We start from the raw sequence: 64,963 nt of genomic DNA, 5'->3' as shown, positions 1-64,963 counted from the left end.
AAGCCCCCACCTGGGCAGCCTCAAGGGGTACAAGCCTGAAAAAGCTCAGCCACGTGGTTCTACTCAGGCAGATGTCCCCAACCTTGGCCCCTCCAGAACTACAACTTCCATCAGTCCCAGCCACCATAGCCAATGGCCGGGGATGATGGCAGCTGTCATCTGAAACCTCTGCAGGGAGCCAAGTTAGGGAAGGCTGTTCCTGCACCGATAAACCAACTCTCACTCACACAGCAGTCAATAAAACGCTACACACAGAGAAATGTCCCCAGCACCATATGCAGAGGCACACCTGGCCAGGCTGCCTTCCCCAGTTACAGCTCCCATCATCCCCGAAGACAGGCACTATAGCCCAGCCAATTGGCTGGGAAAGACTGACCTAGCAATTAGCAGCAACATGTCAAAGGCTCCTGGCTGAGTTCTCTGAGCGGGGAGGGGGGAGCGGGCATCAAACGACCACAGCATCTCCCTGGAATCTTGGTCTAGCCCAATCAACACACAAGGGCTAATTCCTAGCCCAAGAGGCGCTGGGGCTCAGGCTTCCACCACAGCAGCTGAGTTTGGACGACACATCAATCAATGGGTTGTTTTTTTTAATAGGGACAGAATGGGAAACAACCGTTGATTAGCGTGTCATCCGAACTCAGCCACTGACTGTCAGCCTCACTCTCAGGTAATGGCAATATTGCAGACGCTCAAGAATGGAGAAAGGCATAAACCCAGACACACTCCTTTTATTCACGTTTTCCAGACGTTTAGTATGACATTTGGGCACAAATGAATGGCCAGGCTAGCTTCCTGCTGTTTCTCACACCTGCTCCTCCAATCCATGGGGTTAAGATGGAGCCTCCCCTGCACACACCCCATCCAATACAGGGTCCAACCTTGAAGCTTCTGAGAGCAGCCAAAGGGCTGGGATTGGGGGGGGGGGCTCCACTCCCTCCCTCCCCCACGACTCCTTTGAACTTTGGCCCTTGCCATCAAGGTTGCCTCACCTGCCTCTGCACCTTTGGAACTTGCTCAGAGGCCACAGAGAGTGACAAGAAGCTGGAATGCCTCCCCCCTCCCCTGTCTGCCCACTCTGGCCCTGGAGGGAATTCCTGCTCTGCTAGCGGTTTCAAAACCCAGCCCAGGGAGCAGTCTGCATCCATTAATGTTGTGGAGTAAAATGGTGCAGCCTTGTAGGGCATCTGCCTCGCTGTCTTGACCCCCCCCAAAAAAAACCCTATGCCAAGCACCCACCAGCCATTCCCAGGCAGCATTCCAAGTTTATGCAAGCGGCTCCTTGCTGCCTCTGTTCCCCCCCCCCCCGCAAAACACCTGTGCCCAGCATTGCTACCGACTTACCTGCCCGGAGCCCCCAGCTGGCCACCAGCCCCACCTGCAGGAAGGTGAGGCCCAAGCCGACCCCCATCCCCATGTTCCCAGCCAAAGGGGCAAGCTCACACAGGGTTGCTTATGGGCCTGCTGTGGCTGGAGGGAGAGGGAGGGGTCACTGACCACCACACCTAGCACTTATTAACAAGGGAAAGCCCAGCCCCCAGCCAAAGAGCCCAGCCCCCTCCGCTGTGGCCAAGGCACAGCAGGATACAGAACCACGGAGGAGGAAGGGGGTGGCGGTGTGGGGCCAGTGTGCCTTACAAGAGCCAGGAAGGAGGGAGGGAGCCGGGCACTGCTTCCTCAAAAGCCCCCTCCCAGGCACTCGCAGCAGGGAAGGCGCACCCTCCGGCTTGGATGCCCAATGCCTCCTTTTGCCACCTCGATGCAGGGTTACAGGAGACACCAGGAGCCCCATCTGCACCAGTGGGAGAGCTCGAGGGCAGAGAGAAATCCGTTCACACTCCACAAAGCCTGATACGGTTAATGGAGATGCCTCATCTTGTGTCTCGCCTCTGTGCCCTCACACTTTCCCTGGGCCTGTCATCCCTGACCCGTTCCCTTCCAGATACACAGAGACTCAGGACATCAGAAGAGCCCTGAGGCTGGATCAGACCAAGGGCTCATCAAGTCCAGCACTCTGTTCACACAGCGGCCGGCCAGCTGTCACCAGGAACCCACAAGCAGGACACAGGTGCAACTGCACCCTCCCGCCCATGTTCCCCAGAGGCTTACTGCCTCTGATATTGGAAGTGGCACATAGCCATCAGAACTAGTAGCCATTCATAGCCTTCTCCTCCAGGAATTTGTCTCACCCCTTTTTCAAGCCACCCAAATTGGTGGCCACCCTTATGCCTTGTGGTAGCGAATTCTATAGTTTAACAGTGTGAGACCTCCTGCCTTTTATCTGAATCTCCCACCCATCAGCTTCGTGGGATGACCCCACTGGGTTCCATTATTATGACTTGACAGGGGCACAGGGACCCCCAGCTCTCTCCGCTTTCATTTGGGTTGGAGAGGATGAACTGTATCCTTCTGTGGGACTTGGAGGCAGGCAGGCATTGGGGCAAAGGCCTGTACCACTATGGCAGTGATACCAAAGCCAGCTGGTGAGAGGAGGCAATGAGTTCATCCTGCATTTGGCCTGGAAACACGTTGGCGTTGCTTAAATTGTGTTCATTGCATCTTGAGAACTTGCAAGCAGAGCAGAATGAGTCCAGGTCTGCTAAGCCTTAACATGCTGGTTTGGGTCAACAGGTACGAAATTGTATTCTGCAGCTTACGATAAGCTTTGCAAGAGATCTTATTAAAGCCTGAGAAGCTACATTCAGGGTCGCCCAGTCCTGCAGAGGACTGAGAAAGGAGGGGAAGGGCCAGGGGTTCAGGCAATGTGCATTGAGTTTAAGCAAGCACAAGCTGCAAGCCTGCTGGACGAGCTTCTTGCTTGTGCATGGGGATGCTCAGCCTGGGTGAGCCCAGGGGCCTTCTCCGCTGCGCCTGGATTTTCGGAAGGGAACTTGCAAGCCCCTAAAACTGGGGGAGGGGGCTTCCACCCTCCCACAGAACAGAAGTGTGACGTGTGTAACAGGGCATCCCCCTATGGAAAGCCCTGTGAGAGTTACAAGGAAGGTAGGACACAGCGCGCAGTTGGATCGGTTTGACTTGCTGGTAAAATGTGGGATAAACGATGCTCCCTTTAGCTGGATTTGAAGTTGGTTGACGGCTGTCCGCAAAGAGCGCTCAAGCGCAGCTCTTCATCAACATGGGAGAAGTGACCAGTGGGTGTCCTGGATCCAGGGCTGATTGGCATCTTTATGAATTACCTGGACAAAGGGGTAGATGGCGAAGCTCATCGAAAGCGGAGGAGATGACACCGGACTGGGAGGGGGGTTCTAGGCAGCAGCCCTTTGGCAGGGTGGTGTGTTTGGGCCAAAATGAACAGAATGGATGTCAAAAGAGATCAAATGAAATGCACAAATCCCGGATGGGTGACGGCAACCGTAGATGGGATACAGATTTCAGTTGCGATCCCATATACACTTACCTGGGAGCAAGCCCCATTGCACTGGGTGGGGCTTACTTCTGAGTAGGCTCGCCTAGGATTGCTCTGTTAGGGCTTTTAGTACCGTAGGCCACAAACTGATCCTGAGCTAGCGGCGCAATGCAGCCACTATTATTATTTATTATTATTATTTATTTATATAGCACCATCAATGTACATGGTGCTGTACAGAGTAAAACAGTAAATAGCGAGACCCTGCCGCATAGGCTTACATTCTAATAAAACCATAATAAAACAATAAGGAGGGGAAGAGAAAGCAAACAGGCACAGGGTAGGGTAAACAGGCACTGGGTAGGGTAAAACTAACAGTATAAAGTCTGAGCAAAATCAAGTTAAAAAGGCGAATGCGGTTCTAAGCTGCGGCAATAGACTCAGCGGAGGACCTGGCTCCTGAGAAGGAGCGGTGCTGCTTGGGCCTCATCCGCAGTGCTGCGTCCAGTCCTGGGCATCGCAGTTCAGGGAGGATCTTGCTCCCCCCCCCGCACCCACCCACGAAGCCCCGCAACCTGTCCCGCGAGGGCGGTGGCCGGGCTGGAGGCCGCCTTCCCTGCGCCGCCCTGCAGCTCCCATCTTCCCGAGCCGGGGGGCCAAGGGCGGGGGGGGGCATGTTGGGGGTCCCCGTCCGAGGCAATGATCCGCAGGGCGCCCGCTGGCTCCAGAAGGGCGCAACCGGGCGGGACCCCTGGTCGCCTGCGGAACGGGCTGCCTCAGGCGGCCGGAGACGGAGGGGCTCCGCTCTCCAACGTAGGGCTGGGCTGGATGGCCTCGCGTGACCGCGGCCCGCAGAGTACTCCGCCGCCCCCTCCCCTCCGGCCGGGGCTGCGAAGGGGAGCCGGAGGTGCGGAGGGCGACAGGCGCCCGTTCCTCCGCTCCTCTTGGCGGGAGGCGGAGCGAGTTGCCCTTTGCCCCCTTCGGCTCAGCCAATCGGGCGGCGGCTCAGCAGCCGCCACTTCCGCCTTGTCCCGAGGGGAGGGGTCGCCTGCGCAGGAGGACTCCGCCGCCCCCCCCACGCCGCCCCACGATGGAGCAGGACCCCCCGGTGAGAGGGGGAGAGCCCCGCCCCCTGCGGCAGGCAGGAGTTCAAACGGGGCAGCTTCCTCCTCCTCCTCCTCCTCCTCCTCCAGCGGCTGCCTTGGGGCTCCCCAGGAAGGGGCTGCTCTCGCGCCCCCCCGCGCCGCCCCCGTTCAGCAACAGAGAGGGGAGGGCTGAGAAATGGGGGGGTATCTCGGGGGGGAGGGGCTGGTAGCCCCCCTCCTCCTCTCCCACAACCCCTTCGCCCGCCCCCCCTCCACTGCCCCGTGGCAGGCTGCTGGGCGCGGGGGGGGCGGCTGGGAGGCAAGGGGCCGCGAGGGAAGCCCCTCCTCCCCGGGCAGCCCCCCGCTCCGCCCCTTTTTGGGGCCCCCAGGTGTCTCGTTCTCAGGGGCTCCCCCGGCTGCGCCTCCCTTTGCCTTTACGCAGCCCCCCTTTTAGAGGATCGGGGCTGAGCCTACTGGGGGCCCCCTTCCGCCAACGCCTCCTTCCCCCCCACGGTGCCACCCCTGAGAAGCCCCCGCGTGCCCCGCCATGCAGCCCTTGGCGGGGGTCGGGCCTGGGGGTCCAGCCCCAGGAGGGCCGCTCTGACGTGCCTCTGCCCCCCACCCCACCCCTCTGCAGACCTTGGGGGACCTGCTCCTCACCCTCTACGAGATGGGCTTTACCGAGCGGCAGGTGCGCGACGCCCTCCACGCCGGCTGCCTCAGCGCCCCGGAGGCCGCCAACTGGTGAGTGACCTGGCCGGGAGCGGGCCCAGCCCCCAGCCCTCCCTGCTGCACCTGCCGTGCAAGCCCCCTTCCCTGGGGCAGCGCTGGAGGGTAGGCGGGCAGCGTCCTTGAACAGGCTGCCTGGCCCGGCTCCTCGCATCCCGGGCAGGGGTGGGCGGGCTCTGCTTTGGAGGCACCCAAGGCTCTTCTGGGGAGGCTGAGCTGCAGCACCCGGTTCTGCTAACGTGCCGTGGAGGAACGTCAGACGCAGACCCAGGCGCCCGCAAAGCAAGGGACTTTCCCTGTCCTCGGTGGTTCTGTGAGGTGGGGCCGCTTGCTGATCACCACAGCCCACCGTGGTTTGTGGCAGGGTTATTTGAGGGCTGTTTAACCTTCAAACGACCCCTGCCGCCGACACAACCAACCATGCCCCCCCCCACACACACACCTCATCGGGAGGGGGATATTCCAGAAGGCCACCAGCACCCAGCACAACCCCCCTGCAGTGATCATCCGGCCCGGCCCATTGTGTCTGCTCAGCTCCTGAGAGCAATCTTCCCCAACACCCGTCTCCTCCAGGTTGGATGAATTCCTGGAGGAGACGGCTATCAAATGGCTAGTAGCCCTGATCTCCAGAATCCGAGGCAGTGAGCCTGTGCTGGGGAACATGGGTGGGAGAGTGCAGTTGCACCATGTCCTGCCTTCTTGGTCCCTGGTCGACAGCTGACCAGCCACCATGTGAACAGAGTGCTGGACTAGATGGACCCTGGGTCTGATGCAGCTTCAGGGCCCTTCTGATGTTCTTCACCTGGTGCCCTGCAGATCTGTCGGACTGCATCGTCCCTCGTTCCTAGTCCAGTATATCACAGTCCAGTCCATCTGGAGGGCAGCAGGTTGGGGAAGGCTGCCTTAGAAAAGGCGGAAGTGGGGCTGAGAGGGTTCCACGCACGTCCCTCCGAAGCAGCTGCGTATCCAGAGGGGGCCTGTGTTGCAGGGTGTTTCGTCTCCAGCTAGCATTGCCGAAGGGACTGATTGATAGCTGTCTCCCCCCCCTTGTCAGGCAGGCCCTCGCAAGCCCGGGTCTTTCTCAGCCCTGAAATCCTTGAACTTGGCTGGGTGCTCTGCACGTGCCGCAGGGGCGCCCAGGCCCCTGCCCGCTTTCTCTCACCGCTTGGCTGCATTGTCTCTCTCCTCCTAGGCTACTGCAGGAGAGGGCGGAGCAGCCGCAGCAGCAGCCACATCCGCAACGGAGCCACCCACCCGGAGCCCTGGACCCGAGAGCCATGGACGCCTTCAACCCACCCAGGCAGCCCCCGGAGGTATCGGCAGGGCCAGGCGCGCCCAGCCTGGGCAGCATGTCGCCAGGTGAGTGGGCTGCTCCTTCCCTCCCCCCCCCAGTCCCACCTCCCAGACCAGGCGCTGGGACTGCAGCTGGGCCAGGGTGGGAGCCCTTCCCGCTCCCACGCCACGGCCAGCCCCCCACTTCCTAGTTTGGGGCAGGGCTGCCCAGCCTCTTGGCAGGAGCATCCACTCCAGGCCCTCTTTCTAGGTTCCAGGCTGGACTTGGAGGGAGTGGCTGCCCAGGACGCCCTCGGGCGAGCGGAGAGCCACGCTTTTGCGGAGCAGCAGCGGGAGCACCTGGCCGAGCAGCTGAAAGCCGAGAGGAGGAACAAGCGCAGGGTGAGCGGGGCTCTTGCCCAGCAAAGGCGCCGGTCCATGGCAGGGCCGCCGGGCCTCTTTGAGGGGGGGGGAGAGTGGTTCCTGCCTCGGAGGCCCCGCGTGGACTGGAGGGTCCCTATCGCAGTCGGCACCTGCGTGGGCCCGTGCCCCCCGCCCGCTCCCAGACTGCCCCACTCCTGCTGTCTCCCAGGAACACGAGTTGGCGTTGCAGAGAATTGCTGATGACCGACGGCGCATCCAGGTGAAGGCCGAGCTGGCTCAGGCCTCGCCCGTCCAGCTGCCCCTGTCGGAGAGCACAGCTCAGCCCTCCAGCGATGGACGTTGCATGCTTACGGTGAGCCAGCCACCGCCGGAGCTCCTCAGCCAAGCAGGGTTGCTGCACAGGCAGTAACACACAACACACATGCTTGGAGCCAGGAGGCTCAGAGCTGCGGTGGTGGTGGGGAAAACCTTGCTCCAGGGCAGATGTGAAGCAGTGCTGGTTGGCTGCAGAGAGAAGGGGGCTGGGAGAGAGTTCTAGGGGGCGGGGTATGGGGGGAGAGAGCAGAGCGGGATAGGCTGTCTCCATTTCCTCTGTTGCGATTGGCTGCACAGCTCCGAAATTGTGGAATGGCTGCCAGTTGGGAGAAGAGTCAGTAGCGGAATGTTGATGTTAGCATCCTGCATGAAGTGAGAGGACCTTCTGGCCTAAGGGTGAGAAGGGCCCTGCGCTGCTGTGGGGCTAGGGAGAAGGTGGCCCTCGGCGGCAAGGGGACTCAGAGCCAGAAGGTTCGAGAGGTCAGAGAGAGGTGCCGCACGATAGTTCAGACAGAACAGAGTCCCAGGGTGGGCTTTTCGCTCCTGGCGAGACAAGAGGCGAAGGGCCGGGCTTCAGAACCGCCTGTCGAACCCTGGCTTCTACATTAAGAATGATTTATAATTTCGCTGGTTGCTTACCCAGGCTTTATGTTCCTTATTTAATTCATCCTCAAAACATCTCTGTGAAGTGTAACCCATTTTACAGAAGAGGAAACTGAGGCGGCCGAGAAGTTTCATGGCCTCCGAGGGATCTGAATTGGGGTGCACGCATCCCTCCAGTCCCAGGTCTCCGACTGTGCTCCCTCTCCGATGAATTTGTGTGGCTTGGAGCAAGTCCTCGGCTCCCTCGGCTTCAGCTTCCTGCTTGTGAAATGGGCATTTCCACTCCAGAGGGACTTGTTGGGCAGGGGGTCCCAAGCCAGGCCTCGCTGGGCTCTGCTTTCCCTCCGCCCCGCAACAGCCCTGCTGATGCAGACAAACAGCGCAATGTGGGGACACCGTCCTGCCCCACCCCGACCCGACGGCAGCCTCTCCCCTCTCCCCCAGATCCGCCTCCCTGCAGGGGACTCGGTGCGCCAGCCTTTCCCGGCCGACTGCTCCCTGGAGGGCGTCCGACAGAGCCTTCTCTCCCTGTGCCCGGAGCTGTCGCCGTCCTTCGCCTTCCTGCAGGGCTTCCCCAGGCGCCACTTCAGCCCGGCCGACCTGCCGCGCACCCTGCAGGCTCTGGGCTTGGCCCCCAGCGCCACCCTCTGCATCGTGGACCCCGTGCCTCCGTCCCCGGCCTCCGAGCGGCCCCTGCCAGGCCCCCCGCCCCTGCCGCCCCCTGAGGAGATGGGCGGGCCCGGCCCACGGCCTGCGGCCGAGGGAGGGCCCTTCTTGCCGAGCGAGGCGCTTCCCGCCCTCCTGCACTCCCCAGCCCAGAGGGTGGCCCCAGGGGGCCTGGCAGGGATGCACAGCCGGGGCGGGGCGGCCTTTCCCACGCACCATCACTGGGGTAAGTGAAGCGCTGCTGGCGGTGTTGTGATGCTCGGGGGGTTCCAGGGGGCGGGGAGTTTCCCTGCTGCCCAGCCCAGCCCACGCTGGCACCTGAACCCATTCTGCTGTTGTACCATTTCAAAGTTGGCGTCCCTGCAGAGTGGTGGGGCGCAAATCCAGCGCCATGCTAAAATCCGGGGCTCTGTGCAGCCTGGAAGGTGGTCATTTTAGTTGGGTGGGAGGGGGGAACGCCTGGGTTGTGTGCTCTGGTTGCGTTTTAGCCGTGGAACTCCTGTTCCCAGAATGCAGCGGGGGGGGAGTGCACATGCACAGGAGGGCCTGGTTCATGGCACACAGCCCCTGCCGTGCTCTTCCACCCCTCCCACCACTGCCCCCCTCCCCCCGCCCTCCTGGCCCCGCATCTTCCTGCCACGGTTCCAGAGGAGAACAGCCCGCCTGTCCCTTGCCCTGGAAGAGGAGGAGGAGCAGCGGGTGGCCCAGGCAGCCGCTCTTCAGAGCGAGAACCCCGCCCTCCTCCAGCCCTGTGAGCAACCCTGCTGCCTCTGGCTGCCCCACAGGCCGGGGGCAGAGGTTGGACGCGGAGGAGCCCATGGAGCAGGAGCCTTTGGGAGTCGCCACGAGGGAAGAGGCGGACGGCGAGGAGCATCCTGTGCCAGCTCCCCACAGGCGTCCAGGAGGGAGGCCAGGTGGGTCGCGGGCAGCAGGAGGGGCGGCTCCAGGGAGGGTCTGGGCGTGGTGGGAACAGCCAGCAGGGCAGGGGCCGGGAGCTCGGGGTGGCTGCGTTGGCCTTCGCTCTGCCTCACAGGCCCCGGCTGCACGGGGGGGGGGGGGGGGGGGGCTGCAGAAAGGAGCAGCCAGCAGTGGGTGGGAGTCACCAGGTAGCAGCAGCAGCAGCAGGGAGCCCCAGAACAGGTGAGCCATCAGTGTACCTGGGAAAGGCTCCACGGAAAGGCCAGTCCCCTCCTGCGGAGGGAGGGGGAGAAGGAGCAAGTGGGGGTGAGGATTCCAGGCCTAGAGCTTTGACGGGGGGGGGGCAGGGCAGGGGGCGGGGGGGAGGGGACGGGGCTGCCCCTGCCGTCCTGACGCCCTCTGCTCCTTGTTTGAAGGGTTCCTGCCCCTCCCGGACCAGGCGCAGGGGATGCCGGGGCCTCAGCACCAGTGGCCAGCGGAGGGCAACCGGCTGAGGTAGGAGCCTCTCCGGCTGCTGGAGTGGTGGTGGTGGTGGTGGTGGTGGTGGTGGTGGGGATGTCACTGGGGCCGGGGATGGGCGTCTCTTCTCGGCGTGGGGGATGACGTAAGGCGGAGTGCGGAGGCCGGCCTCCTCTGGGCATGTGCGGGCGCTTGGGGTGTGAGGATCGGAGAAGGTGGCTGCCTTGACGGCTGCTTCAAGGCCCGCCCCCTCTTTGCCCGCCCCCCTCTTTGCCCACCCCCCAGGACAGTCGACGGGACCAGGGTGGAGGCCGCGGCCCCGCTGCCACTCGCCGTAGCCCAGGCAGCCGAACGGCGCCTTGAGAAGGCCACTGCGCAGGGCCTCGAGGCCGAGGAGAGGGACAGGCCCAGCGTGGCGTCCCCCCCCAGCCGCCTGCCCCCCCCGGTGCCGCTGCTCTCCCAGCTGTCTCTGCAGGCGACCGTCGCCCTCCTTACAGGTAGCCAGCGCCCCCCGGCCCCCCGGCCCCACTCTGCGCCTGCTTGCCGCCCCCCTCATGGGCGGCTCCTTCCGTTCCAGCCCCCAGCAAGCAGTACTGCAGCAGCCTGGCCTCCCTGACGCCCGTGCTGGCCGAGCGCGTCCTGGGGCACATGATCCGGCAGGGCCTGCTGACCCCGCGCAGCCTCCGGCTCTTCTTCGGCTGCCCGCTGCAGAAGCTGCTCCTGGACTGCTACCCCTACGCCACCAACGAACTGCTGCGTCAGCTGCGTGCCTTCCCCGGCTTGCGCCACCTCAGCCTGCTCTCCTGCCCCGTCATCACAGGTGAGCGGCCGGCCGGCCGGGGCTGCCCTGGGCCCATGCGCCCCCCGTCCGCGGAGGGGCTGCTCTCGCCTGGCCAAGCAGCAGTAGGGGGGCTTCCTGCTGCCCCCCCTCCACCCCCCATGCCACGCAGGCGCCAGGCGCTGTACAGAGGGACTTTGGGACAAAGGGGGGGGCAAAGGAGGGTTGTGGGCCGGATATCCTGAGAGCTTTGCTAGGGGAGGAGGCCTGACTGACCACCCTCTCCCCCCCCCCCCACCAGACCAGGGCCTTTCCGTGCTGCAGCATTTGACCCACCTGCAACACCTCAACCTCTCCGCCTGTGAGAAGCTCACGGACAACTGCCTGCGCTTCCTGAAAGGTCACACCCACCCACCCACCCGCGCATCCCCCTGGAGGCAGGCTCTGTGTCCATCTCTGGGGCGGGGGGCTTTGACTGTCTCTCGCACTCGCTCTCTGGAGTGGCCGGGGGTGGGTGGGTAGCGGCTTTCCTGCTCCTCCACGACGCACGTCCAGGCGGGTGCTAGCAAGGCAGCCGTTCCCAGCTGGGCCCTGATTTGGGGGTTTGTGGTGCAAAGGGAAAGAGGTCACGGCATGAACTTCCCCTCCCCCGCCCCCGCCCCGTGGCTGTTTTCGGGGGAGGTGCAGATTTTAACAGCGGGCTGCGTGGGGGTGATTCAGGCCGTGCGTGGGGGGGGGGGGGCGAAAGGGTTGCTGGGTGGATTTGGGGCCCTTTCCAGGGCTTGCTCATGAGGAGGGCGCTCGCATTCCACAGTTCACGGGGAGCCCAAAGGGGGGTTGGCTTCACTCCAGCCCCTCAACCCCCACCCCTGCCATGCTCTCTCCTCAGGACTGCTGCAGCTGTCGCACCTGGCGCTGGATCGCACCCGGATCTCGGACCGGGGCCTGGCAGAGTTCCTGCTCCCGGCACCGCCCAGCCTCACCCACCTGAGCCTCAACCAGACGGGCGTCACCGATGACACCCTCCGCCTCCTGCCCCAGCGTGCCCCCCACCTCTTGGTGCTCAGTCTGAAGCAGACAAGCGTGCGTGGGGCTCCTTCTGCCTTGGCGGGGGGCTGGGGCCGGGGCCGGCTGGCTGGGGCCGTGGGGTGGCTGGCCCCAGCGAGGGGGGTGGGCTTTCCCAACCATGCTGGCTCGATCTGCCCCCCCCCCCAGGTCACGGATGTTTCGCCGCTGCGGCACCTGGAGGCCCTGCAGACGCTGCACCTGGACGGCACCCGCGTGAGCGAGGCTTCCCTGCGGGCGCTCTCGGCCCACCCCTCCCTGTCCAGCCTGACGCTCTCGGGAGTCCAGTCGGTGGACGGCAACCGGGCTCTGGAACTGGTCTCAGGTAGGGGCACGGCTGGGGCTTCCCCTTCATCTCCAGTGGGGCCGAGACGGTTCGGTTCCAGCGGGTGAAGCGGTGAGGGGTTGCGTGAAACCCGCAAGGCGGCCCCTGCGTTGCCCTCTGGTGCCCCACCGGCTTGGCTGCCAGGAGACTGCCCTGCAGGAGGAGAAGCAGTGTGCTTTTGCACAGCCACATGTGAGGGGGCTCCAGGCGGAGTCCGGGGGGGGCAGTTGCTGCAGGCGCAGCCAGCCCCCCCTTGCTTCCCCCCCTGGAAAGCCCCCTCGGTGGGCAGTGACGACACAACGGACACACTGGCTTTGATGCTTTAGAATAGGAAGCGAGAAAGCTGACCTCACTGGCTACTAGAAACAATGGTTGGCTACCAAATCTGGCCTAAGTGGGCTCTGACAGAAACCTGGCCTTCGGCAGAGGCTTGTGCTCAGTCCCTCGGGTGCTCGCCTGGGGCAAACAGCGATTTCCTCCAGGCGAGCGCCCGCCACCCGCGTGCAAACAGAGCCAGTTTGGCCGCCCCCTTTCAGGCTCCGCCTCCTCTCCTCTCTCATGGCCCCTGGCCTGCCTAGAGGCTGGGGTCAGGGAGCCACGTCCCCCTGGTGACCTGGCGTCACCTGCTGACGGCGGCCCCCACTACCTGCAGGCTGTAGGTCTGGGGCAGCCCCACGCCGGAGGAAGGCGGGGGGGAGGGGATGATGGGCAGCTGCGCTGGACCTGTCTGGAGGGAGCGGTGGGTGCAGCCCCTCTTCAAGCCCGAGGGCCGTTTTCCAATTTGGAGACATTGGGGGGGCTGCATTCGAGGGGTGGGAAAGTGGGGCGTGTCAACCTGTTCCAGCGTAAGGTTCTTGCTGCCAGCGGCTGGTTCCAGGGGGGTGGGGGTGGGGGGGATCTCAGCCGTTTAGAATGGGGTAAATGGAGAAACCGGCCAAACGAAGGAGGAAGGGTTGGGGCCGGGGGCCGGGGGCATCACGATCGAGATCCGGGGCTGAAGTTCCGTAGCCCGGCTGTGAGGGATCTCGCTGCTCCCCCCCCCCATTCCACGGCAGCCCCTCCAGCGTGTGCCGAGAGAGGCAGGCCTTCCCACTGGCACGGGGAGACTGGGGGAGGGGGTGTCGCGGAGGGAAGCCAGGCACTCCAGCCCCCCCCATGGCTTTTTGCAGGCCTGCCCCTGGCCCAGCTGTCCTTGCCCAGCCGGCACACGGTCACGGACGTCGGCCTGGCTGCTCTGTGTCGCTTGACCGGCCTCGTGGAGCTCGACCTGACGGACTACAGCCACATCACAGATGAGGGCCTGCAGCACCTGCCTCAGCTGTGCAGGTAAGGGTCCCCTCCCTCCCCGCCCCCCACCAGCCTTGGGGGTCGCCTGAGCCCAGCTCCGCCCCGTCCCAGGACACGCGCAGCCCTCTGTCCCCTGTTCCGGCACTGCCGCTTGCAAGCAGGGCTGTACGCTGGCTTTGAGGGGCCCCTGGTCAAAAGGCTCCCTAGGAGCCCCCTCCCCCCCCCCGCAATGGGGTCTGGAGGGCTCACCTGGCATGGCAGCGCACAGCAGCCCCCCTCTGAATGGCAACCGACCCCCAAGCGACGCTGCCGTGGAAGGGCCGGGTCGCTGGCTTGTTAAGAGGTGATGGTCCTTCAGAGGATCCGGAGGCGACGAACACTCAAGTGGGTAGAAGTTAAAGGCTTTGTTAAGTAGTAGGCAAAAGTGATACATAGGTGTGAGGTCTGCTAAGCAAAACAGGCTTCCTTCCCCATAGAGTTGTCGGAACGTCCAAGCAAAATGTCAGCGGAACCATAGACAGACACACACGACACACATTGCCAAGGGCCGTTCCTTCTCTCTCCATCCGACTGGCTGTTCTGCCAAACTTGGACGGGTGCAGCTGAGATTCCCCAGGTGCAGAGAGGGCAGAGCAGCTTTATAGGACAGGCCCCACGCAGTGACGGATTTGCCGGTCTTGACTGAGCATTTCAGGCTTCAAGAATCCGTTTATGGGTAGTTGTCCCTGAAGCTTCCCTGAAGCCAGTTAACAAAGAGCGCTGCCATAAAATGTGTGTTTATTGCTCAAACAGTATTCGAGAATAACAAGTCTATGCAATGAAAAAAGAAGCAAAACGCTTTATAAGACGCATTGCAATTAAGATGATTAGAAGCATAATAGACAATGTGGCTGGCGTGTTTCTTAGCGAAATTAAAGTTCTGTTCCTCTAAACCAACGAAGCCGTCATCGTTCAGATCATGTAGGGCCTGTTCTCACAAACACACACACACACACACCAGCAGAGCCCCCTGTGACCTTGTGCGTGGAGAGGAGACCCCCTGAGAGAGTGAGGGATGGCCGGGAGAGAGGGCCCCTAACTCAGCAATGGCCCATTTCCAGCCGTTCTCTGAACACGATTTCTGTGTCGCGAATTCCCGGGAACCCTTTGACTTGCCGACCCTCCCCTGCCTGGCTGTGTCTCCTCCTCCTCCCTCCCCCAACCCCCTTGCAGGCTGCGCCGGCTGTCGCTCTGCAACACGCTGGTCACAGACAACGGCCTGCCGCACATCCAGGGCTTGCAGCTTCTGGAGGAGCTGTGCTTGGACCGCCTCAACGTCTCCAGCGCAGGGGTGGCGCGCTGCATCGTCCGCCTGCCCCACCTGCAGGTATCGGTGGCCCCAAGGAAGCTCCCTGGGAGGGGTGGGGGTCCTGGATAGGGGGGCGGTGATGGCTCTGCTTCTGCGACCCCAGGGCTCTCGGGCCATGGCGACTGAGCAGAAGGAGCCTTTTGGCGATGGTGCAGCAGGAGCACGTGCCCTCTCCTCTGCGGCCTCCGTCTCCCAGGGCCGTTGCGCGCTCATTCCCCGGCAGGCTTAAGAGAGCTGAGTAGCCTTTGGCCTCTCTGGCATGCCAGAGGCTGCAGCCAGGGCCTGGTGGGCCTGCTGGCCCTTCCTGCTTGGCTCGCTTGGCCTCCCGCCATTACCCACAGCACAGTCATATCCATGCCTACTCAGGAGTAAGCCCCATGGAGCGGAACGTAACTTACTCTCTGGTGTGCGTACGGTTGTAGCCTCTGTGGGCCGGCAGCTGAATTGGGGAGCCGTAAGCAGGGCCTTTTCTGTTGTGGCACCGTGACAGCGGAACGCCCATCTGAGGGAGGCGTCACCTGTCCTTTGGTGGGTGGTGAGGGCAGTTTAGACCAGCCCGCTGAGTTGCAATGTTGTCATCTGCGTCTGGATGTGAGGCTTCCGGGGGCGGGGGGGGGGGTCGTGTGACGGTTGCTGCCTCCGTCTTGCCTTCCGCTGACTCTCTTTGGAGGGAAAGGGGCTGCCTAAGCGCACGTGCGAGGGCCACAAGGGCACCCTGGGGCACCCGGCCACTGTGTGCTGCAGGAACAGGCGCTGCTCCGGGGCCATCCCAGAGCGGAGCGCATGGGGCCTTGCAGCGTCCGCGTGCTCCAGTCCGTCCTCGGGGAAGGCCAGTCCTTCCCGCGCCTGGGCTGGAGACGGTGGCAAGGAGGCTTCCACGGTGCTGTGCCTGTTGCTCCCAGGTGCTGAGTCTTGCCAGCACGCCAGTCGGGGACACGGTGGCCAGGGTGGGCCTCGCCTGCTGCCAGCAGCTGCTCAAGGTGAACCTGAGCCGCACCCGCCTCACCGACAGAGGTAGGAGCACGGCCCAGCGGGGATTTCCGGGGAGGGTGAGGCGGCACACGGCGTGTCCGTACTGCTCCAGCCGGCCCGGGGGGCTTGGCAGGGTGCAGAACAGCGCTGGAGCCACGGCTGCGGGAGAGTTGCTGGCCAGTGCTGAAGGCCTGCCTGGGAAGGCGAAGCACACGGTGGCCCTGACAAGGGGCGTCTTGGGGGGCCATCCTGAGGCGACCAGATCACCCGGCTGAGGCAGCGGGGCGCCACTGTGGGCACACCTGCTGATGTTCTGAGCCAGCCCTCCCTCCCTCTGCTTGGCGCTCCCGCCTTCCTCACCTGCCCCCCCTCTCCCCCCTCAGGGCTACGCTTCCTCAGCCAGGTGCCCCTGGTCCAGCTCAACCTGGACGGCTCAGGAGTGACGGCTCTCGGAGTGGCCAACCTCCTGGCCACATGCCCCACTGTCGGCAGCATCCGGGCCAGCCACCTGCGCGTCCTGGCCACAGAGGAGGTCTCGGACGAAGAGTGACCCAGCTGGGCTTGGCCAGGGCCCTTCCACAGGGCTCCCCTCTCCCGGTTGCTGGAGCTGATTTCCTCGGCTGCTTGGAGGGCTTTTCCGAGACGGCTTTGCTGGGGTCTGGCTTTTCTGCAGTGGCTTGTCTTGCCAGGACGGACGTCTCGTGGGATTTTGGGAGGCTCGCAGCCTGCGTTGTCTGGGGCTCGTGCCCTGTTCATGGAAATCTAGGCATTATTTTTTCTGACTTTCTCTTTCTCCCTCCTTGTGGGGAGGACCTTTTTGAAGATTCACCTGCAATGGAAAGGTGGGCGTTTGAAGAGCTTCTGTCCTTAAAAGTGTGCCCTTGCAGGCTCCGCTTCCGGGACAGGGAGAGGCGCAGTCCTGGGGACCGGAGCATTGGTGCGAGACAGAGGGTGCGGGAGGGGAGCGGGGCCCGGAGAAATGCCTCTCCCTGCGGGCCTGGGGTGATGCAGAGACCGTGGGATCCGCCTGTCGCTTGTGCCTTAACACTTCCCAATAAAACAGACTGATCCTTCCAGGGCCTCTGCAGGTTGTGTCCACAGACGGTTTGTTCGGATCGCCTGGAGGTGACGATGACGCAGCTCTCTTTCCCCACCGTCACCAGCAAGGCGTCTCTGGGCTGAGGGGAGGGCGGCCCAAACCTCCCTTCTCCCCACATCAGTGGTTGCTCTGGGATCTTCCTGGTTATGTTCCCTTCCCCGACGCATCCCTCCCCTGCCCCCCACCCTGATGGAGATACATGGGTGGGAGAACACCCACCCACCCATTCCGGCTGCGGACAGCTGTTTCGGGCCCTATGACAGGAGGCTTGAGTATTGCTCTAGGATACGCAGGACATGGGTGGAGTGTTGGGAGACGTGACCCCCTGAATGGGCGTGTGGTTGGCGGAAGAACATCAGAAGGGCCCTGAGGCTGGATCAGACCGAGGGTCCATCTGGTCCAGCACTCTGTTCACACAGTGGCCAGGCAGCCGTCGGCCAGGAATGAACAAGGCAGGACATGGTGCAACAGCACCCTCCCGCCCATGTTCCCCAGCAACACAGGCTTCCTGCTTCGGATAGTGGTGGTTACACATAACCACCAGGGCTAGTAGCCATTGATAGCCTTCTCCTCCAGGGATTTATCCAGCCCCCTCTTTAAAGCCATGCAAATTGGTGGCCATCACTACATAGAAACATAGAATAGCAGAGTTGGAAGGGGCCTACAAGGCCATCGAGTCCAACCCCCTGCTCAATGCAGGAATGCACCCTATCACATCTTGTGGTAGTGAGTTCCATAGTTTATGCACTGTGTGAAGAAGTACTTCCTTTGATCAGTCCTGAATCTCGCACCCATCAGCTTCATGGGATATGACCCCTTTGGGTTCTAGTATCTTGAGAGAGGGAGAAAAATGCCTCCCCGTCCATGTTCTCCACAACTTGCCTCATTTTGTACACCTCTACCAGTTCTCCCTTCAGCCTCCTTTTTCCCAAGCTAAACAGTCCCAACTTGTTCCGCTTCTGTTAAACAGCAACGCAGCGCCAGCAGTGTCTGGAGCTGGGACCTCCAGCTCCCCTGGGCCTTGCTTGGTCTGCCTGACCTGGCCTGTTCTGCCTCTCAAACTCTGGACCGCTGTGGCATCACAGCCCACCCCCAACTCCACTTTAAAGAAGGAGCGGAGGGACCCAAACCCCTGTAACCTTCGGTACCGACAGTTGCTAAATCGCCCCAGTAAAAACGAGATTTGTTTTCTTAAAAGTTTGACTTAAAAGGGTCCTGTCTGGGAGAGAGAAGAAGGGACCTATTGCCAGGGAGGCGTGCCGTAGAGCTGCCTGAGCCTGTATGGATGGTGTCAGGAAGGCGAAAGTCCAGGCTGGGCTGAGGCGGGCAGGGGACACTCGGGCAAGCACCACGGGCGTCTTGGGCTGCGTTAGGTGCAAGGAGGTCAAGGAAGGGGTCGGTCTCCCGCCGAGGGAAGGTGGTGACCGGGGGTGGGGGGGGGCAGAGCTGCCCCACTCCGATTTTGCCTCTGCCTTCTCCCACCAGGGGAGTTACAGCGCAAACGATATCTGGAGGGATCTGCAGCCCGGAATAAGGAAGGACATGGAGAGAGAGCACTTGGGCACTTTAAACGAGTGCGTCTCCAGGGCCAGATGAATTACAGCCCCCGGTGCTGAAGGAGCCTGTGGACATTATTTCAGACGTTCGTTTTTGTGCCAGACAGACTGAAAGAAAGAGCTTTGGACATTAATCTTTGTGCCGGAAGACTGGAGACAGGAGGCAAATATGCCCGTCTTCCAGAAACTAGAGACCAATCAACCTGATAGCAGTACTAGGCAAAATTCTTGAACAGGTGGTTAAGTGGTCGGTCTGAGCATCTAGAAAATAATGTGTTGATTACAAGGAGTTAACTTGGGCTTGCCAGGAATAAGTGATGCCATGGTTATGAATCTGATAAATCATGGGGATGCCGTGGACATCGGATATCTTGATTTCAGCAAAGCATTTGACAAGGTTTCCCATGAAAGCTGGTAAAATGTGGGTTGGGTGCCACTCCTGTTCGCTGGACCCACAGCTGGAGGAGCAAACACCATGGGCCAGGGCCCGTGACTACCTCCGCATCCCTACCGAAGGGAGGCCTTCCTGGCGTGGCGCAGGGCTCTACCCTGGGCTGGTCCACATGTTTATAAATGGCTTGGATGAGGGCAGAGAGGGGGCTGCTTGGCAAATGTGCAGATGACCCAAAGCTAGGAGGGGCAGCCAACAGAGCAGAAGGCTTTTGGATCAAGGTTCAAAAGGATCTAGATTGGTTGGAACACTGTGTGAGTCCAACAAGATTCAACAGAGACAGATGTTCAGAGGAGGGCAACCAGGATGATCAGGGGCCTGGAAACAAAGCCCTATGAAGAGAGACTGAAAGAACTGGGCATGTTTAGCCTGGAGAAGAGAAGATGGAGGGGGGACATGAGAGCACTCTTGTCCCACAGAGGAGGGCCAGGATCTCTTCTCGATCCTCCCAGAGTGCAGGACACAGAATAACGGGCTCAAGTTAAAGGAAGCCAGATTCCAGCTGGACATCAGGAAAAACTCCCTGACTGTTAGAGCAGTACGACAATGGAACCAGTGACCTAGGGAGGTGGTGGGCTCTCCCACCCTAGAGGCCTTCAAGAGGCAGCTGGACAACCCTCTGTCAGGGATGCTTTAGGGTGGATTCCTAAAGCATCTGAACTGAACTGCTTGTTTTTCCTCCTAAACCTTCTCCTCATCTCTCATTCTCTCTTACTGTCAACGATGTCACGCTTACTCCGGTCAAGGAAACTCGTAGCCTTGGCTTTATATTTGATTCCTCGCTCTCCTTTATTCCTCATATCGAGGCAGTAGCTAAATCTTGTCGTTTCTTCCTGTATAATATTGCCAGGATTCGACCATTTTTGTCTGTCTCTTCTGCCAAGACTCTCGTTCACGCACTGGTTATCTCTCGGTTGGACTACTGCAACCTCCTTCTCTCTGGCCTCCCCTCATCTCACATCAGTCCGCTGGTCTCTGTCCACCACTCTGCCGCTAAGATCATCTTCCTGGCCCGCCGCTCTGACCATGTCACTCCGCTTCTGAAATCTCTTCATTGGCTCCCAATTCACTCCAGAATCCAATATAAACTTCTCCTGTTGACCTTCAAAGCTTTTCATGGTCTAGCTCCTGCCTATCTCTCCTCTCTCATCTCACGCTATTGCCCCGCTCGTGCTCTTCGCTCCTCTGATGCCATGCTTCTTGCCTGCCCAAGGGTCTCTACTTCCCTTGCTCGGCTTCGTCCATTTTCCTCTGCTGCCCCTCATGCCTGGAATGCTCTTCCAGAACACTTGAGAACTACCAACTCAATCACAGCTTTTAAAACACAGCTAAAAACTTTTCTTTTCCCTATAGCTTTTAAACTTTGAGTTTGTTCTGACTCTATACTGTTAGCTTCACCCTTCCCGGTGCCTGTTTACACTTCCCTGTGCCTGTTTGCATTCTCTTTCCCCCCTTATTGTTTACTACAACTTTATTAGATTGTAAGCCTATGCGGCAGGGTCTTGCTATTTACTGTGTTATCTGTACAGCACCATGTACATCGATGGTGCTATATAAATAAATAATAATAATAATAATAATAATTCCTGCATTGAGCAGGGGGTTGGACTCGATGGCCTTGTAGGCCCCTTCCAACTCTGCTATTCTATGATTCTATGTAAAGCCTTGGATTTAGGAACAAAAAATAAATCGAAACCACACGGATAGGATGGGGGAGACCCAGCCTGGCAACAGTGAAAAGGACCTAGATGTCTGAGTGGATCACTGGCTGAATGCCAGCCAGCACTGCGATGCGGCTACTAAGAAAGTGAACCCAGACTTGGGATGCGTTAACAGACGCACAGTGTCCAGGTCAGCAGAAGCAATCGTGCCATCTCCTGCCTTCGGAGTACTGTGTCCATTTCTGGGTGTCCCGTTTTAACAAGGGCATTGACAAGTTGGAACGTATCCAGAGAAGAGCGACCGGGATGGTGAGGGGTCTGGGGACCAAGTCCTATGTGGAATGGCTGGAAGACCCGGGTGTGTTTAGTCTGGTGAGGACAAGGCTAAAGGGAGCCATGGCAGCGGCCTTCAAGCACCAAGAAGGCTGGGCCCCAGCCTGCAGATTTAAGGACCAATAGCAAGAGGTGGTGCTGAAGTTCCCCATACCAATGGCCAGCCGAGGACACTACTGGGCTGCTCTCTAGTGCTGCCACCATATTGGATGGAGGGTTGTGGGTACCACCTCAGCAGAGTTTCCAGGTGACGCCAGGGGCTTCTGGTTGGCTCTATGGAAGAGCTGCCTCCAGCCAGGTGGCATCACAGAACTAGAATCCCAGAATAGCAGATTTGGAAGGGGCCTACAAGGCCATCGAGTCCAACCCCCTGCTCAATGCAGGAATCCACCCTAAAGCATCCCTGACAGGTGGTTGTCCAGCTGCCTCTTGAAGGCCTCTAGTGTGGGAGAGCCCACAACCTCCCTAGGTCATGGGTTCCGTTGTCGTGCTGCTCTAACAGTCAGGAAGTTTTTCCTGATGTCCAGCTGGAAACTGGCTCCCATGATTCTGCATCCTGTACTCTGGGAGGATCGAGAAGAGATCCTGGCCCTCCTCTGTGTGACAACCTTTCAAGGATTTGCAGAGTGCTGTCATGTCTCCCATCAGCTTTCTCTTAACTGTAGCTGTGCAAGGGACACTCACAGCAGGGGGGCCTTGCTGGGAAAGGCACGCAGGCCGGGTGGCTCTCAGGTCGCTTGGCTCCCCTTAGTGGCTATCAGGTTGGCTTCCAGAGCCGCGCTTCTGCTCCTGGGAAGGAGAGGTGGGCGGCTCCATCAGCTGCAATCTGTGGTAACCCAGAGTGCCCTGGGCAACACCAGCAAGGCTGCCATGGTTGAAGGAGCGGCTTTGGCCAGAGGGCGCCTGCTGTGATTTCCCATCTGTGGAGCTGCAGCTCCTGTGGCAAACGTTGAAGCTGCACGGGGCCTGGGGGGGGGGCAAGTGCCCCCTCCCCAGCAGTGGGTTTCAGTTCAGCAACTCTGGCACCCTGGGTGGGGGAGCAGTGATGGCCCAAATGTTGTGGGCAAGGGCGGGCTGGGAGCCCTGTGGTCTGGGAAAGGATTTGTTAATGGCGCGGTTAACCGGCCCCTCTTTGCTCTCAGACAGCCGAGGAGGCAACAGCGCGCTTGGGCAGGAGGCGGAGAGGAGCCTTTTGGAGGGGAATGGCGGGGTGGGGGTTGCCCCGAGGGGAGGGCTGGGTGCTTCCCTGGTGGGGGGAGGGGGGCAGCCAGTCCCTGAGTTCTGTGGGTGTCCCCTGTCAGGGGCTGATAATGCAGTATGACCCCAAAGAGAAGGTTGGGGACTGAAATGCCTTAGGGAAGGGATGCCTGGCTGGGCCCCACATCTGCTTCAAGCCTCCGTGTTCTGTAGGGGGAGGCTCAGGCGTCAATCTCGGGGCCCCCACCCCCGTGGGTAACACTGTGGTGCTGATGCACTTATGGCTGCCCATGCAATGTCCAGTGGTCCTGAACGGTCGATGGCTGGCGGGGCAGATGCTCCCCTCCCTCTGTGCCTCCTCTCCTCCTCCCCCAAATGCCTGCACAGAGAGGGAACCCGTCCCAAGAGGCCGGCCGGGCATCCTGGGTCTGGCGCTGCCGCTTTGCTCTGACTCGGGACGGAGGCCGTCTTCTCAGTTTGCTCTCGGAGGCAGGACGCCGACGTGCACCAGTCGCCGGGGGAGGAGCTGTGGCACGCGTGTCCTGCTGGTGGGCTTCCCACAGGTGGCCAGCATACGGTGGGAGCAGAATGCGGAACTGGACCGACCCTGGCTCTGACCCAGCACCGGGGCTCTTCTCATGCTCCGAAGCGCTCTGTCCTGTTCGGGGTGTGGGTGGGTGCTTAGCATAGGCTGGCACAGTTTGGTGCGCAAGGGGGCTGGAGGGCTGGCTGAGCCCCCCCCCCCCCGCCTGGAATGGGCGCTCGTGGGAGGGGGAGGGGGAGGGAGCGCAGCGTGTGGCTGGAGCCTGTGGGAGCGGGGGGGGGGGGGCGGCGGAATGAGCAGCTTCCCTGAGCATGTTCAGCAACGGGAGAGCCGCAGACTGCTAAACAGGCAGCAGCAAGGGATCGGATGAGCGAGCGGAGCTGGAGCCAGACAGCTGAGACCGCAGCGGCGGCGGCGTCCCCCTGCGCGCTGCTCCAGGATCTGCCGGGCCTCTGCCGGGGGGGCTGCTGGGCTCTTCCACAGCCCCGGTGCTGCCCGCAGCCACATCCCGTCAGCGGGACGACCCCCGCCAGGGCTGCCTGCCGCGCACCGCTGGGACCGGGGCCCACGTTGCTCTGCTGCGGTGACTGAAAGCGTGCGGGGGGCGGGGGCGGGTTCCTCTCTCCCGGCAGCTGAGGCATGGGCTGCTGGCAGAAGCGGCCCCCACGAGAGCGCCGGGCGGGGGGCCAAGCCCGGGCGGACTAAGGGCGGCGGCGGCGGCGGCGGCGGCGGGGGCAAGTGTGGGGCTCTGGCGAGGGGGCCGCCCTGCCTGCCCAGCTGGGGGGACGGGGCTGACTCCCTCCCCCGCGGCGGCGGCGGCGGCCACGATGAAGGCGCCGTCGGAGGGCAGCGCGGACGGGCCGCGGCTGTCCCGGCTGCAGCGCTTCGCCGGCGTCTCCTCGCTGCACGGCCTGAGCCACATCTTCGCGTCCGGGGCGCTGTCCTGCCGGCGCCTGCTCTGGGCCCTCTTCTTCCTGGGCTCGCTGGGGCTGCTGGCCCTGGTCTGCGCCGAGCGCGTGGCCTACTTCTTCAGCTACCCGCACGTCACCAAGCTGGACGAGGTGACGGTGGCCAACCTGACCTTCCCCGCCGTCACCCTCTGCAACCTGAACGCCTTCCGCTTCTCCAAGCTCACCCGCAACGACCTCTACCACGTGGGCGACCTGCTGGCCCTGCTCAACGCCCGCCACGAGGTCAGCGGCGCCCCGCTGGCCGACCCGGAGCTGCTGGCCGCCCTGCGGGAGAAGGCCGCCTTCCGGGGCTTCAAGGCCCAGCCCTTCGACATGGCCGACTTCCACGACCGCGCCGGCCACGACATGGCCGAGATGCTGTGGCAGTGCACCTTCCGGGGGTCCAACTGCAGCGCCCGCAACTTCTCCGTGGTGAGTGGGCCCCGGCGCACGCGCGCCCACGGAGAGGAGCACCGCCCACGCGCGGGATGGGCCCGGGCGGGGCAGGGATGAAATGTGCCGAGCAGGGCAGCGACAGGCCCCCCAAGCCAGGGGTGGCGGGGACACATGCACACGCACGCAATCAGGATGGCCAAATAGCACCCACAGTTCCTTGCGGGGGGGGAGTCTGAGTCCCTCTTGGAGGGGCCTGGCCCAGACATGGCTGCAGCCTTCGTGTTCGCCAGAGCAAGCTGCCTGCCTGCCTGCCTGCCTCCTCCTCCTGTGCGCTGCTTACCTGTGGAACTCACAGCCAGGAGGGGCCGTCGCTCAGCGTGGCAGGAGCCCCTGCTCTGCATGCAGAAGGTCCCAGGCTCAAAATCTGGCATCCCAAGCAGGGCTAGGAAAGGGTCCCTCCCGCCTGGAACCTCGGAGGGCTGCTGCTGCTGCTGCCAGCCAGTGTCGTCGGCCACTGAGGCCAAAGGGCAGGCTTTGCGGCCCCAACATCTCCTCAGGGCTCAAGGCACCAGTGGGGGTATGTGGGCTGAGACACAGCAGGGCCTGGAGCAAGCTGGGCTGGTCCTTTGCCAGCACTGAGCCCCTCCTTCGCAGCGGCTCCAGGGGCTGTGGCTTGTCAAGCCCACTTGTGGCTTCTGCAAGTGGCGGCCACTGCAGTCCAGGGGCCCAGGGCTGACCGTGTGGACATTCACAGCGGACTGCGGCCTTCCCTGTGTGAGCAGCAGGCCACGGGGGTGGGGGGAGGGTGGCGGTGGCAGGAGAAGGCCTGCCTCTGCTGGGAGGGGGCCACTTCAGGCCACAGTAAGAAGCTTCCGAGTGGAGAGGCGCAACCAAAGCAGGTGAAGCACTGGGCACCCTGAAGGCTGCTCTGAGGAGTCCCTTTCTCACTTGCAACACGGTGCATGGCCGCCAGCCTGGCTGCCAGCCTGAGCTCCCTCCCTTCCTCCCTTCCTTCCTTCCTTGGGCCTGGCTCTTCCGATCCAAGCAGCTGCCCCAGCCCTGGACACCAGCACCCAGGTATGTCCTTCTGGGCAGCATTTGCTAACTGATCCGCTTGGGCCCTCCTGTGGGAGAGGTGTCCTGCAGGTGTCTCCAGCGTGGGAAGGGCTCTGATTCACACCTGCCCTCTGCTGGACACGGAGCGACATGCCAGCCAGCCGCATGGACACGGCGTTGGCCTGGGACGGAGGGAGGGTGCTGGCGTGGTCCTCGCCTCGCTGGGTCCCCAGCTGATCAGGGAGCGCCACAGCACCCTTGCGTGGCCAGCTGTCGTGCTCCTGCCTTTACGGGGCAGCCGTGAGCAGGTGGTGTGCTCTGTGCGAGAGCCGGGTGGCCTGTGTCACTCCGAGTGCCGTGGGAGCAGCTGCTGCTGCGAGCATGGTGGGGGTTGGAGGGCTGGGGCAGGGGGCTTGCCAGTGACGGGGTCTCTCCCTCTGGGCGGGATGCATCAGGGCAGCCCTCCTGAGCCCATCCAGGGCACGTAAGCATTGCGTTTCTTCCCCACTTCTGAAGTTCGAGAGGGGGAGCATGTGCCCCTCCCTGCCACTGTCCCTCCACAGCCCCGGCGGTACAGAGGAAGAAGCCAGGGGCAGAGGCTCCGTCATTTGGCAGGGGCGGGGGAGGAGGTCAGGGCTGGGGGGAGGGGGGAGGTAGGGAGGGGCAACGGCTGCAGGAGACGGCCAGCGGCAGCCAGAATGACTGATGCATACAGCTTGCCCTGCTGCAAGGTTGCTGGGGGGGGGGGGGCAGGTTGAAGTGGTGATCGGAGGACAGTTGAAAGGGAAAAGGTGTGGCAGTTCCCTTTGGCACACCAGCCTTGGAGGGGGGGGCATTCATGTCTGCAACTTCTCTTAGGAGGCCTTCTTTGCCCCCCCCCATGACCGGGGGGGGGGAATTCCCAGGGCAAGGGGGAGGGGACAAGCCTTCTGCCTTCCCTTCCTTCTTACACATATTTGAAGCAGCACCCTCAAAGGGTCTGTCAGCCACCCTCAGGCTGGGGGTCAATTTCAGGCAGTGGCAAAATCACGGACATCAGTTCTATTCACGGCCATCAGCCGGAGTGGGGGAGCTCAGGCCCAGGGTCTCCACTCTCTCCTAGGGTCCCAACCCCCAACCCGGTATTCCCCAGATGGCCACACACACACCCTGACCACGAATCCATGGTGGATTGTTGTTGTTGTTGTTGTTGTTGTTTACATTTATATACTGCCCCATAGCTGAAGCTCTCTCTCTCTCCTTGGCTTTTGTGCTGCTTCCTCCTGGGCTCTGAGCTGCAGTCAGGCTGTGCTGTTGGCCCCGCCCCTTCGCCTTTGCCCCGCCCACCCTGGCACACGGAGACCTCCTCCAAAAAGGAAGTCAGCCCTGGGGCTTATAGAGGTTCCCAGGCACCACCACCACTTTTGCCAGGGTGGCTAAACGTGGAGCCCCACGGCAAAGGGCCGGGCCGGTGATCTCTGCGAGGCATCCGTTAAACTGTCCTCTGGGCTTGGTCACCCTTTCGCTTGCCCAGGAAGGGCCTGAGCTCAAAGCGACTGTGGCTCCCTGGGAGGCTGCCGCCTCGGTGCGTGGGTCAGCAGGCAGGGGGGCTGGCATCCCTCGCCGTCCTGTCAGCAGCCCCTCCACGGAGAACCTCCTGCCCCACGGCCATGCCCCCGCCCTCCCACCCCCACCCACTTTGCCAACCATTCCTCCCTCCTGCTCAGCTGATGGGGTGTCCTCTGGCCAGCTGGATGCCACGGCCAGCCTCTTCAGCACCTGTTGCCTTGGCAACATCTAGCCCTTCCTTCTTGGGACAATCTGTTGCCATGGTGCTTTGCCCCATCTTGAAGGAGCTGAGCTTGTTGCCATGGCAACAGTGCCTCCCTCCCCACTGGGTTCCCAGGCTCACGAGTGGGGAAAGGTCTTCTTGGACCCTCTGAGAGACCATCCCACAAGGGTGGGGGCGCCCATTCGGAGCGATGGTGTAGCGCTCCAACTCCCCTCCCCCCACTGCCCCACCCCCCACCCCCATGTTCTTCACAAGAGCACTTGCCTTCACGGCACGCTGGCCAGCCAGCCCCCCCACCTCCGTGGCCATCTCTTTCTTGGGCTGAGAATGCTGGGCTGCCTCTCCCCACCCCACCCCACCCCACCCCGTGCATCTTCTCTGCCGCTCCTCCACTTTTCCAGAGGCGGGGCGGGACGGCACACGGGGGCCATCAGTCAACAGCTCGATTTCTGCAGGGATCTCTGCCCGGGTCTCCCCCCCCCCCCCGTTATTCCCTAAGCTTTGCTTTTGAAGAATGCCTAACCTGCCCTCGGTTGTGTGCGCCCGTGCGCGCGCACGCCTGCCATCGATCCTTTTCGCCTTGTAGGTGGCAATAAATTTGCAGCCCGGCTCTGAGCTCCTGGCACAGTTATTCCATCCAAAGCGCCTTTCTTCGCACTTTCCAAGTCTGACTCCCACCTGCCTTCCCAAACGCCTCACGGTGAGTCTGCTGCAGATTTCATTACCATGAAGAATTTTGCCGTTCCTGCAAACTCTGCCACTTTGAAGATGAAAACGTTGGTGGGAAGCCCAGGCGGAGCAGGCGCTGAGTCCAGAGGGCTGCTTTTCCTGGGCTGTGTTTTGACCCTGCAGTTCAAGTCCTAGTGAGATCGGAGATGAGCTGAGCAGGCAGGCAGAGCAGCCCCCCGCCTCCGCCTCCGCCCCCCACCCCACCCCACCCCCCTCACCCCGCTGATGAGTGGGTGGGAGAGCTTGCCGGCCTGATGACCTTCTACTTCTGCCACTGCAACGTTTGGAGCTGGCTCTGGCCAAGAGATCTCCCATTCTGGGAACGATGGGAGGGAAAAGCTCTTGCGGCGCTACGGACACCGACCATCCAGAGGCGCCTGGTGGGTCTTTCTGCCTCCCGTCAGGCTGCCTCTGCTCCACTGGGCTGGACCTCGCGGCAATCGGGCAAGATCAGTCGCTCTGATTTTCAGTGTACAAACAGCGAACGGAGGCTCAGGGCACGTGGCCGGCCCAAAGCCACGGTAAGCCTGAGGCAGTCAGGGCAGGAACCTGGAGCCACGTCTTCCACACTGGCTCTCAGTGGCACATTGTGATGGCTGAGCTAGGAACGTGGGAAATGCTGCATCTAGGCTGGCGTGCAAAGCCGTGGAGCCTTCTCACGTTGGCCGCATGCCCTTGTGGTCTTGTGTCAGACTCCCAACCACCAACGCCATCCTGTTTGGAGCAGAAAGGGAACCCCCCCCCAGCACACCTCCCAGGGAGATGAAATGCACCGCAAGCCTTAAAAAGCTGCCCTGGGTGGAAGGAACCACAGCCACTCGACTGAGCTCAGGGCAGGATTGGCCCTGTGGGGGACACGGAGGTGGAACTGCTGGGTGGGTTCAGTCAGTGCCACGGGAGGTGCCTGTCGGAGGTCTCCCACAGCCAGGTCCTCCCTCTCCCCAACCCACACTCCAGGACTCCAGTCACGCGACCTGGACCCAGCAGGACGGCAAGGTGTGCGCCTGGCCACGTTTCCCCCACCGTGGCTCCCAATGGCTCCCTTCAAGGGCAGGCTCAATGGGAGTCAGGGTCCTTGCCAGAGCTTGCCGCTGTAGGGCCTGGCTCCTGGCCGGGCCAAGCCCCATCCACCGGCAGGCTGCTCCTGCCCTCCTGCACTGCTCCCACCCTGGCAGCCGCCCAGCCCGCCCGGCCTCCTCAGTCACCTGCCAGGCCCGTCCCTCCCACCCTGGGATCATTGGCAGCGGTGGCTGTCCTGAGCTCCTGTCACTCCGCCCCAGGTTCTCGCAGGCTCCTGAAACACAATCCGCCCGGTTCGCGGCACGGCAGAAAGCAGCTTTGCTTTCCAGGCTAAGACAAAACAGACGAGGACCATGAAGGAGCCCGGGGTGGACGAGGCCGCCCCCAGGGCCTCTGCAGACATGGTGGCCTTTGCCGGCAGCTGCACCCTGCACGGCCTCAGCCACGTCTTCCTGCCGGGGCCGTTCACGCTGCGCCGCATGGCCTGGGCTGGGGCTGTCCTGTCGGCGGTGGGCATCTTCCTGTACCAGGTGGCGGAGCGAGTCCAGTACTACCGGGAATACCACCACGTCACCATGCTGGACGAGGAGGAGGGCCGGCTGCTCACTTTCCCCGCCATCAGCCTCTGCAACTTCAACCGCATCCGGCGGTCCCGGCTGACCCGCAACGACCTGCACTGGGTGGGCCGGGAGCTCCTCGGCGTGGAGCCCACCGACTACCCGCGGTACTTGGAGGCCCTGGGCCAGCCCCACTGGGATGCCCCCGGATTCTTCCCCAGCACCAGATTGGACATGCGGGAGTTTGTGGAGCGCACTGGCCATCGCCTGGAAGACATGCTGCTGGACTGCCGCTTTGGGACCCGGGAATGCGGCCCGGAGAACTTCACCGCTGTGAGTCCTCCGAGGTGCCGGTGCCCATTGCTCCCGGCTCCCTGTCAGCATCCCAAGGGCTCATTCTCCACTCCAGGGCCACACACACACACACACACACACACCCCTGCCCCACAGCCGCGAACATTCAGCTGCCCCTTCCCAAACATGCCTCAACAAGGCCATTGCTGGCCCTGCACTTGCATTCCTGGGAGCGTGGCCACTGCCAATCGTCCTCTGGCTTAGTGAGGGGGAGCCCAAGCCCCTGATCTGTGCCTCTTGCCCAGGGTCATTCCCGGCACCCCATGGCCACCCTCCCAGCCCTCCTGGCCCAGCCCTCTTCACGCCGCCACCCTGCAGCAGATTGAGTGGGCAGACCCTTCCCTGCTGCCGTGCAGGGCCCAAAGAGCTCCTCCAGGGGGGATTCTGGGTCTGCTGTATGTGTCCCCGATGCCCTGGCCACAACCCCAGCTCCACAGCCACACAGTTGGGGTTCCCTCCCAAGGCGACACCGTGGCAAATGTGGAGGGAGGTGGTGGCTGGCAGGCTGGCTAGCACTCTGTGCAAGAGAGAGAGAGGGAGAGCTTTCACCCTGTCGCCAGCCTGCTGAGGCCCAGGCCTAAAGTCCTCCGGCGTGGGCTTGAGAGACCCCTCCACCCGTGGCAAGCACAGTGTGCGTGACCTGAGTTCAGGCTCAACCCTGCAACTTGTGAAGAAGCTTGGGGGTGCCTCTGAACATGTGCCGAGTGGGTCGGTTTCACCTGCCTCATTGTGTATCTGTCAGGGATGCTTTGAGGTGGATTCCTGCATTGAGCGGGGGGGGGGTTGGACTTGATGGCCTTGAAGGCCCCTTCCAACTCTGCTCTTCTATGATGCTTTGTGCATGCTTGCGGATGAAGTGTAGGTGTGGATTTATGTCAGTGACGGTGAGGATGCTGCCAGTGGGTGGTAGCTATTCAGGGTTTGGTAGCACAGAGGGTGCGGGAGTGGCGTGGCTGTGTGGCTAGTGGGTGGGGAAGACGAGAGCAGCGCTTTACCCGCGTTCCTGCCAGGCTGGGGAACTGAGGCTCTGGGGCACGTTTGCGGCCAACCACAGGGGCAGTTATGCTGAGCCGAGAGGACTGCTGGACTGGAGGGACCCTCTCCCCTTTTCACCCCCCCCCCATCACTTTCCCTCTCAGCCCCCTGTGGCCGGGCTCCCTTTAGGGCTGGGGTGCTGGGGGTCCTACGGGGGTGCTGGACTCCGCTGCCCCCTCCTCCGCTGGCGCGTTCCTTCTGCTCCGGCACAGAGTGCCACCCTCCCCCCTCCCACTGCTTTCCCTGCTCCCTTCGGGTCCCAAAGGCTGCTCCGGTTTCGGCTGAGCTGCAGCATCTGCAACACGGGCCAAAGTCTCCAGCGAGAGGCCGATGCCAAGTCAGCATAATCTGACCCCGCCACCAGCGTAGCAGCGGGACACCGCAGGGTATCCTGGTCCAGCACGGCTCCCACACTGCGCAGAGCCTTGCGTCAGCTTGGGGACCAGCCCCGTTGCCAAGACCTTGGTCGGAGCCGGAAGGAACGCCATGGCCTACAAAGAGGGGGCAGGAAGGTGGCCTGCAGATCAAAGGGGGCCACACAACTGCCCACAAGGCGGCCGACCGGTTGCTGCCCTGGACACTGCCAGGAGCTGCCAGACCACGACGTGGAGCTGTACCTTTGGCAGGACAACGGAGGCGCAACTGGGCCCTGAGGCCTGTTTCTAATGCTAAGGCTCACTTGTCGTGTGTGAAATAATGGGATGCCTCTGAGCATGTGCCAAGTGCAAGGGAGCAGCTTGGTAGAGTGGTGAAGTAAATCAACTGGGACGTCCCTGCTCCAAGCCTCCTTTTTGCCACAAACCTGTGGAGCGGCTGCATTTACACCTGTCTGTCTTTGAAACATTTATATCTTACTTCTTGCAGCTGGACAGCCATCGGTCAGGGATGCTTTCAGGTGGGTTCCTGCCTTGAGCAGGGGGTTGGACTCGATGGCCTTAGAGGCACCTTCCAGCTCTGCTATTCTATGATTCTTTAATTCTATGATAATGTCCAGCAGACCCAACGGTGCTGCTAACAATAAGGCCCCGTTTAACAGGCTGTGCTCAGAGCAGAGACTCTGAGAAACAGGCACACTTTTGCGCAGAAGACCGGAAGGCCCCCCCGCCCTGCCCCCGCTAGCTCTCCGAAGACACAAGACCCATCGGAGTAGTCACAGTTACGCCAAAGGCAGTTAGAGCTGATTGTTGCATTGTATTTCTGTGTTTTACAGTTCAGATTTTTTTTTATTTCTAAACCACACAGAGAGATTTATTTATTTCATTTCATTTCTATACAGCCCAATAGCCGAAGCTCACTGGGCGGTTCACAAAAATTAAAACCATGAAGAACATTATAAAACAAACAACAATTTAAAAACACAAATACAAAATACAATATAAAAAGCACGACCAGGATAAAACCACACAGCAAAAATTGATATAGGTTAAAATACGAAATTAAAACAGCAGAGTTTAAATTTAAGTTAAATTAGGTGTTAAAATACTGAGAAAATAAAAAGGTCTTCAGCTGGCTACAAAAGGAAAACAATGTAAGCACCAAGTGAACCTCTCTTGGGCAGGATATAAATATTGAAAATAAAATCAGTAAATAATGTACTTCATTTATTGACCCTCTTTCTGCCTTGCCCCTCCATCTGTTGAAGGTGGCTAGCAATGCTCTCTTTGTTTAAGCACCCCCCTCCCCTCCCCTCCCCACCTGGCCTGGCCTGGCCTGGCCTAGCATATAGAGAGGACATCATGGTGGCCTACTTTACAGGTTTGTTGTCAGAGTGGCTACTAAGAGTACGTAAGTGTGATGGTTTGAGCACTGGAAAAATATGGTAGCCGTGAGGTGAGAGGGAGGGGCTGCCGGGCCAGACCTTCCCTGGCCTCTGGCTCAGCCAAGCCCCTGCCCCCCACCTTCCCTGGATCAAGAGTCCTGATCCCCAGTTGGGCAAGGGAGCTGTGCAGTGGAAGTTGGGGCCCAGAGCCATGGAGGGCAAGGCGTGAGAGAGCTGAGCTGGCTGGCTGTCGCTACACGTCGGACCGGTCATCCTTCCCCCCCCTTTGTCAAATGGAAGAAGCCACCTTCTGCCAGACCTGACCACTGGCCTGCTGTTGCCAGTTCTGCCTGCTGTGACACTGCAGCTGCCCAGAGCTCCCGGGCTCCCAGAGAGTCTGGTGGTGGGGCTCCATCGTGAGGCCTCTGTGCTGTGGGACTCTTTGGCTTGTGGGGAAAGCCAAAGAAGACGTGGGGAGACATGATAGCACCATACAAAATTGCGGCAAAAGTAGATAAAGAGACATTTTTCTCCCTCTCCCATCTTATATAAGAATATGATGGCACAAGGCTTATTAATAGAGATCTTCCAGATCTCTCTCTCTCTCTCTAAATTGAAGCTTGAGGAGTGCAGATGTGCAAAAAATTGTGAAAGTCTGAAAAAGTTCAAAGCTTGAGCTTTTGGGCTCTACTGTGCAAACTAGGGAGAAACGGGCAACCTATTATCGCCTTGAAATCCCCTTGGAAATGTCCCACCATGTGGGTGCCTGGAAAGTTTGGGATAGTAGGATTGGAGTTGAGCTGGATGACCGCTGGGGTTCCTTCCAACCCTGTGAGTCTATGATGGAAAATGCCAGACTGCTTAGAGGCAACGCCCGGTTTTGCTGGACCCACCTCCTGTCCCCTGTGTGAGGGAGATCCGTGGATAGTTTTGGGCAGGCCGCAGTTTTCTTAAGTAGATTAGCTGTTGCCATCAAGAGATGGTCAATAAAGACTAGGAAATGTGCAGAGGGGCTTCTCAAAGAGAGTGCCCGCCATGTTGGAGAGGACAGCATGCCTCCCCCACCCTCCACCCCTCCAGCTTGAAATGAATATATATTTACATAGCATCTCCAGCCAAAGGTAGTGGGGGGGGGGGAGGAGAGAATGACCAAAATGTATATTAAGATAACAGATGAAGGGTGGTGCTGAGGAGGTCCAAAGTGGACTGGATGCTGTGTTCTCTCCCAGTTTTCCTGTAAGGGGAGCTAGGAATCATAGAATCATAGAATAGCAGAGTTGGAAGGGGCCTACAAGGCCATCGAGTTCACCCCCTGCTCAATGCAGGAATCCACCCTAAAGCATCCCTGACAGATGCTTGTCCAGCTGCCTCTTGAAGGCCTCTAGTGTGGGAGAGCCCACAACCTCCCTAGGTAACTGATTCCATTGTCGTACTGCTCTAACAGTCAGGAAGTTTTTCCTGATGTCCAGCTGGAATCTGGCTTCCTTTAACTTGAGCCCATTATTCCTTGTCCTGCACTCTGGGAGGATCGAGAAGAGATCTTGGCCCTCCTCTGTGGGACAACCTTTTAAGTCTTTGAAGAGTGCTATCATGTCTCCCCTCAATCTTCTCTTCTCCAGGCTAAACATGCCCAGTTCCTTCAGTCTTTCTTCATAGGGCTTTGTTTCCAGACCCCTGATCATCCTGGTTGCCCTCCTCTGAACATGCTCCAGCTTGTCTGCATCCTTCTTGAATTGTGGAGCCCAGAACTGGACGCAATACTCTAGATGAGGCCTAACCAGGGCCGAATAGAGAGGAACCAGTACCTCATGTGATTTGGAAGCTATACTTCTATTAATGCAGCCCAAAATAGCATTTGCCTTTCTTGCAGCCATATCGCACTGTTGGCTCATATTCAGCTTGCAATCTACAACACTTCCAAGATCCTTCTCGTTTGTAGTATTGCTGAGCCAAGTATCCCCCATCTTGTAACTGTGCATTTGGTTTCTATTCCCTAAATGTAGAACTTGGCATTTATCCCTATTAAATTTCATTCTGTTGTTTTCAGCCCAGCACTCCAGCCTATCAAGATCACTTTGAAGTTTGTTTCTGTCTTCCAGGGTATTAGCTATCCCACCCAATTTGGTGTCATTTGCAAATTTGATCAGCGTTCCCTGCACCTCCTCGTCCAAATCATTAATAAAAATGTTGAAGAGCACTGGGCCCAGGACTGAGCCCTGCGGCACCCCACTCATTGCCTCTCCCCAGATGATGATGATGATTATTATTATTATTTTTATTTATTTATTTATTTATTTATTTATATAGCACCATCAATGTACATGGTGCTGTACAGAGTAAAACAGTAAATAGCAAGACTCTGCTGCATAGGCTTACATTCTAATAAAATCATAATGAAACAATAAGGAGGGGAAGAGAATGCAAACAGGCACAGGGTAGGGTAAAACTAACAGTATAAAGTCTGCACAACAGTTTGAGAAGGTTCCATTGATAAGTACTCTTTGAGTCCCATTCTGTAGCCAACTGTGGATCCACCGAATAGTTGTTCCATCTAGCCCACTTTTAGCTAGTTTGTTAATCAGAATGTCATGTGGTACTTTGTCAAAAGCTTTGCTGAAGTCAAGATATATGACGCCCACAGCGTTCCCACGGTCCACAAGGGAGGTTACCTTATCAAAAAATGAGATCAAATTTGTCTGACAGGACTTGTTCTTGACAAATCCATGTTGGCTTCTAGTGATCACCGCATTGATTTCAAGGTGTTTACAGATTGATTTCTTTATAATCTGCTCCAGAATTTTCCCAGGGATGGATGTCAGACTGACTGGTCTGTAGTTCCCAGGTTCCTCCTTTTTGCCCTTTTTGAAGATAGGGACAACGTTAGCCCTCCTCCAGTCGTCCGGCACCTCACCCGTCTTCCATGATTTTGCAAAGATAATAAACAAAGGTTCTGAGAGTTCTTCCGCGAGCTCCTTCATTACTCTAGGATGCAGTTCATCGGGCCCTGGAGATTTGAACTCATTCAAGGAAATTAGGTGTTCTTTGACCATTTGTTTATCAATCTCAAACTGCAATCCTGCCCCCTCAACTTCTGCTCCACTTTTTCCAGGGGGGTCATAGACCCGCTTTTGGGAGAAGACCGAGTCAAAGTAGGAATTGAGCACTTCAGCCTTTTCTTCGTCGTCTGTTATCAATTTGCCATCCTCATTAAGCAGCTGAACCACCATTTCTTTCCTCTGTCTTTTACTACTCACGTATCTGAAGAAAGCCTGACACAAGGAGGAAAGAACCGAATTCTAGATGTGCAAGGCCCGGCAGAGAAGGAGTTCCTCATGCAAATGGGCCCTGCAAGAGCCACCCTTCTGCCTCCCAGTCCTCATAGCTCATCAAATCCTAGAATAGCCGAGTTGGAAGGGGCCTCTAAGGCCATCAAGTCCAACCCCTGCTCAGTGCAGGAATCCACCTTAAAGCATCCCTGACAGATGGTTGTCCAGCTGCCTCTTGAAGGCCTCTAGTGTGGGAGAGCCCACAACCTCCCTAGGTCATGGGTTCCATTGTTGTGCTGCTCTAACTGTCAAGAACTTTTTCCTCTTGTCCAGTTGGAATCTGGTTTCCTGTCACTTGAGCCCATTATTCCATGTCCTGCACGAACTAATGATCGAGAAGAGATCCTGGCCCTCCTCTGTGTGACAACCTTTTTTAAGTATTTGAAGGGTGCTATCATGTCTCCCCTCAATCTTCTCTTCTCCAGGCTCAACATGCCCAGTTCTTTCAGTCTCTCTTCATAGGGCTTTGTTTCCAGACCCCTGATCATCCTGGTTGCCCTCCTCTGAACATGCTCCAGCTTGTCTGCATCCTTCTTGAATTGTGGAGCCCAGAACTGGACGCAATACTCTAGATGAGGCCTAACCAGGGCTGAATAGAGAGGAACCAGTACCTCACGTGATTTGGAAGCTATACTTCTATTAATGCAGCCCAAAATAGCATTTGCCTTTCTTGCAGCCATATTGTACTGTTGGCTCATATTCAGCTTGTGATCTACAACAATGCCAAGATCCTTCTCGCTTGCAGTATTGCTGAGCCAAGTGTCCCTCATCTTGTAACTGTGCATTTGGTTTCTTTTTCCTGGATGCCAGCCGCCTCTGACCTGCTGAGCCATACGCTGAGGTAGGAGCCACCCAGAGAGCCACTGTTGCCTTGAACTCAGGCCCTCAGCCGCCCAGACAGGAGAGCTGCCTTCCTGGGCAAACAAAAGGGTGACCAAGTCCAGAGGACAGTTTAACAGATGCCTCTCGGAGCTCGCCAGCCCTGTGCTTTGCCCCTTCCTCCTCTGTTGATAGGACAATGAGGGCATCCCTTGTCCTGTCAGCAGCCGCTCAGCGGAGCCCCTCCTGCCCCACGGCTGTGCCTCCACACACTTTGCCAACCATTCCTCCCTCGCGCTCAGCTGATGGGGTGTCCTCTGGCCAGTTGGATGCCACGGCCAGCCTCTTCAGCACCTGTTGTCTTGGCAACATGTAGCCCTTCCTTCTTGGGACAATCTGTTGCCATGGTGCTTTGCCCCATCTTGAGGGAGCTGAGCTTGTTTCCATGGCAACAGCATCTCCCTCCCTGGGCTGCTGTAAGACTCACTGAGATAGTGAAGGTGAACTCTGAGAAAATTGCCATATTGATTGATTGATTGATTTGGTCATGTGCCCTCCCCCCTCCCCGCCCCACCAACTTGTGCATGGACCGGTGCCTTCCTCATCAGGGCCACCATACATCCACGTGTGTTTGTGTGTCCCTCCCTCCCTCAGATCTTCACGCGCTTGGGCAAGTGCTACACATTCAACTCTGGAGCCCCTGGCTACGAACTCCTCACCACGGTCAAGGGCGGAACCGGCAATGGCTTGGAACTGATGCTGAACATCCAGCAGGATGAATACCTGCCCGTCTGGGGAGACACAGGTGAGTGGGCTGGAGGCGGGACTATCGCCAGGTGAACTGCCCGCCTGTCTTCTGGAGCCAGGCTGCAGAAAGGGTCCCTTGCATTCCCCCCCTCCCTTCCCCTCCCCTCCCAGGTTGCTGAAAGATGCTCCCAAATGCCTGCATCTTGTTGACACCGGTGGAACCAATTTCCACACAGGATATTTTGGGATGGTAAAGGGAGCAAACAATTTTTGTGAACCGCCCAGAGAGCTCCGGCTATTGGGCGGTATAGAAATGTAATAAATAAATAAATAAGCAAACAGACCTCCAGTAAGGAAGCTGTCTGGTGGAGGCTGGTGGTGGTGGGGGCAGCAGAATTATTGATGCTGGCACAGCCCAGAACAGGAAGGGATAGAAGGGAGTTTATTTACTATTATTTATTTAAAATATTTATATCCCACGCTATATCACTAAGATCTCAGGACGGCGTACAGATAAAAACATACAGTATAAAACAATAAATATACACAGTTAAAAACAAATTAAACCATAATCCAAGTTAAAACAATATATAATTTAAAAGCAATAGATGCAGTTAAAACAGTTAAAACAATGTGCCAGTGAGTTTAACCATTAAAGGCTTTGTTAAAAAGCCATGTTTTTACTTGGCGTCGAAATGCAATCAATGTTGGCGCCAGTCGGGCCTCCCAGGGGAGGGCATTCCGCAGTCGGGGTGCCACCACAGAGAAAGCCCTCTCCCTTGTCCCATCATAACGTGTATGTTGCATTGGTGGGATGCGGGGAAGGGCTCCTTCAACAGATCTAAGGTCTCGGGCAGGCATATATAAGGAGAGGCGCTCTCTCAAGTATCGAGGTTCCAAGCCATTTGGAGGAGGTGGCTTGGGGAGCTGGAGCAATTGGCCCCGCAGCGATCTGTGTGGGCCGGACTGCAGGCGGCCCACTGATGGGCCCGTGGCAAAGCAGCCCTCCACCTCTCAGGGTTGTCTGGAAGAAGAGGAGCTGGTCCAAGGCCCCTGAGAAGTCCATCAGCGACATGATAGCCCAGTCCATCAGCCACAAAGGAAAGCTCAGTGGCCATGTGGCCTGTGCCCGGCCCCGGCCCCACCTTCAAGGGTCTCGATTCCCATCCTTCGGTGGAATGAAACATTCACCTTGGACTGCAGAGGGGCCGTGGCTCCGTGGCTCCGTGGCAGAGCCCTCACTTTGCATGCTGAAGGTCCCGGTTCCATCCCCAGGACCATCTCGGGGGCTGGGGAAGAACGCTGCTGACACCTGGATAGCCACTGCTGCCTCCTGGGCTGGGTGGCCCATGGGCCTGGCTCTGAATAAGGCCCTCAAATCCTCCTCCTGTCCATCTTTTATCCACACAACAACAACCCTGTGCGGTAGGCTGGCCTGAGATTCTGTGACTATCCCAAAGTCACCCAGTGAGCTTTCATGGCCAAGTGAGGACTAGAACCCGGAACTCCTGACTCCCAGTCCAGCACTCTAACCACTACAACACATTCATTCTTGGTCGGCCTGAGTCGGGGGTGAGAGAGCACTTCTCCCGGCACAAATCACCTTGACTCAGAAGTAAGGGGGGGCTCTGGCACCCTACGCGCCTGGCCTCCAGCTGGCCACTCCTCAGCGTGTTTCGCTGTGGCTTAAACTCCAGTGACGTGAGTCAGGTGGTCTAGGCAGCGGGAGGAGAACTCCCAGAGACTCACACCAAAACCTCAGGTCCAAACTGAAAGAGAAGCAGCTAGTATGGAATCAAATAAAGGAGACAAAGGAGAGCAGCCAGATGAAACAAATGACAAAACTGGCTAACTTGCACGAAGTGCTTAGAGAAGCGACTCACGGCAGGTCGGACACACCTGTATGGCACACGGGATGGGTGGCCAGAGAGAGGCCTCAACGTGACCCAACACCAAAGGAGCTTTTTCATTATGATTGGTCGGGGGTGGGGGGAGCAGAACTGACTAGGGGATCATGGGAGCTGTAGTTTAGCACTTATGGAGGCCAAACCTGTCCCACCAATTGGAGATGGACGGGAAGCGCCTCGTGTGAGGTTTGGGCTAGGAAGGGCTGCTGAAAAGGGATATGCTCACTGGCCAGGAGGTGGCGCCCCTCCTGTCCGGAGCCGGAGCCCACAGGCCCAGGGGCGGCAGGCCTGCATCGCAGCCCCCTTCTCTCTCCCTGCCCCCGCCCCCGCCCCCCTGCGTGTGTGTTGCAGACGAGACCTCCTACGAAGCCGGCGTGAAGGTGCAGATCCACAGCCAGAACGAGCCCCCCTCCATTGACCAGCTGGGCTTTGGGGTGGCCCCCGGATTCCAGACCTTTGTCTCTTGCCAGCAACAGAGGGTATCCACTGACCGCACGGTGCTGCTGATCCAACACCTGGGCCTTCTCTGGACAGGAGGGCTGTGCGTCTCCCACCCAGTCTCCCACCCCTGCCATACCAGTGGTTTGTGGGCTGCCCATTTTGTGTTGCCCGGCGGGCGGGGGGGGGGGGGCGGCGCACACTTTGCAGCTGTGAGCACAAATGCACGGCATGAGACCAGGGCTGCCCAGCCCGGTACAGCCCACTTCTGGGCAGCAGGAAGATGCTCCGGTACAACTTGCGGGGTAGACGGCAGGCTCCCAAGGACTCCTGCATGAGGGGGGCAACTCCAGGGGGGTGGGGTGGGTTGACCTCCGCAGCCTTTTCCTTGACGGCGCCTCGCCACAGCTCCTCTACCTCCCACCTCCGTGGGGTGACTGCAAGTCCAGCCCCATCGAGTCACCCTTCTTCGCCAATTACAGCATGGCCGCCTGCCGCATTGACTGCGAGACGCGCTATCTGGCTGAGAACTGCAATTGCCGCATGGTGCACATGCCAGGTCAGGGGCAGGACACGTGGGGGGCTCAGCCTGTGCTGCTGGAGATCCGGGGGGGGAGGTCCGGTACTTTGGGGTCTGGCGCGTCCTCCTCCCTCAAGAGACCCGTTGCTCGCTCTTGCCGTCTCTGCACCTGGGGGGGGGGGGCGTTTTGGTGCTAGAAGCCGGCAGAAGCCCTTGGCGATCCTGGACCCAGGCGCCCCGCACCTCTCCTCCTTGTGCGATTTCCTCCCCTGACAGGCAGGCTGAGCAACTAACTCCCTCATGGGGAGATCTGGGGTGCAGAAGGGCGCTGGGCTTTGGGTACCCCATCTTTTGCCTGCTGCCTGGTCTCCTTTGCCTCAACTTCTGCTCGTCTCGGCCAGGTAATGCCAACATCTGCACCCCAGAGCAGTACAAGGAGTGCGCTGATCCAGCCCTGGGTAAGCACTGACACCCGCTCTCCCCTTCCCCCCTCCAACCTTGAGAAAGGAGGGTGCCCTGTTGGGTCGCTTGGGGGAACTGGCATTGCTCTTTGGGGAGGATCGGTGCCCGTCCAGGGTGCTGCTGAAGCAGGGCCGCTGGCCGGTGTCAGCCAACCACTTGCCCCCCCGCCCCGCCCCTTTCGCCCAGACTTCCTGGTGGAGAAAGACAACGAATTCTGCTCGTGCCAGACGCCCTGTGAGACGGTGCGCTATGGCAAGGAGCTCTCCGTGGTCAAGATCCCCAGCAAGGCCTCCGCCAAGTACTTGGCCAAGAAGTACAACCGCAGCGAGCAATACATCGCGTGAGTAATGCTCCCCCCTCAATCACCCTCCCCATACTGGCTCCCCCACAGATGCTCCCCTCCACCACTCCCCCGGCTCATGTGACCGCTAACGGGGGCGTCCGCCTTCGGAGTCCACGTGTAGCACCAACGCTCAGCTGCTGCGGCTGAAGAACGGGTGTGGATGCCCCCCTGAGTGCCCTACCTGAGAGTTTCCAGGGGGCCTTCGTGCAGGCCCCCAATGGCGAGCCAACCCCACTGGGTGGGGCTCTCCCTCCCATGACCTTTCCTGGGCTCTGCCACCATCCCCTCTTGATGTGTGGCCTCTGCTACCAGGGAGAACCTGCTGGTGCTGGACATTTTCTTTGAAGCCCTGAACTATGAGACGATCGAGCAGAAAAAGGCCTACGAGGTGGCTGGATTGCTGGGTGAGTGGCCCCAAGCAGGGACACTGGGGCTGGGGGGCGGGGCGGAGGTGGAGCCAGGCAGCTGGCGGCCCTGCGGATGAGGCCACTCCAGGCGCCCTGGGACTGGCAAAGGGGCTGCCACATCATGGCTCTTGGCTCCTGCAGGCGGCTTCTCTGCCCAGCCCAACACACAGCAGTGGTGCTCTGTGTGACCCCGGATGTGGGTTTCAGCCTGGCGTTGTGCTCCTTTGTTCTTATGGGGAATCCAATCGCTGCCATTGGCAGCCTGGTACCTTCCAGGGCTTTCTATGCGCCATCTTTGTGTAGCCCTGGTTTGTGGTGATTCTCTTCCCTCACCCCCACCCCCACCCCCACCAAAAAAACAACATTTCTGCACCATAGTCCTTTAAAGCCTCTGTAGCGCTTTGCCACATCGTGGGCATAATATAACTGGCAAAGTGCTACTGTGGCTTTTAAGGGCTCTTGTGTCTTTAATTAGTAGCTTCTTTCTTCCCACTTCAGCCCCTGCAGTAGCTTTCTGTTCAGCAGGGATAAAATATTGCAGACTACCTGTCCTCAGCTAAGGATAAACGGTGGTCCCAAAAGGCCATGTGAAAAAGGCCATTCTGTACAAAGCTCCACATGTGCACAGCCTAAGAGCAGCAGTGATGGTGGGTGGCGGGGTGGGTGGCGGGTGGCGGGGTGGCAACACAACCCTCCTAGCTTCGGCATGTGAGTTTCATGCCTGCAGGAGTGAACCTGGACTTACAAGATGGGCTCCTAGGCGCTTTCTCCACAATCCACCCAAGGCTCAACGCCTTCCAATCTCATTGATTTCAATAGCAGGGATTTAAATTTGGGGGCTAACTTTCAGTGTGGTTGGGAAGCGCTAAAGTGTGGCAGGATCATGCCCACGATGGCTGCTCAAGGGGAGGGGCGGAGTTCTGATGCCCAACTGTTGCTGCCTCCCCAGGGGACATTGGGGGCCAGATGGGGCTGTTCATCGGTGCCAGCCTCCTGACCATCCTGGAGATCTTTGACTACCTGTACGAGGTGAGGGGGGGCATGCAACTTGAATCTTTAGCCGCAGGGCTTTGCCATAGGGAAGAAGGGGGAGGAGAGGATGGGCTTGTCTAAAATGGAGGCAGGGGGGCACAGGGTGGCAGGGAGCCTTTGCGCCCCCCTCTCCTCCCCTCCAGCCAGAGGGGTTCCTGAGCTGCCAATGCCCCCCCCCGCCATGGCATTTGGCACCCAAGGAGCACTGAGAGTCACTCCCTGCAAAGGGGGGGCAGGCGGGCCCCAAATCTGTCTGGAAGTGCCTCCTCTTCCCCCCCCCCCCCTGCCTTGCCCAGCTAACCTTCTTCTGAAGGGAGCTGGAAGAGCCCGCTGTGCCGACCCCAGGAGCCCACTACTGCCCGCTCTCTCGCTTCGCGTGGACCGGGGCTCGGATGCCACCCTTTCTCCTCTGTTTCCTGGCAGGTGCTGCGGGAGAAACTTCTCAGTTACTACCAGGCCAGGAAGCAGGTGGACAGGAGCAACAGCAACAGCCTGGTAAAGTGCCCCCAACCCGAGCCCAGCCCCATGCAGGGGGGCTCTTGTGCCACAAGCACGTGCCCAAAGTGGAGCCCGTCCAGAGCAGGGGAGGGGATGGGCAGGGGGCGGAGGCAGACCCACCTCTGCTCCAGGGGGAGGGCCGAGGGAGGCGGCGGAAGCCACTCCTCACACCTTTGTGGAGGGTGCTGCTACTGCTGCCGCCCCTCCCCCGCTGTCCTAGAAGTCATGTGCCCCCTAGAGGCATGTGAAAGGCTCTCTGCATATGCCCAGGGGCGCTTCCCCCACCCCCTTTTCATTGGCGTCATCTTCCAGCGCTGAGATGCCTTTGCTGCATTGGGACCATTTGCCTCATTGTCGTTTCTGCCCCCCCTCCTTTTTCTTTCTGCCTCCTCCCTCGCCCCCCCACTTGCCCCCTCCTTTTTCTCTCTGCCTCCTCCCTCACCCCCCCATTGTGTCTCCATTGTGCATCCACCCCTCCCCCATCTCCATTGTGCATCTCACCTGAGCCAGGAGTACGTGGACCTCTCCCGCAGCCCAGGCGGTGCGCTGCCCCGTCCACCCAGGTAGCGGCTCCCTTCCAGGCACGGGGTGGCAACTTGGGTCCCCTTCCCCGACCTTGGGGGGGGGCAGCAGCCGATCTCCCTTGCCCCAGCCGCAGCCTGATGGGCTCCAGCCCCACACTCGAGGGCCCGCCTTCCCCCGAAGGAACACGGAGCTGCAGCTTCAGGCTGGCCAGAGCCTGGGACCAGAACACCGAGGGAAAGGCTGAACCCCTGTCAACGCAGCCCCTCCCCCCCCCAGTGGGGGGGCTTTCCATGGCCAGACCTCAGAGCCCCAAAGCTCCTCGCTTCAGGCAGGTGAGCTTGGACGCCCGCCTTGTAGCAGCCAGCAGGGAAGGCCGGAGCTCCGTGGCAGAGCATGGGGGGGGGGTGCCCAGAAGCCCCCCAGACATCTCCAGACAGCGCTGGGGAAGCACCTTTCCCGAGGCGCTGCCCAGGCGAGAGAAAGGAATGCAACAGACCCATTGGGGGGGCAGCTGATGGGGGGTCCTGGCCCTGCCGAAGGGGCAAGGAGTAGCAACGCCACCCCCTGCCCCAGTCTGAGAAGCTCCTGGAGCCTGGTGGTGTTTGCCTCAGAGCTGCGGGGGAGTGATATCCCCACCCCCAGGCACCCTCCTCAAAGCCTCCTGCCCACCCCCATTTCTTCTTCTGACTCTGATCCAGTGTCAGCCCCCCTGTAAAGTGTGGGGCAGCAATGAGAAGAGGCCCCCACAGTCAGGGGCAGGGAAGCAGCCCCTCCTCCGAGGCAGGGTCAAAAGTCACCAGGAGGAAGGAGGGCGGGGGGGGGCTGCCACAGGGCTAGAGGCTGGGGGCGGGGCTATAGCCATCCCACCCCCTGATGCTCAGACCTGCCCACCGAACACAAAAGGGGCTCCTCAGGGGCACCAGCCGCTTGGGCCAAGGAGAAGCAGCAGCACACAGACTTCTCCCCTGCAGCCAGTGAGAGAGGGCGGGGCTGCAAGGCACGGGCAGGAGGGGGGTGGGAATTAGGCCCCCATCTGGCAAGGAGGGCAGCCGAAAGAGCCCTCTCCTAAAAGTTGTAAGGAGATGGGGAAGCGACACAAGCGTGGCTCTGGGTGAGAGACCCCCACCCTCCCAGGGGGGCCAGCTGAAAAGGGGTGGGGCCATATCCCACTGCAGTGGGGGCCGAGAAGAATGCCGCCCAAGAGCCCCTTCTTTGGCAGGGGGGGTCAATTACTAGGCCGGGGTCTCCCCTGCCTGTCAGTTCTGGGCAGGCCCCTTCCCCAAAGCCCAGCGTCTGGGCTTGGGGGTCTCCATTCCACCTGCCCCAATCCCATTGCTCCAAGCGGGGTGTGTGTGTGTCCTGCAACACCTCACCACCCCCCCGGACACTGCCCAGGAACTCAGGCAGCCGCCTACCGTGGAGAGTGGGGGGGGGCAGGGGCCTCACAGGGGCCTCTGCTCGGCCCCCGCTTCCCCACCCAACCCCCTCTTTCCCCCCTCCCCAGAGTGCCTGTCACACACTCCGCAGCCGCTCGGACAGTGCTGGATTCACGTCGAACGTGTTACCTCGTCACGCAACTCTAGGCAACTTCGAGGAGTTTGCCTGCTGAGGGGGCGCCCCTGCCTCCCTCCCACCCACCCGCCCACCCCTCCACGCCCACCGGACCAGCGCCAGCCTCCAGCGGGACCTGTGATGCAGCCCTGGCCAAGGAAGAAGGGGCCCGGCCGGCTCCGTGGGGCACCCCCCCCCTGCCTGGGAGAAAGGACAGCAGCACCGAGGAGACCGAGGGATCCCCCACCCCCGCCAAAGACTCCGGCTTCACTGGCATCGAGGAAGGACCTGATCCAGGGCTCGTGCCCGGGGGAGGCTGGAAACACAAAGCTGCCATTAAAGTCAGCCCTGGCTGGATGCTTTTGGCCTGTGGTGGTTCTTTTGGGAGCCCCCAGCCCCCTCGCACTGCCCCCCACACTCAGGAAGGAGGGGGGCAGCCCCTCTGGGTAGCCTTCCCAAACAGGCCCTTCTCTCCATGCCCCACTCCCGCCCCACAGATGGAGGCCCAGCACAGCTGCCTGAACATCTGTCAGCTCCTGTATCTGCATGTGTGTGTTGCTGCGCCATGTGACACCCCCCCTCAAAATCCAGTCTTGCTTCAGAGAGCTTTGCTGAACAACCCCCCTAACCCCCCCCCCCCCGTGGTGCAAAACCCGCTCTGGTCCCCACGTGCCATTAAAGTACCTCCTGGGTGCCCCATCCGGCTGTGTCACCACTGGCTGTCAGAAATGGGGGGGGGCGGGGAGGGAAGGAACATCCTGGGATGTGTTGCCCTATGTGGTGTGTGTGTGTGGGGGGGCTTGGTCCAGGGAATGTGGGTCTGTTTGCCTGTCTCCCCCCAAACGCTTCCTACCAGGAAGGTCTCCAGCCAAGCTCTCTTTTCTTACAGAACCCCATCCTAAATTGGGGGTGGGGGTGGTCCTAGACTGGAGGGAGAAAGCCCAGGCCGGGACCAGAGATGTGGGGTGCTTCACCCACCCAGCAATGGGGAACACCAGCCCCAGACTCCTGCTCTCGTCTGAACTCCCATGGGGGGGGCAGGGATAACAGAGCAGGAACTGAGGCAGGGGAGGGCACCCCCTCCCTCAACTGCCCCCCCTTAAAAAACCAACCTCCCCCAGCGAATGGCAAGAAAGGTGCCTGGCTCAGAACAGAGGGGAGAAGGCAGAGCTTTATAGACGTCACAAATATTCACATCAGGGACAAGGTGCCACCCTCCACCTCGTGCGGTTCCTCCCTCCCTCCCCCCTCCCCGGTCCCGTCCCCCAACTGAGGCATCGCCAGATAAGTCAAGGGGCTTCCATTGATCCCGTGGCATATGGGGATGGGAAGAACTGAGGAGGGGCGCAGGGGACCAAGACAGCCCCCACCCCACCCCCCCATCCCACAACACACGCTGCCTCCCCACTGGTCCCAGGAGAGTCGCAGCGCCTTCTGCAAGCTATTGTACAACGTGGCTTGTATGCGGAGGGGGCCACGTGCCACGCCAGGTGGCCCCCTAAGGGGGGCAGAAATCTGTGAAGTAGGGGTGCTGCAGGGCGTCCTCCGCCGAGATCCGATGCACCGGGTTGCACTTCAACAGGTTCTGGGGGGCCAAAAGAGGGGGGGCTGAACAGAGAGCCTCCCCCAAGAAAGAGGAAGCTCCGGGCAGGGAAAGGCCACCTTCCCTCCCCCCAAAAAACCCTTTCCTGTCCCCTCCTGACCTTGGAAGGCGGCGGAACCTGCAACCCCCCGCAGGCTCCATCCCTAGGAGGACCCTCTTTCCCTCTCTCTCACCCCCCCCCCCACACACCCTGATTAAGCTGTTCTCAGAAGCAGGCTGTGGGGAGGGGGAATTGGGGGCACAGCAGGAAGGTGGGGTGGGGGTGGGGGCTCTGTCAGGGGGCAATCCAGAACACCCTGTTTAGGCTGCCCAGGAAGAGGGGCACTCTCGGGGCCTGAGGGTGTGTGTGTGATGTGTGTGTGGTGGGGGGGAGCACTCACCTGAAGCAGGTCACGGCCGGTCGTGTTGAGTTTCGGCACCACGTTGACCAGTGAAGTTGTAGCCGGGTACATCGGATACGGCTGCCAGGGAACAGAACGGGCCAAGGGGGTGTATAGCGGGGGGAAGGCAGTGAGGGGCCTCCTGGCCCCAGAGCTCACCTGTTAGCCTCCTTCCCCCCACTTGCAGCCCCCCATCCACCAGGGGATGGTGCAGGCACAAAAGCAACTCCAGAGCGGAGGCGGAGGCAGCGGCCTGTCCTCTGGGCTGGGCGTGAGGGCCTCACCTTGTAATCCGGGAGTTTGGTCATCCCCGGCCACTGCTCCTCCGTTGGGGTCCCCAAGAGCGTGGAAGAGTTAAGGGCCAAGGAGTGCCGTGGTGGCTGGAAGCCCCTTCCTCCAGCACAACGCTCAGCTGCCCTCCTCTGCCCCCTCCCCACACATGGCTTTCAGCCCCATGGCAGAGTCTGTCCACCCCCACCTGCCTAAAGGAAAGGCGGAGTGCCGGAGACGCAGAAGTGCCGCCCGTGGGCAGAGCGCACGATGTCCCACGAGATCCCAGACATCCGGGGGGGGGGGAGACGCAGGACTTCCGGCAGGGGAACTGAGGGAAGGCGGGAGGGCAGCTGCCATGTGCTGCGAATCCCCTGCAGCCGGGAAACCCACACAAGCCCGTATGGCGTATTCAGCCCAGAGACGCTGGCTCCCCCAGCCCCAAGACAATACACATCACCTCGCCCCCTCCCCATCGCCCCCCCCCCGCCCATGCCAAGAGCCAAGGATATCGGAAGATCCGCTTCAGTTGGTCATCCACATCGTTGCCCGGAAAGAGCGGCCGTCCAGCATTGGCCAGCTCTGCAGGTGGAGAGGAGGCGGTCAGCGGCCCCCCCAGAGCGCTTGCAGAGCCGCCCCTGCCCCACGGCAGCCCCCTCGCCCCCCCCTTACCTGCAAAGATGCAGCCGGCCGACCACATGTCGATGGAGGTGGAGTAGAGCTTGGCCCCAAAGAGCACGTCCGGTGGGCGGTACCACAGCGTCACCACCTGCGGGGCGAAGGGGCGGCCATCAAAAGTCGGGGTGCCGGGGGGGGGGATCCGCCAAAGCAATCGGGAGGGCCAGCGATGGAGGAGACGGCTGGGGAAGGCGCCTCCTCTGCCAGCAGGGCCAGTGCCAACGGGCACAGGGAGGGAGGCCGCATCGGGTGGGGGCAGGGGGGGAGGTGAGCAAGAGGCCGGAGCCAGCAGGCCGAGACGGGCATCGCCCTCGGCCATCCCTCCAGGGCAAGCGCAGCTCTACTCACCTCGGCCGAATAGCAGCGCACGGGGATGCCAAAGGCCCGGGCCAGCCCAAAGTCCGCCAACTTCAGCTCCCCATTCTGTCCGCCAAGCAAGGGCAAGTGGTCAGTGAAGAACGGGACGCAGCCCACGGGGCCCCCCTCCCCCAGCAGAGAACCACCCATGCCTCATGCACCAACCCACACATGGGGAGGGGAGCCCCGGGCACGACCCCAAGTTCTCTTCCCCAATTATTCCCAGCCGGGGATGCACCAGAAATGGCCCCAATTTGGCCGTCCCTTCTGCAAGCAGCAAATGTGGCGGTGGCATTCCAGTAACTTTCCGGGGAGTGGGGTGATGGGGAAGACTTTAGGTCTTCTCTAGGGGGCTGACTTTGACTTGCGCTGCCTTTAGTGCCATGCTCCTCGGCAAAAAGGACGGGTGGAAATAAAAATAATAATGAAAAAAACAGTGGTGCTCTTTCGATTAATTGACTGCATTGATTTTCCCACTTTTGCTTTGCTGCTGCCCCAAGCAGCAGTAGAGGCAGCCCCTCCCCAGTCCGCCAAACAACATGATACCATTGGGATGTGTGTGTGTGCATGTGTGTCTTGGGGAAGAAGATGGCAGCCACTAGTGGAAGCCACGACGTTTCTCCCTGAAAGCCCCCACAGAAAGTCTGCCAACTTGTACAAGGATCAGCATGCGTGTTGTGGGGAGAACGGATCTCCCACACCAGACATGAAGAAAGAATCGTTTCAGCAATACAGCTGCTGCTCCCCCCGACCCAAACACACACAGCACGCCTCCTCCTCCAGCCCCCCAGCCTCATCCCCAGTTCTAAACCGAACTGTTCCTCCCTCGCCACTTCTGGGCCTGCCAGTGCCTCTTCCACAGCGGATCAGGGCTCTGCGTGGCGACGCGTCCCGATGGCCGGGTGTTCCCTCCAGGATCAGAAGCAGCAGGCCGCTCAGCCCCAACTGCTGGGGGCGGGAGAAGGGGGGGCAAATAGAGGGCCTCTGGCCTGATCCAGCACAGCTCTGCTTATGTTCTTAAGTTAGGACTTCTGGCCCACGAATCCTTCCTGGCCGTGTGATGCCCGTTCACCTGCTTTGGAGAGTTCCCTTTGGGGGCAAACTGCTGCAGGAGACGAGGCGAAATGCGTCTCTTTGAGCTGGGTTGATCGCTCCTCCAAGTGCAAATCGCAGCCTGGGGGTGGGGGGATCAGGCTCCTGACTGCCGAGGGTGAGGAGGGGGAATTTAACCCCCACCCCACCCCTCGGTCCCAACTACCCCCCACCCCAGACGTGCTGTTGCCCAGTTCCCCTCGGCTCTGATTGAGTCTCCTGCAGCCGCTCGCTATATTTAGCCCTGGGAAGATCTCCTGCACAGCGACAAAAGGACAAATGGAAGGACAGGCGTAGGGATGCGCCTTGGAGCAAAAAGCCCTCAGTGGCAGATGCCCAAGCTGGGATTGGGACGGCGGTGAGGAAGCAGGAAACAAATGTTCATGCACCGACAGGGGCCCATTTAGCATCATGGCCAGTTCAGCTTTGGTTTTCATCACCCTCAATCGTTTGCTGTCAGCAGCAAACGTGGCCACCTCACCGTTGCCTCCCCCCTTCCTCCCGGAAAACATTAGATCATTTATGAACAAGTTAAAAAGCACCAGGCCCAGTACAGATCCCTGTGGGAGCCACCCACTCCACACCCGTTAGGAATCAACCACTTTTTAGGAACGCAAGATCAGACCACAGGTCCATCTAGTCCAGCACTCTGTTCACACAAAGGCCAACCGGCTGCTCATGAAAAACCCACAAGCAGGACATGGTGCAACAGCACCCTCCTACCCATGTTCCCCAGCAACTGGTGCACACAGGCTTACTTTAATAATGTTTTCAACCAATTTACCTGGAACAGACGTTAAACTAACTGGCCTGTAATTTCCCGGATCCCCCCTGGATCCCTTTTTGAAAATAGTGTTACATTGGCCAGCTTCCAGTCCTCTGGTACAGAGGCCAAGCTTAGGGACACGTTGCAAATTTTTGTGAGGAGGTCTGCAATTTCATATTTGAGTTCTTTGAGAACTCTAGGAGGGATGTCATCCGGGCCTGGTGATTTATTTGCTTTCAATTTGTCAATAAGGTTGAGAACTTCATTTTTTGTCACCACTGTTTGCTTCAGTTCCTCAGACTCCCTTCCTGAAATCATCAGTTCAGGCACAGACATCTGTCCTGTATCCTCTGCAGTGAACACCGATGCGAAGAATTCATTCAGCTTCTCTGCAATCTCCCTACCCTCCTTTAACATTCCCTAAACTCCGTTGTCAGAGGCTTCCCTGCTTCTGATATATTTTTTAAATTCTTTATTGTTGGCCTCGATACTGTCAGCGATGTGCTCTTCAAAATGCTTTTTCTGCATCTGTTATTGTCTGCTGGCATCTCCTTTGTGTTCCCTTTTGTTTTCCTCACTTGGGCAAGACTTTCAATGTTTTGAAGGAAGCCCTCTTCTCAATCATGGCTTCCTTGACACTGCCTGTTAACCATTTATTCCTGCTCTCTGTTATTTACTCAGTCCATATGTGGACTTCTCCTGCTGCACTCACCCAAGAGGCCATGGGGAGGGATTCTCTTCAAAGTCTGCATCTACCAGATCACTCCTGGATGCAGCGTTATTTGCACTCTCATAGGAACATAGGAAGCTGCCTTATACTGAGGCAGAGCCCCTTGGTCCACCGAGCCCAGTACTGTCAAGCACTGACCGGCAGCTGCAGCTCTCCGGGGTTTCAGGCACGATCCTTTCCTCGCCCTACCCTGAGAAGCTGGGGGTCGAACCTGGGGCCGTCTGCATGCAGAGCAGGGGGTTCATCCCACTGAGCCATGGCCCTCTCAAAGAACCCCAAGGGAGTTAAGGAGGCTGGACCCATTTTAAAACAGTTTTTTTTTTATAAAAAAGACCTTCCTTTGCAGAAGCTGGCTGGTTCCTTATTCGCCTCTGTGTTTCAAAGAGGAAAGTCCAAACTCCGGGCCCACCTTGTGCCGAAAAACTCACCCGATTGATCAGCAGGTTCTGGGGCTTCAGATCTCGGTGCAGGACGTTTCGGCTGTGGCAGAACCCCAAACCCTTCAGCAGCTGATACATGAAAGACTGTGGAGAGAGAGGGGTGGAAGTGCTAACACCAAGACTGGAGCGAGCCCAGTGGCTGCTAGACCAGCTCAGGGTAAGAGGAGGGCAACCAGGATGATCAGGGGTCTGGAAACAAAGCCCTATGAAGAGAGACTGAAAGAACTGGGCAGGTTTAGCCTGGAGGAGAGAAGATGGAGGGGAGACATGAGAGCACTCTTCAAAGACTTAAAAGGATGTCACACAGAGGAGGGCCAGGATCTCTTCTCGATCCTCCCAGAGTGCAGGACACGGATTAACGGGCTCAAGTTAAAGGAAGCCAGATTCCGGCCGGACATCAGGAAAAACTTCCTGACTGTTAGAGCAGTACGACAATGGAACCAGTGACCTAGGGAGGTTGTGGGCTTTCCCACACTAGAGGCCTTCAAGAGGCAGCTGGACAGCCCTCTGTCAGGGATGCTTTAGGGTGGATTCCTGCATTGAGCAGGGGCCTTATAGGCCCCCTCCAACTCTGCTATTCCATGATTCTACGATTCTATGATTCTAAGGGCGCACCTGCCAGCCCGTGGGATGACGCCACTTGCACACGCACAACTCAGGCACACGCGCCTGCGGGGCTTCCAGAGGGAGGGGTCTCCTAGTGCTATCATTGCACAGGCTTCCGCCTTTGCTTTCTCAAGGGCTCATCTGCGCTAAGAGAAAAGCCGGAAGAAACGGTGGGCAAACACTGGAGGAGATGAGTGGGAGACGGCAGCAATGTCTGGACCCACTGCAAAATCCCATGATGGAGGCGGAGGGCGTGGAGGGGGAATGTAACTCCCCCCGCCTTTCTTTAGTGCTGCCTACACGCGTTGCCTGGGAGCACCCACAGGCCTAGCCAGAGTTATCCCATCTCACCTTTACAATTTCAGGGTCCAGATCCCCATTGCAGCTGTCAAAGTATTTCTTCAGATCCTGGAAGGAGCAGAGGGAGGAGGGCAGGGAGTGAGCAGCAATACTGCGGAACCCCTTTAAACACCCACACCCACACCCACACCCTGCAAGGGCAGACCCGAAACTCCCCCCACCCCCACCCCCTTAAATTAAATGCCGCATTTTCCGCAAGTTCGCCCGCTTCCTCCCTCTCTTTTACCACTGCATTTCCCTCATCTTATGACATTTGCTACCACTGGACCGCTTCCCTCCGTAAAGGGCAGCCCACACCCTCCAGGGCCTGGAGCCCCCGTCCCCCCAGGAGAGGACGCAAGGCTTGGAACTTCCCAGCCTAGGGAGAGAGACGGCTCAGCAAGCTGCATGTGGGGCAGAGGAAGGGGCTGCCCTCTTCCTCCTCCTCTCATGGCGCTGGGGCTCAGGACCCTCCAACGAGGCTGGTGATGGACAAGGGATTTCGCACAGTTGCCACACAGAGCTCACGGATGGAACGTGGTGGCTACTAGCCGCGAGGGCTACGTGCTGCCCCTAGGATCAGAGGCAGCATGGCATCCAATACCCGTTGCAGGAGGAAGAGTGGGAGCGCACGGCCCCTCCCTCCCCACCGCCGTCCTGCTCGTGGGCTTCTGGTTGGGGCATCTGCTAGGCAAGGGTGAGAGGCCGGGCGAGGCGCTCCAGCAGGGCTCCCCGATGCTCTTTAGAGACTTCATCACAACACCCCCCCCCCACAGCCACACCCTTACCTGGTCACAGAATTCAAAGACCAGTGTGAGCTTCTTGTCACTGTGCAGGACGTCATGCAACCTGGTGGGGAAGACCAGCAACTCAGTGCCCACAGCCTCACGAGCAGCCCAGGAGACATTCTCCAGGCCCCGGCCAGCGGCCCTCCAGCACTTTGAGCTGGAAACCACGCAGGCACGTGCCCCTCTGCCCCTGCACTGCAGCGCTCAGCCAATTGGGAGAATGCAACAGAGAGAGGGAAGATAGGGGTGGGGGGCTGCTAACGTAGGGGAGCGCAGACTTCAGGCTGTGAGAACTACTTTGTTTTCCACTAGAATCCCCAAATCCACCACCAGAGCCTGCTGCGGAGGATATAACTTAGCATTAAAGCATGCTGAGCCCTGGAATCTGTTTTGAGTGCCAGAAAAGGAGAGAGGCCACAGTCCTGCCACACACAAAAACACTCCAGGCTGTCCCGCTTTCTTCATTCCAGCAGTATAATTTAGGATGGGGAGAATAATTTTGTTTTTGCTGTTGCTATTGGGGGAAAAAATCCCTGGGATTTAGGAATCCTTGCCAGAGATCTGCCAGTAGACATTGGTCTGTTTTCCTGGGCCAATGGGGGCCACTCCAGTGGCACGTGGCCTTGGGAACAGCCACACAGAACATTCTGTCTGAGCACAAAGCTGCTTATAGGAAGAGCATCTCAGGACCACAGCAGGAAAAGGTCCCGTTCCTGGCGGTGGCTGCAGCAATTCTGATCCGATGCAGCAAAAGGCGTGCGTGCAAACCAAGGCCCAATTCCCCATGGGCTGATCCAGAGTGCGGCATACGGGGTCCCAGCTGTGCAAGGCTTTCAAGGCTAAGAGCAGCACCTTGACTTGGGCCCAGAAGCACCAAACACAACAGGTGCAGCACAGGAGGGGCACAGGCGCCTGCGGGTCATGACAATGGGACCAGTGACCTGGGGGGTGGGGTGGGCTCTCCCACACTAGAGGCCTTCAAGAGGCAGCTGGACAGCCACCTGTCAGAGTGGATGCTTTAGGGTGGATTCCTGCATTGAGCAGGGGGTTGGACTCAATGGCCTTAGAGACCCCTTCCAACTCTGCTATTCTATGATTCTAAGCCAAAGCGGGAAGTGTGATGCTGCCACCTGGGCAGCCCATTGGACTTGGGGTCTTCCTGCCCAGACCGTGCAGCGCTGGAAAGGGATTTCCCCAAACACTGATCCCAGCAGTGAACGGAAGAGAGCAGAAACGAGCCCCTCCCCCGCCCTTTGAGATCCTCCAGCTTCCTCCTCTCCGTTTCATCATGAGCTCGGTGGCCCCGAAAGGAAGGTCAGAAACCCGGACCCCGATGGGCCAAGGTGCCCAGCACTCCCTTCCCAAACAGAGGAGCGGGAACTGCAGCCCCTTCACTCAGATCAATGGAAAGAGGGCTGGGGCGGGGGGTTGGAAGGGACACGGATTGATTGCAGCTAAAGCTTTTGTGGACCAGAGTCTTTTCAGCGTAACGGACGGACACGGCTGCTCCGCTGAAACGCTGGAGGCGTGCTCTTCTGGTCCAGAACCCCCTCACACCCCCACCCCCACCCCCTCTCCCACATCCAGCAGGCTCACCTGACGATGTTCTTATGCTTCAGTTCCTTAAGCAGGCAGATCTCCCGCAGGGCGGAGCTGGGGACTCCCTAGAAGACCGGGTGGGTGGGGGAAGATGAAGCATGTTGACATCCCCCCCCCTCCAAGGATTCAGGTCGGGCTCCCCTCCCCAGGGGCCAAGGCAGAACCCAGGGACCCTAAACAGACCCCCGATTCCCTAGCCAAGAAGCCTCAAGCACCTCAGCCGGCCGACATCAAAGGCTCCCCTTCGCATGGAAGCCTGCTCTCACTAACATGGGGGCTGTGCAGGGATTTGGGGTCTCTGGCAGGATTCTCAACACCCGCACAAAAGTGCCGCGGGAGCAGGCGGGTGCCATGGGACCCCTTGTGGAGCAACAGCAGGCCAGGCTTCCAAATCCAGTGTAGGAGGGGCCTACCAGAAATGCACTCTGCACGTGCTCAGCTTGCAGCATGCACGCCATTGCTTCTGTGGTTGCTATTGTTAGGGCTGCCCCAGGACCTGGCTCCTTCTGCCCTGAAGGACTCTAGCTCACTGCGCCTTGTGGGAGCTATGGGGCACATGTGTGTGTGCGCACAAAATTGCTGGCAGAGGGTCTGCCCCAACCCAAGGGCATTTGGGCAGTGGGGGCCTGTCCTTCCAGGGGAAGAGGGCTGCAGCTGTTCAGAGGGGCTGGAGAGAGCCCCTGGGGTCAGGCTAGGGATAGGGACAGAGCCCGGGGACGGGGGGGGGGGGGAACCCACACCTCGTCATCATCGTCCAGCCGCACCCTCTTCAGCGCCACAATCTCGTGGGTCTCCCGGTTCTTGGCCTTGAAAACAGTCCCATAGGTGCCTGTCGGGGGGGGGGGGAGACAAGACAGGACAAGAGAGTGGGGGCGGGGGGGGGGGGAGATGATGCATTGCCTTTAACCACGGGCATCGAAGAGCGATTCGATGCGAAGCGATTCGGCATCACACACAATTGCAAATAACACCCACAGAGATGAGGCGCGGGGGGCGGGGGGGGCTTGCTTCATTCATGCCAGCCCCCTCCCCACACTGCCCGAGCAACCCCCGCAATCGGTCGGGGGCGCCCACTTGCGGAGGGGGGGAGGCGCCACCCCAACGTTGCGCCTCCCCCGTCCCGTCCCGTCCCGTCCCGTCCCATGCCAAGCAGCCTCTGCAACGGGGGCCAGGCGCCCTGGGGCCGCCCCCGATATATCAGCCGCCTCCCCGCGATGTCCCCCCGCCGCCCTTTATCCTTCCTCCTGCTGGAACGAGCTGCCCTGCTGCCCGCTCTCCGGCTGCGCCCCCCACCCAGCGACCCACCCTCTCCGATCTTCTCCAGCTTCTCGTATTTCTGCATGGTTCGCTCCGGCCGCCGCCGCCGCCGCCGCCGCTGGAGCTCCGGGACTCCAGCCCGAGCCGGCCCTTCCTCCCCGGGCTGGGACTGCAACTCCCGGCATGCCTCGCTCGCTGCACGCCCCGAGAGGCGGGGCCGAAAGGAGGAGGACCCCGGCTGAGACTACACTTCCCGGCAGTCAACGCGCCGGGGGCCTTTCCCAGCGGCACCTTCGAGGAACGGGAGGGGAGAGTGAGAGTGCCTCTGGGCATGTGCAGAGTGCGTGGCCCCTCTCGTGGGCAGGCGGCCTGCCCTAGGCGTATCTCACCGCATCTCCCAGCTAGCCCTGCGGGAGTTGTAGTCCAACCCATCCGGAGCGGCCAAGGCGGCCAGGCAGAGCCGATGGATAGACGGACGGAGCAGCTGCTGCCTGCCCGCCCCCAGCAGCCCTCGAGGGAGGGAGCCAGCGCGCGGGTCCCGGAGGCGGCTGAGCCCGGGCTGCGCGGAGAAGGCGCGCGGGGGGGGGGGGGCGGAGGCAGGGAGGGATGCCTCCCCACCTCCTCCTCCTCCTCCTCCAGGCGAAAGAAGCGCCTCCGCCCCCACGGACCTTGGGGCGCTTCGAAGCGGTCTGGCGCGGCTCGCCCTCGGAGGCGCAGCCTGTATCGCCATCCTCACGTGAACGTGGGGCCCTTGCAAGACCCGCGTTCGGTGGAGGAGGACGCAGCCAGCCCGGACAAGAGCCCAGCGGGGAACTGGGCCTTCGGCCTGAGCCGGCAGAGCTCTTCTTCCACGGGCCGTGGCAGCCCCGCTACGCCCCGACGGCCAATACGGTCAGCGGGGTTGAGGCCAGGTTACGTGGTCCGGAGAGAGCGGTCAACCCCCGGCCTCGCTCAGTTTAGGGTTAATCGCACATGCTTCGAACAATCCTGGCGACACAGCTCCACACACCCTTAGTCCAGCATACTAGCTGAGGGATGCTGGGAGTTGCAGTCCGATACATCTGGAGAGAGAGCGCCAGGTTGTGAAGGCCGCCTTCGTGCCAAGCCTCACCAGAACACGCAGGACTGGGGCTAGCACGGACTTCTCCACCCGCTTCCTGCATTCGGATTCCCAGCTAGGAGCGGCTCCTTTGGAGAGACCAGCAGCCCTGCCTCAGTATTGCCTTCGTAGAAACTGCCCTGGGAGCCCTGGGCCTTTAAAGGCTGGGACTCGCCCCTCACAGCAACAGGGAGGCAAGTGGGACGTCCTCCCCCCACCCCGATAATTCTGCCTCCTCACAGGAAAGGTTCTTTCAGTCCTCAGATTCCTAACGTTTCAGTAACTTAAACCTCAGCTTTTAGGAAGAGAGCTTTGTCCTCCCAAGAGAGGGCGTGGAGCAGAGTTAATACGCAGGAAATGTGAACGCAGATGACAAATGCAAGAGAGAGAGAAAGGTGTGAAGGATCAGAGCTCTCCTGCTTTGCAAGCCAGAGGAATTCCAATGTGCCCCCCCCCCCGTGTCCTGTGCAGCCACAATGCATCAGGGTCCAAATACTGCCGACTCCCCAATGGCTATTGTGGCTGATGCCTGGGGGGGGCGGGGCGGCGATTGCTCTCACACATCCCTTTATGACAGCAATACAAGCCAGAGGACCGCCTAAGGCATATTTGGTGTCTGCATCAAATGCTCCTTACAACGCAGTACAATGAGAGCTACATGCAGCTGTAAAAGGAAGTAGGAATGTGGGCGTTTGGGGCAGGAAAGCAAACAGCAAGGTTGAAATGCAGAGATGAGGCAGGGACGGGGCCCCTTCAGGTGGACGTGTGAGCGCAAACCTAAGGGATTCGGACATGATTGCCTTGCAGGACAAGAGTATCTCCCACTGCAGTGCTCAGCAGGCCTGGGGTGGTGATGGTGGGGCTGCGAGGGCATCTGTGGCGGCTGAGAGAGGGAGCAAGAACTTCCTAGTCCAGGACCAAAGCGGAGGGGCGAGTGGGCAGGTTCTCTGGGCCCCAGGATGCCTGAAGGCGCCCTTCTGTAGCCCAGGCAAGGGGGAGCTGGAATGTTTGGGGGGGGGGGGAGAGAGATTTCTTCCCTTGTTCATTAGATCATTTGAATAATATATAATCCTATCTTAGTGGCAATGATCGTCTATTTTCCTTAGACCTCCTTTCTTTCCTCTTCAAAATAGTCGTAGGAGCTTCCTCACGTATTACACGTACCTCTGACTGTAGAATGAGGATTAAACGGCATGAATAAAGCAGTGTGTGTTTCTTTTGAGTATTTAGCTTTTGTTCCACGCTGCAGCTTCATAGCACCCTTGACTGCCACGCACCCTGCACACCACCCTGCACACTTCCAAGGCGTTTTGATGTGGAGTCAGTTTGCAGTGCTGAACATTCCTCGTCTGCTCTCAGAACTACAGTTCCCAGAATCCGTTCAAGCTGGTTCCATTTCGAAGAGTGCAGCATGGCCAGAGCCTCAGCTGCAACGGTTAGCCCCCCACCCCCACTACCCCCCTGTGCAAATGATCATCATAAATATTATTTAACTTTCCTTGTGCAAACTCTTGGGGCTTCGTGGAAGTGAACGCAGCCGGGATGTGGATGGCTCACCAGTTCCACCTCGCAGAGCCTTTCCACATGCCGAACCATTGTCCTGCCGGCCCAAAGTTTGCCTTCGCTCCCCCAATGACATGTCTCTCACTACGTCCCTGCTGAGCCTGCCTAGCAACGTTGTTCTACTCCCGAGGCTCTTTTCTAATCAGTTTCTCTGGTGTTCAGTCCTCCACAAAAGGCTTTTTGGTTTGTGACACCCAGAGTTCGCCTCCTAACAGAGGCAGCACAAAGCCTGGCACTTCTAGGTGGAGGAGATGGTCTCCACACAACCTGCTTGTGGCAGTGGCAGTGCCCAGCTCCTGAATGGGCCTTCGTAATGCACATATTGCAGGGCCTGCATCCAGGTGGAACTAAAAATGGTTGACACCAGTCGGCCTGGGTCAGATTAAGCCCTGCTAAAAGGGTCTCTTCCCACATGTCTTTCATTTAAGAGCGACTAACGAATAAGAAGGCCACGTGCCTGCGGTGCACTGGGTTGTGGCAGCTGTCCAAGGGGGCTGGTGGCCACCGCCTTCCCTTCCTAGGCTGCTTGTGGGCTCCTAGGGGCACTGGTAAGGCCCTGTGGCAAGCAGGAAGGAGGCAGAGCACGGTGGAGCCCTGTCGCTCTGGCCCGGCTTCAGCATTCCTTGGGTGACCTTCTTTGAGAGCGGGGAGTCGCCAGCAAATCCGTCCGCCAGTCCAGAGCCCTCCTCCCCTCCCCCCCTTGCCTCCGGCCTCCTCTTAGCACCTGCAGACTTTGTGCCCCACCGCGCTGGGCGCGTTCGGTCACCTTTATTTTGCACCTAGTTCTGCTGGGAACGAGGACCTGCTGTGTGTACAGAATCAGGCCAAGGCAGCGGCAGCCCACAACGTCTCTCCAGGAGGAGGGAGCCCTCTTGCTGCCCGCACTGAATCTGGGAATTTCTGCTGGCAAAGCAGCTGCTCGGGTGTCGTGTGCACATATGCACCCGGAGGCACACGCATGTGTGTACGTCCCTCAGCGTTCAGCGGCTCCCGGCTGGAGGGGGCAGGCTCTTCCCACGCAGCCAGTCTGAGGGGCTAAGGAGACCTGGGTGCCCACGGTGCTTGAGTCCTCCCTGCACTGGGGCTCTCCCCAGTGACGCACGCCTGGGGCAGTAGGGCCGGTTGCAGCCTGGAGGGGGCCTGGCAGAGCGCCCCCTGGTGGACTCCTCCTGCATTGGTTACCCCTGTCCCACCGGTCCGTTCCCTGGGCTGATCTGCTGGTTGCAAGCCAAGCCGCGTTTCCCACAACGCCCCAGGCTGGGCCATTATGGCCCGTTTGGGCGGCCACCTTCTGGGTAACCCCGCGTGGGGCAGCTCACAGACCCAACCGCTTGGCTGGCAGGTGGGCGGGGAAGAGCAGCAGGCCCGGCCAGGCGCTGGGACGCCCGCGGCGGCTGCCCAGGGATGGCTTGGCGCAGGCATCGCTCCCTGGTCGAGGGCATGGCGGCGGCGGCGGCGCCTGCCAAGTCTGGCCTCCACCACGGCTCCTTGCTCCGTGCCGCACGAGGCAGCAGCACTTGGGCCGCTGTGACGAGGGCGCAAAGGCGAGCCGGCCTTTGCCCCCCGAGCAGGGCCGGTTGGGCAGCCACGTCGGGCGACCGCTTGTCCGGAGTCCCGGCCCAAGGGCCGCCCGCCTGCCGAGGCACGAGCGCGACCCCTTCCGCAGCGCCCTGGCCAGTTCGGCGTGGCGTGCTTTGGATGCTCAGCGGGGCTGCGTCCTACGAGGGAACGGGCCGAACGGGGCCCGGCCAGGCGGCAGCGGGAAGGGCCGCCCGGCCCACAGCGGAGGGCAAAGGCCTGGCCCTGCTGCCCCACATCTGCGAGGAGGGCGCATTTGGACAGGACCCGCTCTCCCCCGCCACCCGGCCGCAGACACGGCTCTCCTGCCGCCCCCGGGTCGCCGGCCCGCCTGGCAGGAGGGGCTTCTTCTCTGCGCTGCCGTGCACGTGGCGGGGTCGGGCATGCGCCGCGTACTGGCGCGCATGCGCACCCCGGAGAGGCAAGCTGTTCTTGGAGCTGGAAGGGTCGGGCGCGCGCCCAGGGTTGCTGCTGCTGCTGCCGCCGCGGCGCTGCTGGGGGGTGAGTGGAGCCCGCGGGCGCGTGCACGAGGCGATCGGGGCGCGGAGCAGGAGGAGGAGGGGGCGGCCAGAGGGGGAGGGCGACGCGTGCACGTGCCGCGGCCGGAGCCTGCCGCCCGGGTCAGGGAGGGGAGGGGAGGGGAGGGGAGGGGAGGGTTGCCTGCCTGCCTCCGCCCCGCCGGTGCGGGAGGAGGATGCCAATGCTGCCGCCGCCCCCCGCCCGCTCCGCTCCCGAGGAGACGCGAGACCCCCGTCGCCACGCTGATCTCCGGCCCGGGTCCCGGCCGGGTGGGCGGCTGCAGCAGTAGCTCAAGCGACACCGGGGCTGGCGCGGAGGGCGGCGGCGGCACGAGATGGGTGCCTGCGGCCGCCCAAGTCAGCTCCCCCGCTGGGCTGGACGCAGCAGCTGCCCGCCGAAATGGGAGAGCAAAAGAACGGAAGAGGAGGCGTCGTGAGGCTGGATCAGGCCAAGGGTCCATCCAGTCCTCCCCTCGTTCACACAGTGGGAAGTCCACAAGAAAGAGACGGGTGCAACAGCACCCTCCCGCCCATGTTCCCCAGCAACTGGTGTATATAAGCGTACTGCCTTTTATACTGGAGGGGGCACATAGCCATCAGGACTAGTAGACGTTGAGGAATTCTCCAGGAATTCATCCAACGTCCTTTTAAAGCCATCCTAATTGGTGGCCATCGTGACATCTTGTGGAAGTGAGTTCCACAGTTTAACTATGTGCTGTTTGAAGAAGTCCTTCCTCTGGTGTGTCCAGAATCTCCCACTAATGTTCACATTCCGTTCTACCATTATGAGCGCGGGGGTGGGGGGGATGTCTCCCTTTCAACTTCACCCATATCATGCATAATTTCATACACCTCTATCGTGTCTCCCCTCAGCCTCCTTTTTTCCCAAGCTAAACAATCCCAGTTGCTGTAACCTTCCCTCGTAGGGGAGATGCTCCAACCCCTTCATCATTTGAGTTGCCCTTTTCTGCACTTTTCCCAGCTCCATAATATCCTTTTTTAAGGTGTGGTGACCAGAACTGTACACAGTACTTGAAGTGTGGTCGCACCATAGATTTGTATAAAGGCAGTAGGATACCGGCCGTTTTATTCTCAGTTCCTTTTCTCATACTGCCTAACATGGAGTTTGCCTTCTTGACGGCAGCCGCACACTGGGCGGACGTTTTCATTGAACTTTTCCACCACAGCCCCAAGATCTCTTTCTTGGTCGGTCGCTGCTATCAGGTTATACTTGGAATAGGGTTATTATTATTATTTTGTCCCAACGTCCTGCATCACTTTACACTTCCTTATATTGAACCAACTCTCCCAACTTAGAGAGCTCCTTTTGGAGCTCCTCACAATACTCTTTTTGTTTTAACCACCTTAAATAATTGGGTGTCATCGGCAAACTTGGCCGCTTCCATTGCTCATGCCTAATTAATTTATGAACAAGTTGAAACGCATTGGGCCTGATACAGATCCCTGTGGGACCCCGCTATTTACTTCCCTCTGTTGGAGACCTACGGCTGGTTCTGCTTGGGGGCTGGCACTTTTGCAGGGGTGGGGGAGCCGTGGACTCTCACGGGCTTGGAGCTGGGGGAAGGCGGAGCAGCAGGGCGTGTCCCTTGCCTGGCCCGGTCTGAAGGGCACTGGGGACCCTCTTGGCATTTGTGGGCTCCCGGTTCAGGGAGAGGCGGGGCTGGATTTGCACACAGCTCTTCTGGGAGGAGCGGGGGAGCCTGCTGGTGCCGGTGCTCCTGGACTCTCTTCCGTCTGCCTGACTTGTGGCTGGGTATCTGCAGCTTGGTGATGTGTAATCCAGACCACAGTGTGCCATGGGCAGAGAACAGCTGCTTGGGAAGGGCAGGCAGCTTGCCGTATGGGCCTTCCCTGGCCACAAACACCTGTCTGTGGCTGGCGGGGGGGGGAGGGGGGCTGGAGGGACAGAAGGGTACCACCATTCAAGGCCGTGGGTGGTAAAAGCAGCGCTGGAACTGGCAATGGGCACACCTGGCGTATTTCTGGATGCAGGCACAAACAGCTGGCTGGGCTGGGCGCCTGGTGAAGAGGTGTGCCTTGCATAACCTTGGAGGTGGCAGAGGCCTTCCCAGTAGGAGAAGATGATCCAGGGAGCGGGAGAGGAGCCACATCCTCTCATCAGGGAGGAATTCTCTGGGCGTGGCCCGTTCCTGGCAAGCGTGTCCGCGTGGCCTTGCACATCTCGCCTGCTTGTGCAAACAGCACATGGCCTCCTCCTGCTGCTGCTGCTGCTGCTGCTGTCCAGGCTGAGCACTGGGCTTCCTGGGTCCTGGCCTGTACCAGCTTGGCTTGGGGCTGTAGAGCTGCCCTCACAGGCCTCACGTCTTCCTCTGGTTCTGGGTGACGGAGGCTCTTCCAGCGGCTGCAGCTCCCAGCACACCTTCATGGAGGCTCCTGGTTGGAAACTCCAGAGGCCTTTCCCAGCCTGTCAGGTTCTTTCCGATCTTGCCTGGGCCCTCCAGGGCGCAGGGCAGGCCGCACCTTTGGCCAGACCAGAGCGCTCAGCGCTTGCAGCGTGCACGCGATGTGCCCAGCACCGTTCATCTTCACCAGTCCAGACAAGCAGTGGCGTCCTCCGCCTCGGCTGCTTTCCCCTGGCACGGGGACGACGACGGGGGGGGCGCCTCTTCTGCTCCCCCCTCTTGGCTTTTCTGGCTGGGGAGTGGGTGGGCTTTGTTTGGGCTTGAGTTCCTAAAGCCTCTGTCTCTCCCCACCCCTGGCCAGGAATGATCCTGGCCCTGGGGCATGAATGGCTGCTGCTGTAGATGGTCATTGGTATGAATATGACCCCCAGGGCGCCGTCTCTCCCTTTCAAGCGTCGACACACACTGCTCTCGTCTGCATCCAGCACTAGACTGCGGGGAGGCAGGAGCCCACCCAGAGTTTCAAAACTGACAACCGCGCCCCACTTCCCCGGAGTTCTCCTTCGTTTCTTTTAAATATTTATAAGCTGCTTTTCCCAACACCTGAAGCACTGAACATCATTTAAACGCCCCCCCCCCCTCTCCCCGCTGCCATAAACCCAAACAAGAAGTTTAAAAAGAGCGCCAGGCCTGGGCTGCTCCGGGCTCTTTACCTAGCTGGCTGGCTGGCTAGGACAAGGGCCGCTCCCCAACTTCCTTCTGACTGATAATAGGCCTGGGGGGCTCTCCGTGGGGAGAAGAGGAGGGAGGGGCCTGCCCTGCCCTGCCCGAGGTAGCAAGCAGCTGGGGCTTTTCTCCCAGTTCTCTCACTTTCCAAATGAAGCTGGCCGGCGGCAGCAGCAGCTGTTCTGACGGGCGCTGGATGGTTTCATCCTCTGGGTGAGCTGAAAGCGCCTCTCGTTTGCCCCGAAGAAGCTGCCTGCTGCGGCCCCTTCCCTCCTGCTCCGCCTTCCTTGCGGTTGTTTTGGGGAGTCCTCTGGAGATCCTGATCTTTGCTTTCCCACGCTGGGTGTGCTGGGCCCACGCAGGGCGCAGGAGTGCACAACCGGCCCCTCTGACTCCGGGCGTGGCCAAAGGGGGGCAGCAGAGGACTCCCGGGGAGGCCGGGCTGCTTCTGGGAGCCAACGTCACCTGCGGGCCCAGGAAGGGCCCTTGCAGCGGAGCCCTGCTTCCCGGACTAAGCAAGCAGCCGCTGAACTCCAGAAGCGAAGGATGGCAGAGGCTGAGCCAGGCTGCCCCTCGCTGCATGGGAGGGGCTCTGGCTGCCCCTTTGCAAGTAGGGGAGGGAGGAAGCAAGGGGAGCGGATGCCTCTCCCCTCCCTTGGCACATCCACCAGGAGGGGATCCCCTCCCGTCCCCCAAGCAGTCCAAAGCAACACAAATGCTGCCCTTATTTCCTTGGTTGTGCCGGCTGGGGTGGGGTGGCCAAGGGGGCTCACCGCCTGGAGGGGGCTGATGAACGGGGATCTCTCTTCCAAGGACTCACCGCGGGGAGGGAAAACAGCCAGCGGAGACCAGTGCAGCAGGCAGGCCTGTTTCAGCATCGGATCCTGGCTGCTGCAGGGCCGTTTCCTGCCCTGGACGGACGGACCTCTCCGACGCTGCTTTCCCGCTGCCTGCCTTGGGCTGCTGGCCAAACAGGTCAGCCTGGAGTCCTGTGGCTGGCATTGCCCCCCCAACCCCCGATTGACCCTCTCATGGTGGTAGGTTTGGGGGGGTCAGGGGGGTCTTACACGCCCCCCCCCTTTGGTTTCTCTTTACCCGCTGGCCAAGCTTTGCTGTTGCCAAACCTTTTATGTAACAATGGGGTTGTAACTTTGGGGTTGTGCTTTCCGCACCAGTTTCATTTTGCACTCATTTGAGGTTATGGGAGCTGGCCTGGGGTGGAGTGTGCGTGCGTGCATGTCTGTGTGTGTGGGAGAGAGAGAGAGAGGGGGGGGGGCAGGCAGGCTCCAGGCAGGCAGGCTTTGTGGAAGTGAATGGAGCATGTGACTTGGCTGTTTCGCTGGAGTTCTTCCCCACCCCCCACCTTAAATGTCGGTAAATGTCTGTGAAGTTGTGTTGGCCGTTACTTGCCATTGATGGCTGAAGGTGTACTCAGGTGCATCACAGCTCTTGGGCCCAATCCATTCAGAGTGCTGGAGGCATGGAATTGCACTGAGCCTCACTCCCTTCGAGATGGACGTGTTGGGGGCAGGGGGGGGTCGCTTGCCCTCAGGGCCTGATCTATCGCCACATGG

General features: G+C 59.9%; 4 protein-coding genes across 7 annotated transcripts in view; 2 read left to right on the top strand and 2 right to left on the bottom strand.

The window, feature by feature from the left end:
- The window catches only part of LOC134395351 (protein HEG-like), a 15,383-nt gene extending 13,918 nt beyond the window's left edge, over positions 1-1,465 (bottom strand). For both annotated transcript variants that reach the window (XM_063121516.1, XM_063121524.1), the window contains exon 1: positions 1,345-1,465. In XM_063121516.1, coding sequence (XP_062977586.1) covers positions 1,345-1,417 — 73 coding nt within the window. In that variant the 5' untranslated portion in view covers positions 1,418-1,465. The remainder of the gene's footprint in view (positions 1-1,344) is intronic.
- Positions 1,466-4,382: 2,917 nt separating this feature from the next.
- Positions 4,383-16,512, top strand: LOC134395342 (uncharacterized). The gene is made up of 17 exons (XM_063121506.1): positions 4,383-4,475; positions 5,090-5,196; positions 6,374-6,540; positions 6,725-6,855; positions 7,046-7,189; positions 8,200-8,647; positions 9,207-9,335; positions 9,756-9,834; positions 10,084-10,295; positions 10,376-10,618; positions 10,878-10,976; positions 11,466-11,659; positions 11,792-11,966; positions 13,136-13,292; positions 14,466-14,619; positions 15,504-15,615; positions 15,957-16,512. The coding sequence occupies exons 1-17, from the start codon at positions 4,458-4,460 to the stop codon at positions 16,121-16,123; spliced, it is 2,736 nt and encodes a 911-aa protein (XP_062977576.1). The 5' UTR covers positions 4,383-4,457; the 3' UTR covers positions 16,124-16,512.
- Positions 16,513-23,241: 6,729 nt separating this feature from the next.
- ASIC3 (acid sensing ion channel subunit 3) lies at positions 23,242-44,683 on the top strand. Of its 3 annotated transcripts, XM_063119492.1 has the most exons (12): positions 23,722-23,796; positions 28,597-29,226; positions 36,841-36,991; positions 39,192-39,319; positions 39,687-39,837; positions 40,200-40,256; positions 40,447-40,600; positions 40,916-41,007; positions 41,960-42,039; positions 42,466-42,537; positions 43,051-43,103; positions 44,570-44,683. In XM_063119492.1, exons 2-12 carry the CDS (start codon positions 28,690-28,692, stop codon positions 44,646-44,648), a joined length of 1,554 nt encoding a protein of 517 aa, XP_062975562.1. In that variant the 5' UTR covers positions 23,722-23,796; positions 28,597-28,689; the 3' UTR covers positions 44,649-44,683. The 3 variants fall into 3 exon arrangements, with proteins under 3 accessions (XP_062974801.1, XP_062976416.1, XP_062975562.1); XM_063118731.1 differs by lacking the exon at positions 28,597-29,226 and having other exon boundaries at positions 23,242-23,796; XM_063120346.1 differs by lacking the exons at positions 28,597-29,226; positions 43,051-43,103 and having other exon boundaries at positions 23,242-23,796.
- Positions 44,684-45,998: 1,315 nt separating this feature from the next.
- CDK5 (cyclin dependent kinase 5) lies at positions 45,999-55,722 on the bottom strand. Its single transcript, XM_063121640.1, has 12 exons — positions 55,570-55,722; positions 55,005-55,093; positions 54,262-54,329; positions 52,666-52,726; positions 51,890-51,946; positions 50,921-51,016; positions 47,896-47,970; positions 47,542-47,638; positions 47,382-47,451; positions 46,884-46,944; positions 46,600-46,680; positions 45,999-46,201 (listed from the first exon to the last, which is right to left on the bottom strand). Exons 1-12 carry the CDS (start codon positions 55,604-55,606, stop codon positions 46,115-46,117), a joined length of 879 nt encoding a protein of 292 aa, XP_062977710.1. The 5' UTR covers positions 55,607-55,722; the 3' UTR covers positions 45,999-46,114.
- Positions 55,723-64,963: the final 9,241 nt, after the last annotated feature.

The sequence above is a fragment of the Elgaria multicarinata genome, chromosome 1 (assembly GCF_023053635.1).
Source record: "Elgaria multicarinata webbii isolate HBS135686 ecotype San Diego chromosome 1, rElgMul1.1.pri, whole genome shotgun sequence".
Lineage (NCBI taxonomy): Eukaryota > Metazoa > Chordata > Lepidosauria > Squamata > Anguidae > Elgaria > Elgaria multicarinata.
Note: the sequence above shows the minus strand (reverse complement) of the source record. Positions and strands in the feature narration are given on the sequence as shown.

Coding starts and splice junctions, on each gene's coding strand:
- ASIC3 (XM_063118731.1), top strand. CDS start 23,242: ATGAAGGCGCCGTCGGAGGGCAGCGCGGACGGGCCGCGGCTGTCCCGG. Junction 23,797..36,840: donor GCGCCCGCAACTTCTCCGTG/GTGAGTGGGCCC, acceptor TCCCTCCCTCAG/ATCTTCACGCGCTTGGGCAA. Junction 41,008..41,959: donor CGAGGTGGCTGGATTGCTGG/GTGAGTGGCCCC, acceptor CTGCCTCCCCAG/GGGACATTGGGGGCCAGATG.
- LOC134395342 (XM_063121506.1), top strand. Junction 6,856..7,045: donor AGAGGAGGAACAAGCGCAGG/GTGAGCGGGGCT, acceptor GCTGTCTCCCAG/GAACACGAGTTGGCGTTGCA. Junction 15,616..15,956: donor CACCCGCCTCACCGACAGAG/GTAGGAGCACGG, acceptor CTCCCCCCTCAG/GGCTACGCTTCCTCAGCCAG.
- CDK5 (XM_063121640.1), bottom strand. CDS start 55,606: ATGCAGAAATACGAGAAGCTGGAGAAGATCGGAGAGG. Junction 55,094..55,569: donor GCTGGAGAAGATCGGAGAGG/GTGGGTCGCTGG, acceptor CCCCCCCGACAG/GCACCTATGGGACTGTTTTC. Junction 46,681..46,883: donor CCAAACTCCCGGATTACAAG/GTGAGGCCCTCA, acceptor GTTCCCTGGCAG/CCGTATCCGATGTACCCGGC.